The sequence below is a fragment of the Crassostrea angulata genome, chromosome 7 (genome assembly GCF_025612915.1).
Source record: "Crassostrea angulata isolate pt1a10 chromosome 7, ASM2561291v2, whole genome shotgun sequence".
Taxonomy (NCBI): domain Eukaryota; kingdom Metazoa; phylum Mollusca; class Bivalvia; order Ostreida; family Ostreidae; genus Magallana; species Magallana angulata.
In genome coordinates this window covers 15,154,346-15,226,012 of record NC_069117.1, presented here as the reverse complement: position 1 = coordinate 15,226,012, position 71,667 = coordinate 15,154,346, and the positions used below count along the sequence as shown (strand labels likewise).

The window sequence follows — 71,667 nt, the reverse complement described above, 5'->3', positions numbered from 1 at the left end:
AAACAAAATTAATGCATTTTCGTTTTCAATCATTTCACGATGTTTTGTATTTTAGCGCGATATAATGTACTTTATACATGTACATGTAATATGATATGTTACACTTTCTGTACCCAGTATTTAGAAATAATAATTTGTATTTATCAAATCAGTTTGAATTGCAGACTTTTCTAAACTCTATAATGTGTCATCATTCTTGTAGTTAAAAACCATGTATCAATAACATATCTTCACTTTAAATAGAGAATCAGAAATTGAGTTTATGATTGTGCATTAGTATCAGTGAGTTTAATCGGCTTCGATTTTCAGTATTATTTGCATTCAATATTAATGCATCTACAGGTACATACATCGTATGTTATAAAAATATACTGTTCATATACAAATTACAAAACAATATGAGCTTTTTATTTCTCGGGAAGCAATTTTAATGAAAGATTTTCAAAAGGTAAAGATAATACTAAATGTGATGTAAATTTGTTCATGGTAAATGTTGTAGAAAAAAAATGGTTTAGAAAAAATATAATGTACGTTTATAAAATTCAACACATAAAATCAAAATTAGGGTACTTTTTATATAAATTATAATCTCTCTCTCTCTCTCTCTCTCTCTCTCTCTCTCTCTCTCTCTCATATTTATTCGGGAGAAACTCCGTGTGCACATTAATTTCCGAAGAAACTCCCTTGGCATTCAAAGTCCAGAATTCAGAATGTAAATCGTTCTTTCTCAGTATCTGAATGTGACAATCCATTAAATCGCATTAAATTCATTATATATATATATATATATATATATATATATATATATATATATATATATATATATATATATATATATATATATATATATATATATATATATATATATATATATATATATTTCAGATGCGCTGTATATTGAAACGCATATATTCGAACTAGTCCCGTATTAACACCGGCGCAGCGCTAAGCCGGGACGTACGACCCTTTATGAAACTAGCCCCAGATGTCTTGTATATGTCCAATACAGACTTTAGTACCAATGAAGTGACGATAGAGCTAGATATGCTAATATTTACCGCTACTGTAGCTAATACATGAATGATCATTGATATATATCTTTATATCATCATCTGATAAATTATTGTGTTTTTATAATGACCTTTCATCATAAACAGAAAAGATAGCTCACATAACAGTTTGCCTTTATGTTGAAATTAATACTGGTCAATAAAGTAATAGAAATGCATGAAAATGATATCCATAATTGGATTTTTTAATGTCCCTGATTAAGTATATTTATTAGTTATATATGTGAAGATCTTCATTCGAAACACATGTCTTCAACACAGAACATTACCACAAACGCTACAAATGTTCCACAACCTCTGATTACTGACGCTGTGATTATTCCTATTGGGTGTTTGTTAGTCATTTTGTTATGCATGAAATGTTATTGATAAATATCACACTCCTACAGTAATAGATAATGGTGTGTTTATATTAAGCTTTATCATAAACAGAAAAGACCGCCCACCTAACAGTTTGCCTTCATGTTTGAATTAATACTGGTCAATACATCTTATTGAAGTGTTTTCATCTTGTTCGTTATCATGACAGTGCATTGAAATGGTATCCATTTTAAAAATACTTATTGTCCCTGATTCAGTATATATAAGATATAATTACGTGTAGGACTAGCTTCCTTCAGGATAAAAGATGTCTTCAACACAGAACTTTACCACAAACGCTACAAATATTCCACAACCTTTGATTACTGACGCTGTGCTTATTCCGATTGGATGTATGTTAGTCATCGAAAATGTCATCGCTATTGTCATTATGTACCGTTGTACCCGACTTAATTTTCAGATCCGACTCCTGTCTATTAATTTGGCTGTGACTGATTTCATGACGGGGGTCATGTTAAGCATGCCTCTACATCTTTTGAGATATGGCGAGGACAATTGTGAATTCAAGAAGTACTTCTCGTTTCTGTTCGTTAATACTTCTCTATTAACGATCACTATGTTCAATTTGGACCGTTGTTTTGTGTTTTGGTTTGCAATGAGGTATTATACTTACATCACCAAACGCCTCGTTGTGAAATTGTGCTTTTTCATGTGGTGTGCAAGTTTGCTTATAACTTACTTGATGTTCTTCAACTTCAATGGACCCTTGGGAGTCCAGTGCAGTTTTATGTACAGACTAGAAAAAAATATCGTAAACAACTTAGGGAAATCCTTGGTTTTGTTTTTTATCTTATCGAATTTAATAATGTATGGGTACCTTCTGTTTTACCTCAAACATCGTATGAAAAAGATTTTTGATGTAAACTCTGCCGGCGGTCAAACACCAAACAACCAATCACAGGTGGTTTTAAAGCTCTCTGTCATCACCGGGACCTTCCTGGCCATGTTTACTCCGTTCATCATTACGCTAACTTTTCCAATTTTGGACTACTCCAAAAGCTCTGGAATACTTGTTCACAACCTGACTGCCAGTTTAATGGTTTTAAACAGTGCAGTCAATCCGATTCTTTACGTATGGCGGTTTAAGGAACCGAGATACATTTTGCAGAGGATGTTTTGTTTCTTCAACCCAAAATATTTGATCAAATTGAATGAACACTATAACGAAAATACCGCTACGTATAGCTTAAGATCTTACGAGAAGGCATAAGGTTAAATTGTACATGCATGCCTTACAACTGCTGCTAGAGTTCGACATAGAAACAATAAATGTTAATCTGAACTTGTTTTCATATGTAAAATAATATTTTGCATTCCCAACGTTTTTACCATTATTCATATTATTTACTTTTAAGCACGTTTTTAGCATGTTTTAACGAAAACTTTAAGCCTGGACTTATTTATGTAAGTATTTACTTTAAAGTATAATCACCACATTAATGAAATTGCAATGCATCAAAATCACGTTAAAAGCAAATTTTAACGAAAATTTTAACCCTGAACCTATATACGTAAGTATTTCTTTTTCTTTTTTTTTTTTTTTTTTGCATTTCAGTTAGTACAAAATGAGTAAACTTTTTAATTCTATTACCAAATTAATGAAATTGCAAAGTATCAAAATCTCTTAAATGTTTCGAATGAAAAAAAAACTATTCCCTACATCGGAATAATGTTACATTTTTTGCATTTTAAAAGCAAAGACAAAAATGAAGCCCCCCCCCCCCCCCCCCGAAAAAAAAAATAGAAAAAAATAAACTTTCAATCGCCATTTTGAAATGACACAGCACTCAATCTCCTCCTTGACCAGTCAAACTCAATTAATTTCTGTTGTTAAGTTTCTATTTGTACTGTGAATAATTTCATTTGTTTTGTATAACTGTATATTTGTATCTTTTAATTTGATTGCTTTGAAAACTTTTGTTTTTAAATTAGCATTGCATAATTTATATTTGTATGTTTAAATCTCACATTTGAATGTACATTTTTTTGGTCATTTATCTTACATCTAAGGAATTGTTTACTTTGATTTGTTTCGAAGTAGGTAAGTGGTTAAGCATTATCATATATTGAACATGCTGTTTTTTGCAAACAATTTGAATGGATCAAAATGACTTTATAAACGATGATTCATCAAATTATGATAAAAAGTAACGATTGCCCGGCCACTCATGGTTGTGCTAGTACATGTATTTTATACTTTTATGGAAATCTGATTGAGTTGATACCTGTAGAATTAGAATAACATGCTATGATTTTTTTACAATGAAATTTTAATTTTATGTTTCCTGTTGATATGGAAGATAGCGAGAATTGCAACCAGTACATAAATTGCGTTTAAGGTCAAGATCTAGTAAATGAAAGGTGCCTACAGGTTTATGAAATTCAAGATATAAATTCTTTTAATGGTGCTTCATAATAATATCTTTGTTTCATATGGTGTACCGGGGCTTAAATTTTTAGTAAACACAATGAAAAATCATGTTTTAAACAACCATTTTCTATGAAATATGAAGGATAAAAGTAACAAATCTCTTTTTTTGTCTTTTTTTCACCAATGAAATATATCAAAAATGCCTACAGTCTCTCCAAAAACGGCAATAACAAGCTCTTAGCCTCCTCTTCAAAATGATGTCAAATTGAATAAAGGTACTGGGATTACATTTCACGTGATTAAATAAAGAATGTCAGAATATTGTTTTATTTGCTACATAATTCCTTTAAAGCTGTAAAATACGGGAAAAGATTCATCAAATCAATTATGACGTCATAATGGTTCTAAGACCATAAAGACAGTCTGGAATCATTTACTAGATCTTGACCTTAAGTCAATGAATACCCATAATTATACAATATTAAAGACAAATTTTACAATGAAAATATTGACTTATAAATGGGGGAAAATATACAGTACAAAAATATAATTATTTGACTATTTAAACGAAAAGTATAGAATACAAAGGAAAATCTATGCTATGAAATTTGATACTTAAATTATTAAAATGTTTTACATTCTTTACTCCCCGGTTAAATCTTTTGGATGGTTTTGTTCACGTATGGGTCAATACTTGGTTAGAAATCAAATTTTTACGATATAAGCCATTCATTTTTAAAATAAGAAACCGCATTATGTTCCCCTATGTTCAATATTTTTATATCCTTTTATTTTTAATCTAAATTATAAGAAACGCCCAAAAAAATATTTTTGCTATCATTATTTCAACGATTGGCTATTTAGACTGTTTTAGAAGGCAAGTGAACCTTCACTGTGTGACGACAGTTTCAAAATTATCTAAAGAGACAGTACGGTGCATCTTATTGAATACCGACATGACAAAAATTTCCCCGTCGGGTTTGATATTTTGTATTTCTCCTAAATGAATAAGCTTTCAGAAAATTACAAATTTCCTAATGAAATCAATCTAATTCTTTCATTAAGATTAATAATTATAATAGTAACTCACAAATATATTAATCGCAAAGTGGTACGGGGTTCCGCCTTCTTTACTATTACGCATGCGTATTTACTACATGTATATGAACGAAACATACAGGGCTCGGACAGGTTTGTTTGTAGAAATAAGTCTTTTCTACTTCTCAAAGGTAATATTTGTTAAAAGTTTTTAAAATAACCAGAATAAATATTTTGTAAGCATGTATTTTGCGTTTTTATCACAGGAGCTGCTACAACCTAAATTCATTTTGTGAGTGAGGTCCCTTGAGGGGTTATTTGACATATTGATGTCTGTTCATTTTCAGTTATCGAGAAAGTGTGTTTAATCTAGAGAGTCCTTTTTACCTCGTATTCCAAATGAACGTAGTCGAGCGAAGATCTTGTAGTTTTCAGCACGTGTCAATAACTGTTAATCAAAAAGCACGTGGTACGAATAAAGAATAGACGATTTTAGATTTATTCGGTTTGTACCACCCTTTAATTTCCGGAAGCTCATATCTACATTAATTAGGTATCTGAGGGATTTTTATGTGCTTCAACTGCCACAATCAACGTTATTTCTTATTTCCAACTGATACAATGGGTACATCTATAGTTAAACACGCATGTTTTTTTTCAGCTCTACTGTTTTACAAATGTCACAATAAGCTTCAATGCACAGATAAAGTGTAAAAAAAAAACAACATGATAACAGTCCACTCCTCCAATTTTAATATTGCTTTCATCTTTAAAATCACTTGCCATTTAAGTGTTTATTATTATAAGTCTTACTAACTCATTATGAAAAAAATGTTAATCATGTTTTCGGAATCAATCAATAACGTCACATTGATCTACACAGAACATATAAAGTTTTTTTTTTTTAATAACCTGATAGCAGTTAAGTTCGCCAATTATATGATAACCCAAACTGTCTGCAATAAAATACTCATCAGCTCACATGTATGCAAAGATCCAACTCAAGACGTATCAGATGAAAGCATTGATGTTATTAAATGAAAATTACATAGAGATATCAATGTGAATAAATCAGGTCCTTTGATTCCCTCACGTAGATCGCTATCAAAGGATCTGATTTAATTCAGATTCATTGAGATATGACTTCATTCTTTAGAATTGATGAACAAAACTAAGCTAATAATTTATCCTTAAAAATACCCAGAATGTTTATTGGTACGGATAAAAAGCTAATAAATTGTAGAAGTTTATCTACACATTACATTTACATAATTCACACTTGGTTAGAACATGTCGATATTTTATCCAAACAAAACTTCGATAAAATAAGTGTAGATGCATATATGTCATCTGAATTAGTGTTGAAAATATTTAACATAATTCTTTTTTAATTTTAGTTACTGAAGTACTCTCTGGAGAAACATGAAGAGAAAAAACGATCTTGATAAACTATGTCTTCGTCAAAAGCGAGCCGCTAGGGCGAATTTAAACAAACATTTTCTTACATGTACATCAGGAATGCTTCAGCAACTAAATCGGATGCCTCTTATAGATTACTTTGTGTACAGAACTATATGTTTTATTTAACGGGCGACTGTTTATATTCACCGCGAAATTTACGGCATGTTGCAAACAACGACTATTAGTTTTCAGATTGAACAAATATGAATATAATTATTCAGCTAAATGTAATTTTTGAACAACAACATCTAAATATCTTTACTTGTACAATATTTAATAGACTGCAACTTTACAACATTAAATTCTACTGCGACCCGTTTGTGTCATCTAAAACGCTGAGTAAACGTAATCCTTAAAGTGATCATAAAGTCCCATACTTTTTTTCTAGTCTGACATTATGGCAGTTCTTCTTGCAAATTATTTTATTCATATATTCATACATATAATAGAAATCCATGCAATCGAATTCCTTGATTGAAAAGCAATCAACTGTAACTCTATTGGTTGTTATGCATGCTCTTTCCAAGTAGCAACTGAAAGTCAATAAAATATGATATCTGGTGACAAAACGCTCATAATGATTTAAGTTAAATGTTTGGCATATATCCAATACATACCAAAGGAGTGACGAAGTACCTAAATATACTAATGATTACCGCTACCGTTTATAGCGAATGAATTATTATTGTTGAATATCTCTATATTATCATGTGCTATATATACTATTGTACCTTTTTGATAATAAACAGAAAAGACTAGTCTTATATTATTGCCGTTCTTGCAAATCAGCTTTATTCGTATATTTATACTTGTAATTGAAATCCACGCAATCTGAATTCCTTGATCTGATAGCAATTAACAGCAAGCATCCCTCGATCGTTAAATATTCTGTAGTCAAAGAGCAAAACCGTCAATTAAATATGATATATGACAACTACCAAACGCTTTTATGAAATATATATATATATATATATATATATATATATATATATATATATATATATATATATATATATCCAATACAGATTTTTGTACCAAATGAGTGACGGTATAGCAAAATGTACTAATATTTATGCATGAAATGTTATTGATAAATATCACTATCATACAGTAATAGATAGGGGTGTTTTTATATTAAGCTTTATCATAAACAGAAAAGATCGCCCATCTAACAGTTTGCCTTCATGTTTGAATTAATACTGGTAAATACATCTTATTGAAGTGTTTTCATCTTGTTCGTTGTCATGACAGTGCATTGAAATGGTATCCATTTTAATATAATTATTGTCCCTGATTCAGTATATATAAGATATAATTACGTGTAGGACTAGCTTCCTTTAGGAAAAAAGATGTCTTCAACACACAACTTTACCACAAACGCTACAAATATTCCACAACCTTTGATTACTGACGCTGTGATTATTCCGATTGGGTGTTTGTTAGTCGTCGAAAATATCATCGCTATTGTCATTCTATACCGTTGTACCCGACTTAATTTTCAGATCCGACTACTGTCCATTAATTTGGCCGTGACTGATTTAATGACGGGGGTCATGTTAAGCATGCCACTAAATCTTCTAAGATTTGGCGAGGATAATTGTGAATTCAAGAAATACTTCTCGTTTCTTTTCGTTAATACTTCTCTATTAACAATCACTATGTTCAATTTGGACCGTTGTTTTGTGTTTTGGTTTGCTATGAGGTACTATACTTACATCACTAAACGCTTCGTTGTGAGATTGTGCATTTCCATGTGGTGTGCGAGTTTCCTCGTAACTTACTTGATGTTCTTCAACTTCGGTGGACCCTTGGGAATACAGTGCAGTTTTATGTACAAGCTAGAAAAGAATATCGTAAACAACTTAGGAAAATCCTTGATTTTGTTATTTATCCTATCGAATTTGATCATGTATGGGTATCTTCTGTTTTACTTTAAACAACATATGAAAAAGATTTTTGACAAAAACTCTGCAGGCGGCCAGACACCAAACAACCAATCACAGGTGGTTTTAAAGCTCTCTGTCATCACCGGGACCTTCCTGGCCATGTTTACCCCGTTCATCATTACGCTGACTTTTCCTATTTTGGACTACTCCAAAAGCTCTGGAATACTTGTTCACAACCTGACTGCCAGTTTAATGGTTCTGAATAGTGCAGTCAATCCGATTCTTTACGTATGGCGGTTTAAGGAACCAAGATACCTCTTACAAAGGATGTTATGTTTCTTTAACACAAATTTTCTTACCAATCTGAATGAGCGCTATAACCAACGCATCGCCTCATATAACATGAAATCAACCCAGAAGACATGATTTTTAGACGGGGTCACGTGACCCCGTCTAATGGTTTACTATCAGCCGAAGTCTCAAACCGGAAGGCACGCGTAGAACACATGAATTGAGTCTACGCGTAAGAAAATAGTGCAGAAAGTTTTCATGCATTTCAGTAAATATGTATTATAAAAACACGCATTAAATCTTTTTAAGTCCTCTGTGTATAAACAAAATTCTATTTAGAAAATAAACAAATAATTTTATCGATCAAAATATTCCTCTTCGGGTTCAAATGTGGGATGAGTTACGTAACTGAAAGCACAGTGCCGTTGACGATTCAGTTGGTGTACGAGCTCATTAATCAATAGAAGAGTTTGATGGTGGAATCGAAATTAAAGTTCCCAAACGCAATGTTCCATTTTTGAAAAGTTGTGAATTTTATTTTGACAATCTTTCACCTTAATACTACCAAACTTCATGCGCAAGCCGAAGTTAAAATCGGGACGGGTTATACACAGATGTTTTACACGCGAAAAGTCAACAAGTTTTAGAAAAGTAATATAAAAACTAAATAAAGAGTTTTTGTAAATACTTCATAAATAAAACATGCTTAAAATATTTACAGGTTCATGTTCACTATCAGGTTCAAATTTAATGACTTATAAAAGATTTCTGTTGCACTTGTAGTTCTCAAAGTAAGGTTGGTCCCGTAACATTTACACGCTAATGGCGGAGTTGACAATCTCTGTTATTTATGTCTCTGTATTCGGAGTATGATTTTTAATGAAAGGAACGGTTGTATCGTAATTCGTATAGGTGATGCACGAGTTTACACAAAAAAAGTAAGTGGCGAACGGATTTATTTTTACCTATTAATTTTGCATGAATCTCAAATGAAGAAAATCGTGTCAGATAAGTCGGTCTTAAAAATCAAAATGGCGACCGTGACAAATCTTTTTATTGTCAAAGTTCTTGGAATCTTATTGTAAAAAAAAATATTTCTAACGTCAGGTGCCTGTGCTTGTTATCGGTATACAAATGTTCACTTTGTTTGTTAATTCAGTAGTTTCAGAGTTTTCGGGGTTTTCATAAAACTTTTATTACGGATACCGTCCGACTTGTTGATTTTCCCTTGGATCACAAAATTGAATAAATCTAATGATTAAAATTATCTACTTTGATATAGTTGTTTGATTTTCCCGGTTAGTAGTAATTTTTAAAATTTTTCCTTGGGGTCTTAATTTACATAATATACCGTTGTGTCAATTTTCTACAATTATGAAGGCCGGGATTGAGTAAAATTTAGACAAAGTATCAGAAAATTGCAAAAAAGCCGAATTAACATAGATGTAACAACTAATTCAAACTCATAAATTTTGGAAGCATAATCGAGGAAATCCAGGACAATTTCAAATTCAAACTTTCAAGACCCCGTCTTTCAGTACTCTCAGTACTTTGATTTTCATATACATTCATGTTTTAAAACTGCCGCTAGAGTACGGACCTTGTTCACGATAAGTAATAATCTGCATTTTGATTTTTTTTTTTTCAGTTTTTTTCGAAATGAATATTTATGTAAAACACGTTTATATGACGATAATTTTAGGCCTTATCTTGTGCACATCAGTATTTCTTTTTCATATCCAACGTTTTCCAGTACATGTATTATTCAATATTACTTAAAGGAACTTGATTTTAGCTCAAATTTATAAAAATATTTTATCAATCTTTAGTGTCAAAGTGGTTTTTATCTGTAGTTTGTTACCTCGTCAAAATTTGAAAGTCAAATATTGAATTACAAGCAAGATAATGAGATTGGCAATTAATTTTTTTGTAAACAAAGCTTGAGTCTTGATTTTGTTTGAATATATTTTATTGGTATGAGCTTTATTAAAAGGACTATTTTACCTAGATCTAATGTATGCTACATTAAGTTTCCATGTATCATATTGTAAAAAGCAAATAAATTTCTTGCTCGTTTCTTCTTTTTTGTGCTTCGTTATCAATTTTATGAATATTTGTTTATCCATCAGATCCTCTTAATTTATGTTGCTATCTGCAGAAAAATAAACAAGAAAAAAGCTAGATGCGATCTTATTGCGAGTAACGAGTAGGTATTCCGTTTAATTCCTTGAAATGATAAGATGCAATACTGTTAAAATACCGACCCCCTTCTTCCGAACTTTCTGATAATGTATAAGATCACCAATATCTTTTACAATGCTTAACAAAGTGATTTTCATTTTTTACATATGTGTCACATTACGTACGATTTTAGTGCCCGAAATATCCCAATTTACGTAATAATTGGGCTTTGATTTTTTTTCAAATTGTTAGTGTCACAATAAACTTCTTTGTTTCTTGTATGCATTACAAAATCATTATCGATTGTACGCGTTTTAGAGTTTTTTCTCTCCTTGCCTCTTATTTTAGGGCCAAGACCCTTTTTATTCAGAAATTCTGCAAGTTAGATTGAATACTTATCTTTTTTAATCTTACACCTATATAAAATTGTTTTTATTTTTTGAGATATAAGAGATTGAATAGTATAGGGGCCAGCCCTCTAGATCCTTAATTTGGACAGACATCTGTGTTTCGATTGAAGGAATCGATAAGAATCATTGATGCAAACGTACCTTTTGTTACAATATACAACTTAGTTAATAATGTATAACTGAATCTTGATTGTTCTTAAATTATTTGTAATATACTTTACAATTCTATTCATCCCTTCTTTAAGGGGTCAGTCCCTTTTTCTTGATATCATACGAAATGTCTCTTTAATACTTGCATGTTGTTCCTTCACCTATCTGAAATTGTTGTCTTTTTTTAGATACAAAATACGGAGTATTGAAGTGACCAGTCTTGTAGATCCCTAATGATACATATATTGGTGTTTTGATCACCCCAATCGATTAAATTATCAATTCAAACATGTTCTCTTCTACAATGCTTCACAAAATAAAATCTTCTCTCCGATATTGCGTCAAAGTTTACGGACCCTTAAAAATCCCTTAGTATGTAATAAATGGATGAGGCAATGAGTTTTTCATACAGTTATTGCTACAAGCAACAAGGCTGCTTTTAAAATGCATTACAAATTTTTGATCGTTTTTTAGTTCTTTTTAAAATCTTTTACGGGTCTCTTTGCCCATAATCAAAGGGGCCAGCCACTTTTTTTATTGAACTTTTACATATTCACATATCAGAGTATAAGCAAAGCGCATGAACATAAGTATATACATGTAGTTAGATTGCATAGATATACATTTAAAGTATCTCATTGATTTGTACATTTAATGATGAATATTATGTAGGTTTATATTTACATATTTCGCCCTAGAAAAGTTATAATGTAATTCAAAAAGGTGATGGTATATGTGAAATATATGAAAATGTTTTTAAATGGAGAGAGAAAAATAAAGTTTCTGAATGTTTCAAATGTTGAAAAATAACTAGCTCCTTTTATCACTTCATAGGAAAGATTTTTTTCTTTGCCACTTGTGTTACATATGTCTTCACAAAATATCGATTAATAAAAAGATACAGACCAAATCTCAGAAATCTTAGATTAAAAATTTGTACCCAGTGTTCCGGCCTTAGCGAGCTACAAAGAATGGCGCCATTGGCGTAAAACAACTACATTCTCTCTTGATGCAAAACCGTTCCGAAAAAATAAAGTACAACTAAACAAATTTTGAATTCTTTTAGATACGAGTTAATTAAACTTTGAACGATTTTAAACCCCGATATCGTCGCAAAGCATCGTCCAATTTTAAAACATATTAAATTTCAAAGTTGCTCAAAATTTTTTGAAAATTAAAAATCATTTCTAGTTTCGACCAGAAGTGACGGATTGCAGTATTTTGTCAAAAATCCAAGTAATTTGACTAATTTACAATATATATATATATATATATATATATATATATATATATATATATATATATATATATATATATTTATATATATATATATATATATATATATATATATATATATATATATATATATATATATATATATATATATATATATATATATATATATATATATATATATATATAAAAGCTTTGAGGGACAAATATTTCATATGATCATAAAAATCGATTTTTTTTAGTGGTAAAGTCTAAAAGGAGTCAGAAGGAAAAGGAAAAAAAATGAAATGAAAAGAACCCGTAGAATAACAAGAGGGTCTTCCGTTGGAAACGGAAGACACTAATAAAAATAAACAGTATGAAATTATAACGTCTTCCGTTCGAACATAAACCTTAATAATAAGAAACACAGTACAAAAACTTTTATAAACAAATTTTTAAATCATATGATTGTTCAATACTTTGTATTGTTTAATTTGTATTATAAAGAACCTCATTTGTTTGCCTAATTTTTCATTTGTATGGCAATTTTTCGTTTCATTTTGTTTCATTTTCATTTGTATTGTCAAATAACATTTGTATTGAATAATTTTATTTGTAATTTTTCCTACTTTCATTTGTATTGAATTATTTTTTTTATTGGAATTGAATATTTATATTCATTTTAATCTTTAAAGTTGATATCTTTTTGTTTTGTAAATATTTCAATTGTATTTTATATATTTTCTGTATTCTATCTTAGTATCTGGTAAATTTGGTTTCTATTGAGAAAATTATATGGTCTAATCTTATCTTATATGAAACAGGATATTGCGTGGGATTTTCCAGATGGTTTACAGAAGGTCATGAGTCTAAGCCATTGGGGGTTTTTTCGCAGGAAATCGGAACGAATTTAAATGAATTCATTAACAATAGTTCATCAAATGATAATGAAAAGTTAAGGAATGTCCGGTTATTCGAGACTGTGTTGGTGTTTTGTTTTGTTTTGTTTTTTCGTTTTTGTTTGTTTGTTTTTGTATGTTTTGTTTTGTTTGTTTGTTGTTTTGTATTTTGTATTTAAGCAGAAAGTTGATTGCGATGATATCTGCACAATTACAGTAACAAGTAATGCAATTCAATTAGGAAACCGTACAATGTTGTTTCTTCAAAATTTCATTAATAATTCGAATTATGATTAACAAAAGCAATATGCTTTTGACTTTTGGTGACAAACTTCTCTATAGTGATTTTTTTATTTGATGTCTACTTGAAATATTTAAATTTACATGTATATTGCTTGTTTTGGACTCCATTTGCACAGTTCATAGATAAGTTTCATTTTCTCACATTTTATGTAAATAAATTACGTCTAAATTAGTGACAGTGATTGTATATATTAACATCAAATAAAAAAGAATAGTAGAGTTATGTGCATGCTAACGAATGTATCGAAATTTATTTAGTGCAATAACCACAGACGAATGGACCAAACAATTTTAATGAATCGTAGCATATTACATAATAAATTTTCCATAATGCCTATATAAATGATGTTTCTAAGAAAAAAAACAGGTCGGATATTTTTTCTTAACGGTTGAATGTGTTAATTTTAGCTATATTATTTAATGAGATGAAGAATCAACATTTTTACTAACCTCATTCAGAAAATCTCTATATGAATAGGGGCCTTAAGGACTAATTCAAGGGGAATAACTAGAATTGCTAGGTTAAATGCGTGAGCGGATTTAAATATTGACGTGAAATAAATAGGGGATAATGCTGCATACTTTCTTTGAAATAAAAACCTGTGATATTATTTATAAAATAAGTTTCTCCCACTCATTTTATAAGTCGTATGACGTATTGTTTAGTATAAAGCCAGCAGGCACTGTTGTATGAATTTTTTCCAAATATTGATTACATTTATATCAAAACCGAATGATTGTACTATGAATATGAGTATGGTATTTAGAGCTCAAATTGATCCGTTGTCGTAAGAACACTGAGGAATCAAAATAGTACTGTATAAAATCAAAATATGTAATGTGTTCTTGTATAATTAAATAAATGGGGAAGGATTAAACAGGCCTCATTTTTGGCCACAACCAAACCTGGTTATAAGGATTCGACATGCTATTTTTCACTTGAACCAACATTGAAGATTATACTCTAAGAAAAATACTTTCGTTTTGAGAGGTAAATCATTTTCTAAATATACAATCGACACCTTTATGCAAAGAAGTCATGAATTTTGACCACTTTAAAAAAAAAATTCTTAAAACCCTGAGCAAGTTAATTATTATAATGAAACAAACACTAGTGTCTCTTTAGATGTCAGGTATAAATGATTGACTCTATGTGATTTTGATCCAATGTGATTTCTTAATTTCTAAGTACTGTGATACTGCCACAGTACTACTATTACGATGACACGTGGTTTCAATGTACTGCTGTCAGTATTGAACAATAAAATGTACTAATTTTTTTTACTTTCAATAATATTAATTGACACAAAATGTGTTGCTTTGTTCAAATTACACACTGTATGGAAAAAAAGTATACCACACTGACGAAAAATTGTTTCCTAAACATACAATCAACACAGCAATCACGCAGGTCACTCTAATCAAGAAACGATGCTTAATTACCATAGCTGAATCGATCTATCGGAGAAGGCAGTTTCACATTCATTCTCATTAGATGACATTAAATCAAACCGTGTTAAATATTAATTAGTACTACAGGTAATAAATCTGACCTCAGTGTACTAGCTTAGCGACAGAAGATGTGAGGAATATTTGGACTTCGTATAACTGTGCTGACAGGTAATGCAAACACACTGGTATTCTAATATCCTAACTTCGGGAATAAGACACCTTCGTTTAGTACTATGAAGTGATCAAATACGGTCGGGAGAGATAAAATCCAATAAAGCTTTGGGCTTTATGATAGATTTGATAACTCTCGAGTTTTGACCAATATAGATCACTTCATAATATTCAAAGAATGATTCCTTATAACTTACATAACTTATATTTATATAATTTTCAGCAACTGTACGACTAAATGCCGTACGATTAAATTAGTCATTCATGAACTACCGGTATATTGGGCAATACAATACAAAATCGATGTGTAGTCTTATCTGGGACAAAAAACCTAAAAAATGTATGACTGTATATATACCGGTATATAGGGGTAAAAATGTTGTGCTATGCTGAAGCTGTTCTTATTTACTGTATGTCATTGAAAATGTCATCGCTATTGCCATTCTCTACCGTTTTACCCGACTTAATTTTCAAATCCGGCTTCTCCAGTTCATTGATTTGGCTATGACTGATTTAATGACATGTGGACATGTTAATCAAGCAAGCCATTAACGTTTCTAACATATCTTGAGGACCAACTGCGAATTGAAGAAATACTGGTACCTTTCATGCTTCTCTGTTAACAATCACTCCGTTGTTTTATTTTGGTTTGCAATGAGATACAATACTTATACATGCATTGCCAAATGCCTTGTGATGCTAGTTTCCCCATAGCATACTCAATGTTTTACTTCAGTGGACCCATGGGAATCCAGTGCAGTTTTATGTACAGACAAAAAAAGAATATAATAAACAACTTAGGGAAATCCTTGATTTTGTTTTTTATCCTATCGAATTTAATCATGTATGGGTATCTTTTGTTTTACTTAAAACATCGTATGAAAAAGATTTTTGACGTACACTCTGCCGGCGCTCAGACACTAAGCAACCAATCAGCGGGTGGTTTTAAAGCTCTCTATCATCACTCAGACCTTCCTACCCATGTTTACCCCGTTTATCTTTACGCTGACTTTCCCTGCATTGGATTACTCAAAAAGCGCTTCATGTAAGATGCTTGTACAAGACCCAACGTTTTCAATAGCGGTGTTAATCCGGTTATACCTAGCGGCTTAATGAACTGCGATATCTAGTTGTTTCTTTAACATAAAATTTCTTACCAAATTGCATGAGCTATTATAATAGTGAAAACACTGTTTCTTATAACTAAAAATCTTTTAATAAGCCGTGATGATGTTCAGTAATTTTTTCGCATTTCCAACCAGTGTTATTTATAACTACTTACCTGTGTATTAGCCAGTTTTACCAGTTTTTTTAACGGCAAGTGCTTAAAGTTGTTAAAAACGTTAACCTTTCATTGTTCTTTGTGTATTCAAATAAAATTAATGTTCTTCGATTATTAATCTAAACTTTTGAAGCTTATCATTGGACAAAAGACCATAAAAAAGAATAGATAATTTTTTCTGCAAGTCCTGGTACCATTACGGCCTGTGCAAACATGTAGAAGCATTTTATTGTTTGCACTACAAATAGAATTATTTATGATGGTAAAATTAGACATGATAACAAAACGATGTTCGACGATATTCTGTCCTGACTTCTTATTATTTACTTTCGGTTAAAAAAAATATTGTGCAAGCCATGAAGAGTGCAGAAAACATATTTCTCAATGAAAATAAGATTTATTGTAATTAATAATTCAAGTAAATTAATTTTTCGCAATTGTTAGTCCATTGCAATTGGCATTTTCTTACAACAGACATTTATTTACAGTGATGCATTGGTTAAAATATAGATTAAGATAAATCTTAATCAATTTATTCAATGAAAAAAATTCAATTTTGAAATCGTAATTAAATAATAGTAGATAAATCAATATGCGTTACAGTCGTACGATAGAAATATGATGTTCTCAGGCAAATAGGTTTTATTTAAAAGCAATATGAAACCCCTTGTTGATTTGTTAACTTCAGACATCTCCAATCAATTTATTCAATAAAAAATATCCAATTTTGAAAAGATAAATAAATTTTATCAGATAATTCAATATGCATTTCAATAGTACGATAGTAATATGATGTTCTGAGGCAAATATGATTTTAAGCATTATGATAAACCGTGTTGATTTGTTTACTTTAGATAACGGAGCTGTTTTGAGAAGTTTTCCCAATCGAGGCTTAGTAGAAAAAAATCGATACAGCTATTTTATTTTTAATCATTCCTGAAATGATTTGGAGGGATACGGATGTAAGAATGATTTGGAAAACTCTGTTGCTGATCTTTTTTATGAACGTATTTCCTCCTAATAAATGGGGTATGTATTGATATTATTTAGTTATTACACGCGATAAAAAAAAAAGTACATTCTTGGTCTTAAACAAACGCAGAAAGCTTTTTTTTTATTTTCCCAAAATGAAATACATTGTACTATTACTTCTGTCTATTTTTCTGACAATGATCAGTTTCTTCACAAACGTTCCCTACAGGAAATTCCTTGCGCTATCAACATTGGGCCTATCAACGTAATACGAGGACATCCTTGGCCACTGGATCTACACCAATAACGTCGAGCTCGGTATCGAAACTTTCCGAATGTTGGGACCTCTGCGGAGCGACTCCGGCGTGTTCAGCATTTTCATACGACGAAAACGCATATATTTGTTTTATTTTTGAAAATACTGATGATGTGGTAAACGTTACAAAAAATCAGAAATATTTCGTCGTTCAAACGAGAGTGCAGTATTCAGATGCGCTAAGTAAGACATTTTGATTATCAAGTGTAATTATTTTAAAATTCATCCAATTAATCCGATTGTTTTCAATTGCATGATTTAAATATTAATTATTTTGGTGTGGTACACACATGCTCTCTCTCTCTCTCTCTCTCTCTCTCTCTCTCTCTCTCTCTCTCTCTCTCTGAAATTGGCCTGTATTGTTTTTCAGAGCAAGCAGAATTGGTTTGCGAGGCAAACAACTTGGGGTTTCGGTTTAATTATCTTATTCCAACGTGTTACATGATAGACACCACACCGAGAACAAAACAAAACGCCATTACTTTCTGCGAGCAGTTTAATGGACACCTCTTACGGATAAATAATTACAGGAAACAGAGATTTGTTGAAGAGTTGAATCTGAACAGTACAGGTAAAACAATTATTTTAACTACCTTTAAACTTAAATTATTTTAACTACGCTTTAAATCCTATTCCATGAGTAATACAGGTTGCAAATATTGAGGTAAGTAATCATATTTATATATACATATGGTTATAATTTACATTCTTTCTTCTTGTAAGAATTAATGACCCTCGTATTTATTCCTAGTAAAATATGTATTTTAAAGATCTGATTACGAAATATCGTGTTGATGGAATCTACACTGGAGGTGTGTGGAAATTCTCAAATGGGCAGCGTATTGCGGAATTTTACTGGTACCCTGGAGAACCAGCTAAAATTAGTACTCACACTTCAATTGGCCTCAGATATACGTATTTAGGCAAATGGGATGACATAGCAGAGACAGCATTGCACGGATGTATCTGTGAAAAGGAAATACTAATGCAATAATAAAGTCAATGTTTTAAGAAGATGTTTGATTGGTTTTATTGGTTCTGTTTTCTATTGTTATGTGTTTGTTTTGGGTTTTTTTCGGGGGGGGGGGGGGGGGGGTGTTTGATTGTTTGTTTGGTTTCTTTCGGGGGGGGGGGGGGGGGACCTGATTATTGATGCATGTATCATGTCATCCGTTGGATCGGGTCAGGAAACATCTACTATTGATAGTATTCTTTACCCTTGGTCAAGATTTCATTGTTGCTGTACAGTTGTACCAGACTTCGGTTCTGTCGTCGGATGCAATCACTAGTCGTCGATTAACTTGATTTTTCAGGAAAAATAACCTTTTAAAATCCTGTTGTATAACTGTATAATTGTAACAAAATTGGCGATGAATTTCATGTTATTTTAGAATGTAAGGCATCAAGTAAATAACGAAGTCAGTTTTTAGCTACAGATTACTGTTCTTCTCCTAAAACTAAAACGTTTTATGAAGTCATGTCTTCTAAAAACTATGCTACAAAGAAAATTGTGTTTGTTTATTTAAAAATGTAATGAAATTGTTTGCTCACATCATTTACTATTTTTTCCTTCACAACTTTACTGTATATATGTAAACAATATGTTACATACTGAATATGTTAAATTTTCTTGATGTTCCTCATGTACCATTATATAATTTTGAGTGAAAATAAACTAAGATAACACAATTAAAACAATTATTTATTCATTGCTTTGTGTATCCAAAACACCACAGTACATTTCAATGAAAAAAAGAAAGGTTTACATTTGATTTTCTGCGGATGTGGCAATTTTAATTTGGTCGAAGGCACGTGGCATCGATTTCTTCAATTCAGTTTTCTAAATGTAAATTTACAGAATATTCTCTTTCGAAAAAATTGAACGGGGTGGGGGTTGGGTGGGGCAGAACCCCTGCTCCCCCTCCTTAATAATACGTACCTAAGTCGCACATGTTTTTTTATTATCTTAGCACACAGCTGAAACATGAAACAGCAAGGAGAGTGGAGAATCACAAACACTTGACGTTTAAAACTTTTCATTTTGTATGCGTGAATGAAAATTTTACTCTATCATTGCTGTTTTCGGTGGGTTTTTTAATCAATTGAATAACATTCATTCTTTATTGTCAACACACTAACAAATTACATCTACAATGTTTCTTCCTTTTTTACTGTTATGCAACACTCTGGCACTACCATCATATGCAATCGGTCGATTGACTCGATTTTGCAGGAAAGATGACCGTGCGCTTTCATAGTCAGTATTCTATTGCATAGACTAATGGTATAATTCTAAACCAATTCATTATTCTTAGATTTGCGTATCTAAAACACCACAGTTTTGACAAAACCAGAGGATAACTAATTCAACAGAATGAGAAAGGTTTTAAGTGGAAATCAATACTAAACTTTCCGTTCTGTTTATATCCATTCAGTTTTATCGAGGTAATTCAATCACGAATTGACATTTCATATCAACGAAATAAAACGTATTTTCCATATTAAGCAAATGAAACAAACAGGAGAATGAAAATATTTATATTTTTTCCTTTCTAAGCACAACTGACTATAAATGACTTGTAGTGAAAGTAGTTGTAATTTTTTTGATATGTTAAAGCTATACACGCTATAATTTGCGTCAATTTTGAATGACAGTGAAAACGCATGTGTTTGTCTACTATAAAAGTTATCCTTAATCTGTAAATTACAAGGGTGAATTCCATCTCGTTACAAAGATATAGATTTTTAGTTGTTTATTTTCCTGTCAGGAAAATATACCTTTTCATGAATATTGATGAAGGAAGAGCAAACCGACCTCATTGCGCATGTCCGCGGAGAACTAGGTGGTCGTTATTGTTTGCCTAATTAAATATCCAACTTGATTTTTAATATGCTTAACAGTTGTTAATTTGAAATACATACATGTATAATGAGTAAAATACGCTTGCCATTCACGATACCCTTACTTCTGCATTAACACTTATAGACCGGACCTTGGGTATAAATAGCAGCCAATCACGAAAATGGAGGAAATTTCAATTTTCTTGCCACCTTTCACTTCAGAGAAGACATTCTTGAATTTAAACTTTAATCAACAAAAAGCAATAAATAAATTTTGCTACAGAGCTAAAGTCCACTGAAAGGCATCTTTTGGTAGAAAAAAATCAATTATTGATATTATATTTCTTCTGAAATTTTCATTTAAAATTATGAAGTGATCAAGAAATTCAAATTTCCTGAGAATGATTGACAGATTCGAGAACCGGCATTATGTTTACATTTCTACCGGAAATGCTCATTGCTATAGACGCATAAAAATGGCTGACAGCATGTCTTACCTTAAAACTAAATACATGTAACACAAGATAATCCGTTTTATTGGTTTATTGCTATGATATCACTCTGCTGATCATAAATAAAGAGAACACGAGGAACATACACATGCTCCAATGATAGTTATCCCCGCGGATTTACTCCCATACTGATAGTATCAAGTTTCTCTCTGAACTATATAAAAGCCGGCCTTTGTTAACATTCACAGACAAACAATTGACTGCGTATAAATCACATAATTTAGAATAAAAGCGTTTTCAAAAACACTGGGATTACTTCCAGTAATAGATGATCTATGCACGGCACATTATTTTGGATTAGCAGGTCATAATCTTCGTATAAATAGTGGACCATCCCATCACTGCAAATGATATAGGCACTCAGTCTTTAACTTGGGTAAAATTTATATTAGTATCATAAAAACCCATCTGTGGCACAGCATCGTCCAGATTTGTAATGCTGGCCGGGTCTGTGTAAATAATGGAGACGTAACATATTCCTCAACATTCCAGAGCCGCGACCTGAAATATTTCTTCAAACTTTTCTTGCGAGTCATCACTTTTGTTGGTTAATCAGCAATTCTTCTATATTCCAATCAAAATGTTGATAACTTTGTAATTGCTTAAAATATCCTCCATGTTAATTACTCCTTTCGATGTTTTTCCGCCATAATTTCATTTTGGAGGGAACTTTATCGGGACCGAGGCAATTCAAAAGGAAACTCGTTATATAAACATGCAACTACTGCATGTACAACAATCATAAAATAGTTATATCGTGTATTATTAAACAAACTAATAAAAAAAATGGATAAAGAAAATATTTCTATGCAAAAGTTTAAAAACTTCAGAGTAAATAAATGAGGTAAATAACATAAACCTCTATGGAACCTCTTTCACAAGTTCCCAGACTTGGTGTCTGATTTATTGACATTTGGCGGGAGGGACTCCCCACAAACCATGTGCAGCTGAAACCAACATAGGGGTGATTGATAATAAAGTTGACCTCAATGAAGTAAAATTGTGAACTTAATTTGATTTTGTAACACAACTTTTAATATTTTGATGTGAGAATGCTTTAAGCATTCAAAATTAAAACAATTAATTTACACTTCCTTTGAGCACATTTAAAAACATTAATGCAGGCATATAAATAATCACTTTGAACTTGATTATTCTTCACTCCCAAAGGTGGCCCATGTAGGGCACATTTTCTGGATTTGGAAACCAACCTCTGACACATTTTAAAACACAATTTGGCATGATGTCTCTACGATGATATACAAAGTTTCTATATCTAGGGTCTCTCTGAAGTGCGCTCATTTTTTTCTGAATGTAATTAGGATGGTTCCAAACATTCCGATGGTACATCATAGTCCAAAACCTTTTGTACGTTTCTTTACGTAAATTTTTATTACGTGCATGACCTGGATGGGGTTCATCTTCCCACCAAAGTTGTTTGTTTACTACATCAGTAATGCATGGTTTGCAAAAGCAGTGCGGGCACTCATCGAAGTTCTCGTCTTGTTGAATTCTAAAAGGTTCATAATCTTCATGGTTTTCCTCAGTGTTATCAGATACTTCATCAGGTTTACATATTGCTGTTGTTTGTGTTTCAGCATCCACAGATGAACTGTTCTCATTAACAACCACACTATCAAAATCCCAACCAAAATGATAGAAAACACCTCTTAAATTATCCAATTGGTCATCACTTAATTGTAAAGTTATTTCTTTTGCCTGTGTCATTTTCTTATTTCCATTCCATATGTCAATTTCAAGAGTTGAGATAGGACATTTGGCGGGTAAATGCCAAACCAATGTGATTTAATGCCCATTAGCAGCTTTTGCTGGTGCAGATGCCTTACTGAGATTGAGATTGAGGTTTATACTCATACACATTGTAATACCAACAAAAATGAAGAGAAAATATAATTAAATTTATTTTATTTCATAAAATAAATAGGTACAACGTAAATATTTTGATCTTTATTTTTTTTTTGCAAATGAAGATTTATCAATTTGATGCAAAATTTAGAAAATACTTCATTACACCTCTATGTCCCTCAAATGTCAGAGGGGCGCAGCAAGGTTTGTGACTTGGTACATTTATCTCATTTCTCAAATAAATGGAATCAAAATTTACACTTTGACATTGATCAGAAATATTGAAAAATATTCTAAATATTAAGATATACCTGCTGAAAAGTAGACTTATCCATTGAAATTTAAGTACCCCTGTCTGGACCTCATCAGTTCCTGAGAGAGATTTCCCGCACTGATGTCAGTTTTGGGCTATTTCATTATATGATCCAGGGACATTTACATGTATCAATTTGAAAAACCAGTGATTATTTCTTTTTTCCTACTGAAAAACAAAATTTGAAGGGAAATACTAATCTGATATTAAACAAATTAATTTTTGGCCTTGAAAAACACTAAAAAGATTCCACAAAAAAATATAAGTTTATAATCTGACCCCTTGTCCGTTGAATTGGAACATTCCATAATGGTCCCCAAACACAACATTACATGAATTATTTTCTCTCTGTAAAGTTCTGAGCATGGAAGCTACTACGAAAAAACGACCACCATCATTTAAAATATCCATTCCTGGAGATGAAGAAAGGAAAACTTTGATACTTGGACTACTCAATGATGTTCGAGAGGTATTAGTCAGGCAATTAGATCATCCTGTAAATAATGCGGATATTATTGAAAAATCATTGAAACTATTTTTGGAGAAGTTTGAAATAAGAAATGAAGCACACCACGAACCACTGGATTTTAACACCTACATCCAAGTTCCAGAAAAGGGGACTGAACAGAAAATATTTTTGACGGCTGAAACGTCACTTAAACGTTTAGTGAAAGTTGTGGAAAACCACGCCAAAGTTTGTGATGGGAGTCTTGCCTGTAAAAAAGTGAATGCAAAGGGGCATGTTGCAGCAGTGAGATTCAACTGCAGTTCCAACAAAACTCACAGTTTGCTGTGGTCCTCTTCACCCTACCTTCCTAATAATGAATACCTTGTGAACAGAAGAGTGATGCATGGCTTTGCTTGCAGTGGTATGTTACCCGTTCATTATACCAGATTTGTCAAAGGAGCAAAAATTGGCATTATACACCAAAAGAATAGAGATAAGTGTATGCAAAGTATCAACACTGAAATAGAAGAAGAATATAAGGAAAGCATTGACCTAGCTCTGTGGGGAGAAGTAGGATGTCAAGGTGAGGATGAGGATGGAATCACCATAATGACCGATGCCCGACATGGATGGCGTAAAAACGCAAAAGATTCAAGTGTGGTTGCAATTGGTGAAAAGACACACAGAGTCATCAAGTGTGAAAATGTGACCAAACAAGATGACATCGTCTCACAGAGACATGAAAAAATTGGAACAGAGAGAATTTATAAATATCTAGAAGATCAAGGAATAGCCATTAACGTCCACATTCATGACAGAAACCTATCCATTAACAAATTTGTCAAAGATTTGCTAGGCCCGGTTAATCAAAACGATTCCTGGCACGGAGTGAAACCAATCAAAGAAAAAATGAAAAAAATTTCAAGTGGACCAGCGTATTTAAAAGGTAAAAATTGGTCTGAACACCTTTACGACAAAATAGAACCTGTTGCAACCCACTGCCACTGGGCACTAAGAAACTGTGAGCAAAATCCAGAAAAACTGAAAAAGCTCTTAGTGAACATAGTTGAACACTACAAAAATAACCATTCTGAGTGTCATCATTCTTCGAGATGTAAGAAGGACAAAAATTACGAACCATCGAGACTGGTCATTGCAGACAAATTCTCAGAAAAATTACTGCTAGGTGTCATAACAGGTTCCAACCTCTACAAATATCCAGAGGATTATGTTTTAGCTAAGGACACCTACTATGTAGAAAGTTTTAATAACACTATGAATATGTTCCAAGATAAAAGGATAGCATTCGGTGACCAAGCCTACAGAACAAGATCATTTCTGGCTGTCTGTCACTGGAATGAAAATGTGGACAGAGCCTTTACTTCCGTTTGGAATCCAGTGAGACCAAATGCACCACGCAGTAGAAAGGGAAAAAAGGTTTATAAGGCCCCAACATATCATTATAGAGAGGGGATATGGAAGAGACAAATGGCTGTTCTATATTAAAATGTGTGTCCTGAGAGCTCTGTGTATTTAAAAATTAACAAACTTTAAAAGTCTTTGTTTTCTCTTTAAAATAATATGTATAATTGTAGAGTGTATTAAACAATCACTGCACTGAAATCTTATCAGTTTCGTCTGCTACAAAGGAGCACGTGTAGGATGCAAGCAATGCTGATAACAAGTTCTAAATTTAAACTACTTCTGAGTAAGCCCTGCCCCTCTTGCCATATCGGCTTAATTGCTGTAGGGGTGTAAAATTTTCTAGGTCACTCTCGGCCTTTAAAGGATCTATAAATAGCACATAGGGGAAAAACACAGGTCTACGTCATTTTTTTAAAGGAAGTATTCATATCTACTCACATGCTTGTATTTTTTCTTTTGTTTGTACTCGTATATCTGACAAATTTATGCTTTACTGAAAATGTCCTTTCCTTTGTGAAACTATCACAATTATGAAGATGTTGACCCTTCACCAGTTTTGGTATGATAGGCTAAATTTAGCTGTCGATATCACGTGATAGATTGATATTCACGAGAAGGCATTACTTTCCCTGCAGGAAAATAAATATTTTTTATTGTTAAATATTTGATATATTTGTTACGTGATCGAATTGAGCATTATAATTAACAGAATAAAGGTAACTTTTATTAGTAATCAAACACATACATTTTCCCCTTTATTCAAAATTGACGCAAATTATAGCGTGTATAGCTTTAACAATGAATTCTATTTAAACAAAATTAATGGTGCATTGTTCAATTAAATCCCGTATCAGATAACTGCGCCATTTGTTGTCCCAAAACACACATCATTAAACAGTTTCGAGATGAAATAAGTGAAACCATTGATTTCCTTTTAACAAAGCTCTAGAAAAACTCACAAAGCAATTCATTATAAGTGTATTTATGATAGAAGAAATAATGTTTTTTAGTCTTGAATTACCTTTGTGTAACCATACGGACTAAAAAGAGAGTTAAAAAACTAATTTCAACCACTAGGAAGGCTATGATAATATATTGAGAATATTGTTCTTTTACGATATGAAGGCGAAAAAATCTACTTTTAATACTGCGGATGAGGCAGTTGTGCTTTGGTCGCAGGCACGTAGCATCGATTTCTTACACACTTAAATTTCTATATGTAAAATGAGAAAAACATTCTGTTTCGAAAAAAAATTGGACCCGTGTGGGCGGGGATGGGGGCTAGAAGAGCAGACCCCTGTCTCCTCCTTTTCTTAATGCTACGTACACTGTACCTAAGTCGCACATGTTTGTTTCTGGGTATCGAGTTGGTTTAGTTTCCATTGACATACGTAATCGCATACAACTGAAACAACAGGAAGACTGAGAGACAAGCAATTGACGTTTAAACCTTTAATTATAGGATTATAACTTCTTGTTAAACAATGATATAAATATTTAATCCACGGCAAAGAATCTACCTATAATTTTATTTTGTCTTATATAGAGAATGATACAAAGTCATTATCGAGTTGTATAAACAGATAACCATCTTATATGCATGGATGAAAACTTTACCATATAAATATTGTTCGGCGGGTCTTAACCGATTGTATCATATTTATTCTTTGTTGTAGAAAAACTTGCAAATTACCTAAATGTTTCATCCTCTTGTCAGAAAATTGTGATTGAACGATGATTTAACAAAATATTAGATGAAGATATCCTCCGTCAATATTTTTTTTGCATTTTTTTTAAATAAAAATCTTTTACAAGGTGGTGAGGGGACTTGAAAAACAGTTCATTACACAATGATGATAATTAATAGTTTAAACTATAAATATTTATTTGATTCAACTTCATACTCTGTTAAAATCATAATTAAATGAAAGTTTAACCTATAAATATTTATCTGATTCCTTAAATATAAGGAATACTTGTATATGTTTTAATTTATAATCATAGAAAATCTTAACATATGCTCTTGTGTTCATTATGTACTGGCATTTGAAGCCACCAGTAAAGCAAGGTTTTTAAACTTTGACCAAAATATTACTTTTGTAGAAACTACATGTGTTCAGCTTTATACTGTAAAATCATAATTAAATAATTTTTTAAACTATAAATATTTATTTGATTTCTTCAAATAATAAAGGAACACTTGTATATAACAGAAGAGTAAACCGATGGGGCCGATATTGGTTTTTGTGTTTCCAAAAAGCATATCAATTTCCGTTCAACTTTTTGATTTCTTCAAATAATAAAGGAACACTTGTATATAACTGAAGAGTTGACCGATGGGGCCGGTATTGGTTTCTGTGTTTCCAAAAAGCATATCAATTTCCGTTCAACTTTTTGATTTTAGGCCATACAGTAAATTCTTAGGTTCTAGTTCTCATAATGTATAGTGATTGAAAAAAAAAAGTTTCACAATGTCCGAGCAGTATGAGTTAATAATTTTTTTATAATTCTGTTTGTTTAAAGTCTATAATACGATACACGTTCTTTATATGCGTTTTGACATATAAGCAACTATCGAAAGTCTCGCGTGACGCGATTTCAAAGGTCGCAAACCTTTTGACTCTGTGAGACAAATAATGCACATCGCCTTAGTGTTTCCAAAAGAAATAACAGGAGGAGTGATGTTTGTAGTCGTAAAGAAGGATTTTTACAAGGGTTCGAACACTATTATCATTCACTGTACATTCAGCTGAACTCTTTTCCGTATTATCAGCTGCATCATTTGTATAACGAGACGTACTTGTCGCCGGAATGGCAAGGGGACGGGAAACTCTAACTGATTATGACCCACTCCCATTATTTTCTAATCTATAAACCTTCTTCCTGCATGTCTGGCTTAAAATGTCATCAATGCACACATTCTTTGCAAAGAACGAACTGCATCTACTTTGCAGTACTTCTCCCACAATTGTACCATTTCATATAGATGTTCTGGAAAAGCAAACGCAACAATTTTTGCTTGGCTTTAATTCTTTACGAAGCACCTGAGTGAATGATTCCTCAAACAAAGCGTGCTTACATTAGGGTTTAGGTTCCGGATGATTGCTTTTACAATAACTAAAGTATATATACTTTTTCCATCGATACAAATGTTCATTTAAGGAATAAGATCGAAGTTTAATATACAAAATGCACAATTCTGTATAAAAAAAAAATAAAACGGTGTTTATGAATGCCGTATTTTAAAAAAAAGTATGCCCGCAGATGGAATCAAACCAGGGCACAAAAAACAGCAGTTTAACCTTCCGGGCAATCCGAACTTACATTTTTAGATGTAAATATAGACAACTATGATAGAAACCAGTTTCCCAAATTTTTGTCGGTTTTTTTCCCCGCAAAATTCGACCCCAGGGCCGGGTTGCCCTAAGAAAATTCTAAATTCTATCTTAATTTATTCCTTTGAACAAAACCCACCAAAATATCTAAGATTTTTTTTATGGGCAGGCCGGTCCTGAAAGATATCTAGACCAGAAACCGCCAATTGAAACCATGCAGAAATATACCATTTTACTGAGAAAATGCTGTTTAGCCAACATTGAAGATTAATAATAAAATTGCAAAAGCAATATGATAAGTTCAAAATGCAAATACGAAAAATTAAAAAACATATGCGATAGAATATAGCAAAAAAAACTTTGATTATCAGAAGTTATTTATCCGTGAAATCCATCTCCTCTATTGATCAATTCTTTTGTAATTTGCAGTAGATCCTTTCCAGGAAAAATTGGCATTTCCTTTTTGGGCCCATGTTTAAAAAAAAAAATGGAATGCGATATGGGTCACAAAATGAATGGAGATTTTAAGTTCCATTGGCATAACTTGTATTTCAGGTGCCAACATCGGATTCCTTAAAAGATAAATTTAAAGTTAGATTTTAAAGACTTTTCTAAACATATTCTTAAATTCTGCTCTAAAATTTGACGCTAATTTGTAACGTGGCGGTGTTGAATATCTATATTCCAAATATATCGTTGAAAGTTTTGAACACATACAAAACTGTTGTTTCCAGATTCATAACTCGGAGAAACTGGGGTACAGTCAAGGATAGGCCGAAAACGAAGTGCTAACCAAGCAGCAAGCAGGGAACCTTCTCACTTGTTATAATATCGTAATAAATGCCTGCACTGGGGACAAGGTCTTGAAGTTGGTTTGGCCAATCTGCTGAGTTAGGCCTACCAAATCATCAGATTGCCTATTATGATCATCATTGTTGAGCTTAGGTTCCATCTTATATAAGCTCTTAAGAGTCAAGTACTAAGAACTCATTCAGGGAACATCTCATGTGATCAGAGAGAATGGAAGTCAGGAGCATAAACAGGAAAAATTGTGATAGCAGAATATGTTTTGTGTTAGAAAGACATGAAGGACTTGACACCACATAACAAGTTCGTATAGTTGTAACTCCGCTCTGGAACCATCAACTTAGTTTTTTGTTTTATTTTGAAAAAAAGGTCGAAAAATACAATGATAGGTGGAAACAGTAGCGGAAATTACTGAGGTACATAGCAATAGTCAGTTGCAGATACAGGCAAGTAGCATCGTTTAAAGTGGGGGGGGGGGGGGGCGACTCATCCAAAAAATCTTAACAACCCAAAACAAAAAATAAGTTTCCAAAATCTTCAAAATTCTTATCCGGGGGGGGGGGGGGGGCGTAGTATATATAACTTCAATTTCACTCTTCATTTCCGTATTTTCATTCCATTTTTTTTTTACATACTCCCCAGAAAGGAGGGGGGCAACTTCATGATAATTCAATTTTTTATACGTAAATTTAAGAATATTTGTTGCTGCGAGAAAGCCCCCCCCCCCCACCCCCCGATACCACATGCATGAGATATACCGGTATGCAGCAAGGTTGAACAGTCGGAGTACTAGTCTACTTAAGGGAACCGGGGCCAAGCCCGTTTTGACATTAATTTCAATGTAACCATAAATAAAGGGCTTGTCCCTTGTGGTAAAGGGGGTCATGCAGGCAGTTTTCCTTGCAGTAGCACAGTACCATTTATATATCTGTAAGTTATGAAAAAATGAACTCCAATATCCTAACCTATGGACATACAGTCGACTGTTTGTCATATGTATCTGTGTTTGTATATGTTTCAGTACAACTAATAGCGGGGTACGTTTCCCCAACTTATTATTTATGCTTGAATCTATATGTATTTTGTACGTAAAGCTACATGTATGTGTACCGCTATCTTTTTAAAAAATACTTGAACATTATTCTATAGCAGAAAGTGTGAAGACTTGATTACATGACCCAACCCCTTAACTCACGTCGCCGCATCGTCGCTGCATATCGTAATCATGCTATTGACAGTTTAAAAATTAAAGTTTTGACGGTAAACTAAATTTTCCCGCCAATTGAATACGACAACTTCCGGGGCTACAGAACTTGTTTACATTGGAGATTTACTTCCCTTTGTCGGAAAGCTGAATGTTCTGGGAAGTTTCCAAATCGGTTAGTCATATACCTCGACGATTATGTTACAAAGTGTTGGTAAGTAATATAAAATGTGTATCTGAATGTTTCTCCCAGGGACAACTTACTTAAAATGTCAAAATTTATCCGTGCTGATAAAATGTCATCTCGAATTTCCTCTGATCATATGTACTGTTATAAAATTTAGAACAAACTCTATGGTAACTTGTCTTATAATTTTTTATCCAATATTGTGACTCGCAGCAATAAAGTGATAATTGACTGAGTGTGCTTACAAATTTGTCGATATCAGTCATTCCTGTGGGTTTTTTTGAAACTTTATATGGACATTTTTTTTATGCATAACGTACGTTACAGAAATGTCAACAGCAGGTTTAGTATGCCATGGCTAGTGGACAAGGGCCAAGTAGACGAGACACTAGACCGCACAGTTTGTCCAAGGACGAGGCTTATGCAAGACAGCTGCAGGAAGAGGAGAATGCTGCTGCAAGAGAGGTGAATCAGAAAAAACATAACCATCTCATGATCTCGGATCTCAAAGACATGTCAATCAACATAATTTTTAATGTTGACAAATCTGCCTGACATTAGATGGACCCTACCCTTACCCTTCTTACCTTCCCCATTCTCCTGGAAACACTGCAATTTATTTTTTTTTTAATTATATTCTGTGAAAAAAATTAAAACCAATAAATTCTCCATCCAATTTACTACTGATATCATCTCTGAACTTGCCTCTGATAATCTTTTAAACACCATCACCAGCCCCGCAAAGTGAAGTGGTGCAGTTTGTTTACATGTAAAAATGACGACTCACGATATGTAAATTCAACATTCTTAATTTTCTGAGGTAGGTAACGTGCTTCGAAAAAAGTCTTAAGCAAGTAAAGAGATGATAGCAGTAGTAAATTGCATGAAGAATTTAATGGTAATAATTGTTTTCAAAGAAATTGCTTATAAATAATAAATAAGAGTAATCAGTCCAAAACTAGAGCAGATTTTTGTGCGCAATAAATACACAATTTTTTCAGTGGGTGGCACTGTAGCTCCCAGGTCATCCATCCAAATTTTTTCAGACTGGGAGATACAGACCTGCAGCTAGGTATTTTTAGGTGAAATTTGATTGGAAAAAAACCAAACAATAACAGATAATATGTTAAATACCTGGTGAATCCCAAAACACAAGAGGATAGAAAATTTAACAGTTAAAATTTGGTATGATTTATATTTTCTCTTTAATTCTACATCCTCAGAGATCCTGTATGTGATATTTCTGATCAAAGCTGTATAACAGAAGCTGTTCTTAAGAACAAAATACTGTTGTATTTAAAAAAGATTCATTCACAATTACTAGGAGGACGAACAAATAGCAAGAAGAATGCACAGAAATATCAACATTATGCCAATGCCCATGATGAGGCTAAGAGGAAATGGAGATCATCCTCCACCATCACACCTCAGATCCATGACTCCGATTACTCAACTATTCGCAGATCTAGTGGTCCATGCTGGCAGAAATAATCGAAGAGATCCAGCAGCTGTCTCAGTAAGTACTTAGTACCTATCACTTGTTGGCAAGTATTCTTCAATTAATTATTTTGAAAGTTATGCATTGTAATAAGAACCATTTTAACAAAAGCTTGGTCTTTGGGTAGTTGTGTTAAACAAGTGTGAGGCAGGTCTGTCTATTTCATTGCTGGCCACTCAGCCATGGCTCTTTGAAATCAACAAGATTTGTCTGGCTTTTAAGTTAAGACTATGCAATCTGTGCATAATTTGCTTCAAACAGCTTCATTTTTAACCTGTTTTGACACAAGAAATAGATAGTTATGTCCCACCGAAAGTCCTAGGTCTTGTTAAAATGGTTCTATTAAATTGTTTTTCAGTTTACTTTTAGTTTGTGTATTAATTGAACTTCACAATATGTTTGATTAGGACAGTGAAGAAGAGGATTCGGACACAGGGTCAGACAGTACTGTAGAAGAAAATTCTCCCAATGCAAGTCCTGTAGCTCAGGCCAGGGGCCAGAATGGGAGAGGGGGAAGGGGAGCAGTACCAATAAATCCCAGGAGATCTGTACATGGTATGAGGCCAACAGAGACAGGGGTTGTTTCCACACCCTCTCCCTCAACGAACCCCACCCGCAGAGGTAACGAACAGATCTCATTTAATATCCATAAGTTTGTCTTATATAATTCATTCATAAGTTTTTTTCACCATCATTCATAAGGTTTTAATTAGAGACTAACATTTCCAGTGTATTAGTTTCAAAAGCTTTTTCTTTGAACCAATGGGAGATTTGACAAAATAAATTTTCAGAGCAATTTTTTAAGGAGTCTTTTGAATATGCGATTTTGAGCTGGTAAATTTTAGGAACTACCAGGGGAAGAGGTCGAGGAAGAATTACAGCAAGGAGAGGCAGGGGTACTGGAAGGGGAACCGCCCGAAGACAGTCAACAAATGACTCCTCAGATATGGAACCTGGAACAATGGAAGCCAGTGGTATGTAATTTCATTGTATATTCCTTACCTTTCATATACTGGTAATTATGTATATGCCTATAAATTGCATCTTAAATACCTCCTGCTAATTTGTGAGAAAATAATATATATATATATTAAAACTCCTGTAAAATCTTCATTGTTCTTGGGGGACCAATGTTTGTGGCTTTCGTTGGTAGCCCTTGCCAACAAATATACATCTCCACGAACTTATATACAATGATTTGTTTTATATTTATTAAAATTATCCTGATTACACAACCAACGAAATTACATCCCAACGAACCAGGACAATTTTGGCTACCCACCAACGTTGACCCCCAAGAATAAAAATGATTTCACAGTACATGTATTTGTTACCTGTAGTCACATGAAGACTGTATACATTCCATATAGAGGCACAGTTCAAGGGATACTAAAAAAATATGCTTGACTTGATATTTAGTAAATTTAAAAAATGCACATATTTTTCTTTTGAATTTTCTTTTCACTATATTTAAGTTAAATAAATTTTTTGTTGATATGATCTTTGAGCAATTGAACAAAATCTCATCCTGTAACTCAGGAAAACTTCATTTTTACAGTAAAATATTAAATACTAACGAGTACAAGTTGCAAGATTACTTAAAGTTCTCCTTGAAAAAGCCTGAAAGATCCCAGCTAAAAAGATTAAGAATAAGTGCACATTCACTATTCATTGAAACAGGTAGATATTGTAAACCAATTATCCCAAAGGAAAATTGTTTATGCTATGCTTGTAAATTATTAGTCGAAAATGAAAAACATTTTGTACTTTACTGTCCTGTGTATGACAATCTTCGATTTCATTATTGTGATATTTTCAATGATAAATTGTACTGTGGTATTGATCCCATAAAAGAAATTGTTAATCCATGTGATTATAATACTACAAAACGTCTATGTATCTACTTGGATAAAAGTAATGTTTTATGCAAAGAAATCGGTTCAGGGACGATGAAGTATTGTATAAAACTGGCTTGCATTCTGTAGCCTTTATGGTATAATTTTCTTTTGTCAGTCATTTGATTTCATTTTGACTGTATGCCAACATGGTGATGTCAGTAAACCATTGAATTGAATAAACAATGTACTTTAAATAAAAGATCAGTGCTATCTTCTCTTATATTTCCTCACCCAGCATTGATTTAGGAGATGGAAAGGGGGGAATAGAGCACAATTTATTGATATGGTAGCCTGCAGGTTAAATAAAGTCATGATATTAAAAATGAATTTTTATGTCTTCAGCCCCACCTTTGTCCTTGGCTTTGAATCGTCCAGAACTTCCCAGGGGGGAGACGGAACCTGAGATTATGCTGTTAAACAATAGACAAGCTAACTCCACTTCAGATGACCGATTCATTCACATCATGGTAAAATTTTGGCATTTGTATCAAATATATTGGGTTGGAAAATGGTACAGTCATGATTTTAAGATCTAATGCTTTAATGTACATGTATACTTCAAAATAACAACTTGTGTTTTAAATGTATGAATATATATTACAAGCTGATAATTAATAACAAGAGGCCCATGGGCCACATCGCTCACCTGAACAGCAGTTCCTTGTAACATTTCGTAGCATATGCTTTTTCTATTTTAAACATTGAACCCCTTTCTGGGGACCCAGTAATGGTCCGAGGTTTATGGTTGGCTTGAACAACATAAATAGTAACATAGGAATGAAAATGTGTAGCACTGCGGTGGGACCGCACGTACACAACCTGAAAAACTGAACGTAGAAGAGTTCCACTTCAAGAGGAATAACTCTCAGACTGTACAGAACATTAAGAAAGATAACTCTTGGTTCCACTACATTAGAGTTTACACAATTTGAGGATCCTTGCATAGTAATCTCACAAACTGTAGCATTATAGTTCTCGAGAAGAACTTTTTAAAAACATTTTCAATATATCTTTCTATGTTAAACTTTGAACCCCTTTTGGGGCCACAGTATTAGTCCAGTGCTAAAGTTTTAATTATTTGGAATCTACATTATTTAAGGATGCTTACATAGTTATCTCACAAGCTAAGGCATTATAGTTCCCTAGAAAAAAGATTTTTCAACATTTTCCCTCTATATTTCTACGCTAAACTTTGAACACCTCTTGGGGCCCCAATATTAGATTGAGGTCACGGCTTTTATAATTTCGAATCTACACTATCTGAGGGTGCTTACGTAGTTATCTGACAAATTGATGCATTGTAGTTCTCGAAAAGAAGATTTTTAAACATTTTCCATATATACCGGTACTTCTACATTTAACTTTAAACCCATCTTGGGTCCCTAGTATTAGTCCAGGGGTCACTAATTTAAAACTGTCGAACCTTCATTATCCAAGGTTGTATGCATGATAGTAATCTCATAAATTGAAGCATTGTAGTTCTCGAGAAGAAGATTTTTTAACCTGTTACCTTTATATTTCTATAATAAACTTTGACCCCATCTTGGGGTCCCATTATTGGTCCGGGGGTCACGATTTTACGAATTATGAATCTACCTAAGCGAAGGATGCATGCATAGATATTCCACTAACTAAAACATTGTAGTTCTTGAGAAAAAAAATTTTAAACTTTTCCTTTGTTTCTTAAAATGTTTAAATTTTGAGCCCAGGTTCTTGGTGCCCATCAATTGTCCGGGAGTTACAATTTTTTGAATCTACATTATTTAAGGATGTACATGTATGCATAGTAATATCCCAAACAGTTGCACGATGGTTCTTGAGAAGATTTTAAAACATTTTCCTATATATGTTAAAATCTAAACCCCTCCTGGGGCCCCACTTTTGTTCGGGGGTCACGATTTTTTCAATCTTCACTATATATACAACCTTTTGTGTATGTATTGGCATTTTTGGTGAAGTGGTTGTTGAGAAGAAAATTTTTAAACATTTTTCATATGTAGTTCTATGTTAAATTTTGATCCCCGCCTGGGGCCCCAGTTTTGGTCCGAGGGTCACGATCTTTACAATTTAGAATCTTCATTATACATACAAGCTTTTGTGTAAATATTGGCATTTCTGGTGCAGTGGTTCTTGAGAAGAAGATTTTTTAAACATTTTCCTATGTATTTCTATGTTAAACTTTGAACCCCGCCTGGGGCCCCAGTTTTGGTCCGAGGGTCACGATTTTTACAATTTAGAATCTTCACTATATATACAAGCTTTTGTGTAAATATTGGCATTCCTGGTGCAGTGGTTCTTGAGAAGAAGATTTTTTAAACATTTTCCTATGTATTTCTATGTTAAACTTTGAACCCCGCCTGGGGCCCCAGTTTTGGTCCGAGGGTCACGATTTTTACAATTTAGAATCTTCACTATATATACAAGCTTTTGTGTAAATATTGGCATTTCTGGTGCAGTGGTTCTTGAGAAGAAGATTTTTTAAACATTTTCCTATGTATTTCTATGTTAAACTTTGAACCCCGCCTGGGGCCCCAGTTTTGGTCCGAGGGTCATGATTTTTACAATTTAGAATCTTCACTTTGTATACAAGCTTTTGTGTAAATATTGGCATTCCTGGTGCAGTGATTCTTGAGAAGAAGATTTTTAAAACATTTTCCTGTGTATTTCTATGTTAAACTTTGAACCCCGCCTGGGGCCCCAGTTTTGGTCCGAGGGTCACGATTTTTACAATTTAGAATCTTCACTATATATACAAGCTTTTGTGTAAATATTGGCATTCCTGGTGCAGTGGTTCTTGAGAAGAAGATTTTTTAAACATTTTCCTATGTATTTCTATGTATGTTAAACTTTGAACCCCGCCTGGGGCCCCAGTTTTGGTCCGAGGGTCACGATTTTTACAATTTAGAATCTTCACTATATATACAAGCTTTTGTGTAAATATTGGCATTCCTGGTGCAGTGGTTCTTGAGAAGAAGATTTTTTAAACATTTTCCTATGTATTTCTATGTTAAACTTTGAACCCGCCTGGGGTTCCAGTTTTGGTCCGAGGGTCACGATTTTTACAATTTAGAATCTTCACTATATATACAAGCTTTTGTGTAAATATTGGCATTTCTGGTGCAGTGGTTCTTGAGAAGAAGATTTTTTAAACATTTTCCTATGTATTTCTATGTTAAACTTTGAACCCCGCCTGGGGCCCCAGTTTTGGTCCGAGGGTCACGATTTTTACAATTTAGAATCTTCACTATATATACAAGCTTTTGTGTAAATATTGGCATTTCTGGTGCAGTGGTTCTTGAGAAGAAGATTTTTAAAGACATGCACCCTATACTCACTGTTTCGCAATTATCTCCCTTTTGAAAAGGGCTGTGCCCTTTATTTTTACAATTTATAATCCCCTTTCCATAAGGATGCTTTGTACCAAATTTGGTTAAATTTGGCCCAGTGGTTTTTGAGAAGAAGTTGAAAATGTGAAAAGTTTACAGACGGACGGACGACGGACAACGGGTGATCAGAAAAGCTCACTTGAACCTTCGGTTCAGGTGAGCTAAAAACCAGAATTTTTTACGAATATGAGTAATGAATTTGATTGAATAAATTTTGGGGTTTCCTTCCACAGAGAGATCCCATGTTACTGATATTGTTCCTAATGGGACGTAGACCTGAAATGCTTGTTCCTGATGATGTAGACCCAAATGATTATGAGGTACAGAGTTAATTACTATTTCGCATATTAGAAACATTGACATAAGCATTGCTCTGAGTTTAATCCTTGAGTGTAGATTGTAATAAGATTAAATGGTCAATGTCACATCAATTACTAACATCCTATTTCATCATGAAAAATAAAGTCCAATTTGTTTTACCTTTTTTACAAGAGTTCCAAAAATAACCCATGTATTTCTATGCAGTCTTTATGGGAATTGGCCGAAAGAATCGGGGAAGTGAAAAACCGAGGCATGGAGGAAAACGAAATAAAGGCTCTGCCAGTGAAGACATACAACTCCAAAGCCAAAGTCTACACGGAGGATCACGAGGGACCAGGGTGTAGGGTGTGTCTGTCTTCATTCAAAAGCGGGGACAAGCTTTGTACTCTGCCCTGTAAACATGACTACCATGCCGCCTGTGTCAAAGAGTGGCTGAAGGTAGGGCTTACATCAAGCTATTAAGTAATTGAATTTATTTTATCATTGAAGATCAAATAAGTACTCAGTTGGTTTCCTCAAGTCCGTATCTGAATACTGTATGCCAGGAAATATTTGCCCCCGTTTTATTTCGCCCTCATTGTCAGCGGGAGAATTTGACCGCACCAATTCAAATGTCACATATCTCTCTCAAAACAAAATTGTGTAGGGCAAATTTAAAGCTGGGTGAAACCATTTGCAAGTGTAGAAGGGTAAAAAATAACCATGTATTTAGAAGCGATTTCAATCAGTATTTTTTCATTCTCCTGCCCTAGTCTTAAGTTATTTTTAATATAGTGGAATTAACCCTGGACTATACAGTGTTTTCGTACTTTTCATTTTTTAATCTTTTTTGTTAACTCTATTTACAGAGAAATGCAAGCTGTCCTATTTGCAGGCTTGACTTGAAACCTAGTTAAGAAGAGAAGGTTTTTACTGATGCAAAATGGATGAGAAGGGATTTTACACTTAATCAAAGGAGGAGTGTAGAGAATTGTCCCCTAAATGCAAGGTTTAATGTATGGTACATAGATTTTTTTTATAGAAAATATTCTTATGTTTTTATTTTAAAAACCATTGTTCTAGAGTGATATTTTTAAGATGAGATACATATTTCATTTGTTATTTATTATCTTTTTGGGGATGTATGGTAATTATTCCATGCATTTTATATAAGTTTGATTTTTTTCCTCATGCCAACATTCCGAAAATATCCACTTGAGCCAATATAATCTTATTTACAGTTGTATTTGAATCATGTTTTGGTAATCTATTTATCTATTAAAAATTTGTATAGGAAATATTAAAAATGATAAGAAATTTATTTCAAGAATTTAAGGTATTCAATGTATAATGAAGGGATATTGAACAATTTTGAATCATTTTAAACTAGTTAAATATGTATTGCTAGATAACTATGAACGTGAAATGAACCAAATTCATAAGACAAAAAACATATAAGGAGCTGGTCATTTTGCACTTTAAATTTTTAAAAAACAGTTATCTCCCCTTGATGAAAAAAAAACAAAATTTTAATTTCCTCAAAATATCTGCGGTAAATGATTCATTTTATTTCATATTTCAATAAAGAGAAAGTTTATGCATGTATTAACCAAAAATGTTTTATGAATTTTAGGTTACTTTTTACAATATCTTAATAAAACATACTTTGCCCATAGACTTCAATGCAAAATTCAAGGTGTAATTAGTTGGACTATAATCAAAATTTTGAAAATTCCTTTGGTGGAGTATTTTTATTTGATAACACCTTCAAAATGATATCATGATTAAGAATATTGGACCATTCATTTATAAGGTACAAAATGTGGTCGTTATACATCGAATACCTTAAATACTGGTTTATGGATCAACACATTTATGTACATTATATCAATATTTTTTACATATGCTAGTTGCACTATTTTAATTTTCTTACATTATGTTTATTTAAATTGTGGAAGGTGTCAAATACATGTACATGTATACATTTTGAATTTAAACCCAGATATCGAAGTAACGGGTAAATTGTTTATTGGCAGTAGTTTTAACCTCCTGACTATTTTACCTTCCTTTTGTTAACTAGACTATATTATAACAACGTAAGATAAATAGCATCTAGTTTACAGTTAAGCTTAACTGTATTTCTGAGATTGGTTGATGCCAGATTTATATGAGAAATAGAGCGAACACTCACATCTTGTTGTGTATTTTGTTTATTGTGATGATATTTTCTTTGTACATGTATTACATTTCCACTCCATTAGTAACGAATGTACTATGTGCAGAAAGCTAATTTTTTTTATTGTAAATTGTTGCATTTTTAGATTTTAACACAATGTGAACTTTATTTACCAATGTTTTTTCTGGCCAGCACCAATAATGTTGTCTGTGTGTTAGGTGGCATTTTGTTCACTGGTTTGAAGTTATGGTAACAATGAGAGGTTATGGAATTTGCTTGAACAGATTCAAACTGATGTAGTGGATTGGTTTTCTAGTGTTGTTTAGATAAGTCATCGCTCAAGTACATCTACATGTACGTATGCACTAGTTGGTCTATAATCTAGTCATAAGATTCAGTCTGTACGAAATAGTTAAAGGGTAGAAAAAAATCACATTTGATGAATATGTTATATAAAATCTTTCGTTTGTGATTGTTAAAAGGATTTTTCTCACTTTAGAGAAAATACTGGATTATGGATATACATGTATATTTATTTTTTTCTCATTATACATGAGTAAATATGACTCATTGATTTCGCTTATTTTTAAATGTTTTCATGTGATAAAATTCCTTTTTATTGTTTTTAATTTTATGGCATATCCGTCCAATATATGTATACTATGTACTAAAATAGTCCCATTTGACACGAGTGATCCTGATTGTGATGTTTTCTTTTACATTATAAACATATTTGTATACTGTGTTAATAGTTTGATAGCTATTGATTTATTTCTATTTGTCGTTGTATTGAACTTTGCACAATAAAATCAGTCTGTCTGTCTGTCTTCCTGGTTTGCATTAATCCAGCTTAAGAGCTTTTAAACAAGTTCACCTATTACACTCTATTCCTTTTAAAAACTTTAGTTCAAAGTGGTTTGAAAAGAAGCTATATTCCCTTTAAAACTTCAATTCAAAGTGGATTGAAAAGAAGTCAATGATGCTTCAAATTTTAATAAACGGACAACTACCGGTAATAGCTTTATATTATTGATTTTTAAAAGTCAATTTAAACAAAAGGCTGATCCTTAGATCATTGCATGGTTATTTTTTTTTCAAATCTTTGAAAATGTTGAAATACCAAAAACTTTTTCTCAGCACAACGACTTACTTACCATAGAAAATGAAGTGTAACCACTATCTTAGAGAAAATATATTCGAATTAGAAAAGACAAGAACAAAACATATAAAACAAATCAAACAATTTTAAAATCTTTCGATTGCAAGTTACAACAAGAGGCCCATGGGCCACATCGCTCACCCGAGGAACAATAGGAATGATAAAGTCAGCTTAATGGAGTCATAATACAAACAATCTGGACAATGTACAATAATACATGTAGATCCTGTATAAATAAAATCCATTTTTCCTCCTTGGAACTCGGATACCCTGATTGCTGCCAATATTTACTAGAGCAGACTTTAATCACCGCTCCTGCACATATATAGGGACTCAACGTTACGCAGGCAGGGATGACCACACACCTACGCAACTCAACAGGTACCAATATTAACGCAAGCAGAGATGACCGCACACTTGCGCCAACAGCTGAACCTAATGCAATCAGGGAGTGCCGCACACTTGCGCTAGAAAGGCCAGAACACCAAGAGGGATGACCACACACTAGTGCTCCGCCGCAATAACCACAAGCAGGTATGACCACACACTTGTATTAATGCGATACAGGGCAGGAATGACCGCACACTCTGTATCATAGGATAGAAAACACGAAAATTAGATAGAGCAGGGGTGTCCACACACTCAATCTTATCCATACCTGTTCAAGTTTATCCTCAAACAGTCGCTCATAGTAAAGCAATAGACACTGTCCCTATATAAGTGCCGGCCTAAAATAATTCATAGTATCTAAAAATTGGAAATCAAAAATAAACAAACTAATCCGGCCTAACCCAAAACTACTTATGCAGAACAACTTATATACATTGAATATTTATTATTGTATAAAAATAATCATCACAATAATTTGTTAACAGTGGATGCATTAATTAAAATAATCAAGAATCAATAAACCAAGGGCAATAACTCAATACAGTAATACAAAAAGATTCTAATGAAAAAATAGCTGCCTGCTTCAATTTTATAGTCATATCACATGTTGAGTATTGCAGTTCTCAAAAAGATCCTTTACAATTGTTTATATATGGGATATTTAGCTGCATAAAACTCTGAACCTTCTTGTGAGGCCAAGGAATTGTCCTGGAGCCAATTATAAAGAATCATCTTGCTGATTAGTTTCTGAGAAGATTTTTAAAGATTTACTCTATATATTCCTATGTAAAACTTTAACACCACCCCCCCCCCCAATGTGGCCTCACCCTACCCCCAGGGATCATGATTTTCACAACTTTGAATCTACACTACCTGAGGATACTTCCACACAGGTTTCAGCTTTCCTGGCTAATTAGTTTCTGAGAAGAAGATTTTTAAATATTTACTCTATATTTTCCTATGTAAAACTTCGACCCCCCATTGTGGCCCCACCCTACGCCCAGGGATCATGATTTTCACAACTTTGAATCTACACTGCCTGAGGATGCTTCCACACAAGTTTCAGCTTTCCTGGCTGATTAGTTTCTGAGAAGAAGATTTTTAAAGATTTACTCTATATATTTCTATGTAAAATTTTAACACCCCCCCCCCAAATGTGGCCTCACCCTACCCCCAGGGATCATGATTTTCACAACTTTGAATCTACACTACCTGAGGATGCTTCCACACATGTTTCAGCTTTCCTGGCTGATTAGTTTCTGAGAAGAAGATTTTTAAATATTTACTCTACATTTTCCTATGTAAAACTTCGACCCCCCATTGTGGCCCCACCCTACCCCCGGGAGTCATGATTTTCACAACTTTGAATCTACACTACCTGAGGATGCTTCCACACATGTTTCAGCTTTCCTGGCTGATTAGTTTCTGAGAAGAAGATTTTTAAAGATTTACTCGATATATTCCTTTGTAAAATTCCGACCCCCCATTGTGGCCCCACCCTACCCCCGGGGGTCATGATTTTCACAACTTTGAATCTACACTACCTGAGGATGCTTCCACACAAGTTTCAGCTTTCCTGGCTTTCTGGTTCTTGAGAAGAAGATTTTTGAAAATTTCTCGAAATTCTTCATTAATTTCTAATTATCTGCCCTTGAAAACGGGTGTGGCCCTTAATTTTAACAACTTTGAATCCCCTTTGCCTAAGGATGATTTGTGTCAAGTTTGGTTGAAATTGGCCAAGTAGTTCTTGAGAAGATGTTGAAAATGTGAGAAGTTTGCGGACAGACGGACGGACGGACGACAGACAAAATGTGATCAGAATAGCTCACTTGAGCGTTCAGCTCAGGTGAGCTAAAAATGATTGCGTTCTTGTTTACATACTAGTATTTTTATTATCTGTGATTCTCCCTCTACAAAATACAATTACAAGTACCAATATTAAACTGGGTAATTATTTATTGATGACTAATTAAGTATTAGTTCATCAGTACTTGAATAGTACTCGGAGTCTGTGGACTTTTTTGCTCCTTTGTGGCCATCAATTCCGAAACCTGTAGAAATAAAAGAAATACGAATTAAGAAATAAAAGGACTGTAATTGTCTGAAAAAAATTCTCCGGTAGTTTATAAGTAGCAATAATTGCAGAATAAATACAAAACCAGCGTCAAGCGGTTAATTTCTATTTTGCAATGATTGCTACCCTCATATATAGCCCCCATGAATAACATATTTTTTGTTTTGTTAAAGAAGGCATTTAAATTCTATCTCATCTTACATATTTACATTAACAATTAACTTTGCTTCGTTTTTGTCAATAGTAGTACATGTATAAACACAATAGAATTCCCTAAGAAATAGAAGGGAAAAAAACTTCTTGTAAATATATGATTATGAATGAAAGTGAAGAAAGTAATTTAAAACAGTTCTTATGTTTTAACATTTTTAACGGCCTGTGAACTACCCCGATTCAACTTTAGGTAAGGTATGGGTTTTTACCTTGCGCAATCCAAGTGCCATCGACAATCATAGTTTTACTTCTACTATTCCGATGAATGACATCAACCTGAGAGCGAGAGGGAACCTTCCGTCTCTCTACATGCACAAGGCCCTTTAGATGGTCTAACGACATTATAGACGTTGTACGTTTTTGGGAAACATCAACATGAACAATGCCATACGGGGTTTTCACCTTCTTAACGAGCGTTTTGTTGGGTTTTTTCTTCTTTTTAGGTTTGAGTGGGGGATACGTGGATCTCAGGGACTGTACAAATGACTTCTCGTCCGCGGGTGTAGGATTTGGCATCGTTTTTTCTGTCACCCTCCATGACTTTGTATTTTCTCTCATTAATTTCGATTTTGCCCGCGACATCACTTGTTCTCTTGGCGTCTTTGCCTTGCGACTCACTTTTATATTTGTTGGTATACTATCATGGTGCATTCGCGACTTACTCCCAGTTATTAAAATTCGAGATTTTGAATCAAAGCGACGAGATACACTGTGTCGAGACTTTGCTCGCTCTTTGTTGATCGAAATCGCAGTTTTCGATCGAATAGGTTTCATGTAATTTGGCGTTGGTTTACGTGGTACTTCTTTTATAGCCGTCAATTCTCTTGACAAGCTTTTCTCTGTAAGAGACTTCACCTTGGCATAAACGTTCGACTCCGATTTAAACTGGTTCCCTGCAGCAGTTAGACTTCTATTGAGATCCAGTGCTGATCTAGAGTACTTCCGATTTTTGGGGTACATGGATCCAAATTCAGATGAGGCGGTACATTGCTTTGATTGAAGTGTTGTATAGCTCCTACTGGTCTTAGAACCTGGTTTGGATGGAAATCCCCTTTCTAAGGAATATTCCATAATATCTGCGCTTCTCCCAGTTTTCCACGGCATGTGTTCAGTGCGCTTTCCCGGGGCGGATAAGAGGTCGGAAATCTTGTCTTTATTCCTGTGTGTCTCTACATGAAAGGACTTCTCCCTCATGGGATTTTCCAATTTTTGCTCCAGGTGGGTCGCAAAAGAATCTGAAATAGAATGGCGTCTAAATTACGATCACTGTAATCGAAATAAACGGTATAGTAATCTGTATCAAATACCGGTATTGCCTTCTGAAGGCTACATAAACACACCTGTCTCTGCAGGATCCTTTTGATTCCTCTGGGAGAGTTTCGTTCCACTGGAGGAAGACTTTAGCACAGGCAGTTCGGAGTTATCAGATTGACTGCAGTCCAATTTCATTGACGTTTCGTTGAGGAAATCGTCATTATAAAAATCTGGATTTAAAAAAAAATACTTCATATATGATGCTAATATTATGGAGAAACATCGAAACGGGAACATTTACATGTATTCAGACACATATTTGATACCAACTCAAACAATATACCGTCTTCAGTGCTTCTAATTTTCCATATTTTCATTCTTTTGTCTATGATCTCTTGCTTTCGCCGCTTAATCTTGTGGTGTCGAATACACAACAGGATGACAATGATGGCGATGAGAACAATGGCACCGATGATTCCTCCGATAATGGGGGCCAAATCAACGCCATCACTGTTATCAACGGTGGGGGTGAGGGCTGAAATGTTCGAAATCGCAGAGGTCAAGTTAGTGATGCTGCTAATTTGATTGGTAATGGTAGAGGAAATGGTTGTTCTTAGTGGCAATACCACGTGACAGTAACAGGTGTCGAAAAAGTGGGTGGACTTGTTTATTAAGGTCTTCCGTTTTCCAACGGAAGACCTTATTGTTTTCGTTCGGTTTCTTTTTCCCAATTATTATTTTTTTTCTTACAAAATTTGTGCAGGTAATTTCTCGGAAATGGCTCAGCGGATTTTTCGTGAAACTTTCAGATCTAATAGATATTAATCCGAACTTAATATACATTTTTATTTATTTTGATGACGTCATTTCCGTTCCTGAAAAAGTGACGTTTTAACGATTTTCAGAGGGTCGGCTTGTCCAGGGATCTCCTCCTAAACGGTAAAAGATATTGAGTTCAAACTTTCAGGGATTGTGGACAAGAGATTGTAGATGTGCTATTTGGCGTTCATATTTGTCATGCTCAAAAGGTGTTTAAGCTCGCCTGGTCCCGAAAATTGAGACTAAAAAAACGTCGTAATTTTTAATGTTTTTCTTAGTTTATCTCTTTTCTGAAAAATATTTTGTTAAAACATGTAATGCAAAAAAAGTTTATATTTACAAGACCTTTCATTTGATATCACTAAAAAGGGGCTGACCCCTCAAATTAAGGGACCAAAGGGCTCTAAAGTCTATCATCTGTAGCCCTTTACTGAGGGATATTTTGTGAACGGTTATAGAAGCAAATATGTTTATCTTACAGTTATGTATCCAAGAAATGTAATGATTTTATCATTTGTTACGTAATTAGGGGTTTTAGGGGCCAAAAATCAAGAATTTTGATCACCCCTATCTCAGAAAGGAAAACTATTTTGAAATGCAGTATAGAAGTAAAGATAGTCAAAATGATGTACTAAATAATATGCAATTTTCAAAATTTCGTTAAATGGCCCCTATAAGGAGTTAAGGGATCGGCCCCTAAAACGTTCTTTCCCATAAACATGTATCTCAAGAACGGTAACAAATCTCTAAACACTTGTTGAACAAAATGTGTTGAGATTTAAATGACCTTTTATTTGATATCAAGAAAAAGGAGCTGGCCCCTCAAATTAAGGGACCAAAGGGCTCTAAAGTCTTTTATGTGTAGCTCTTTACTGAGGGATATTTTGTGAAAGTCTATAGAAGCAAATATGTTTATCTTACAATTATTTATCCAAGCAATGTAATGATTTTATAATGTATTATGTAATGATGGTTTTTTAGGGGTCAAGAGTTCAAAACTATGACCACCTATATCTAAAAAAGAAAAATATTTTGAAATGCAGTATAGAAGAAAAGATGCTAAAAATGATTTACTTTACAACATGCAATCTTCAAAATTTGGTTCAGCGGCTACAATAAGGAGATAAGGGACCGGCCCCTAAATCTTTTTTTAAGATATCTCAAAGAACAGTGACGAATTTCTAAACACTTGTTGAACAAAATGTGTTGAGATTGAATGACCTTTTATTTGATATCAAGAAAAAGGGGCTGGCCCCTCAAATTAAGGAACCAAAGGACTCTAAATTCTATCATCTGTAGCCCTTTACTGAGGGATATTTTGTGAACGGTTATAGAAGCAAATATGTTTATCTTACAGTTGTGTATCCAAGAAATGTAATGATTTTATCATGTGTTACGTAATTAGGGGTTTTAGGGGCCAAAAGTCCAGAATTTTGATCACCCCTATCTCATTAAGGAAAAATATTTTGAAATGCAGTATAGAAGTAAAGATAGTCAAAATGATGTACTAAATAATATGCAATTTTCAAAATTTCGTTAAATGGCCCCTATAAGGAGTTAAGGGATCGGCCCCTAAAACGTTCTTTCCCATAAACATGTATCTCAAGAACGGTAACAAATCTCTAAACACTTGTTGAACAAAATGTGTTGAGATTTAAATGACCTTTTATTTGATATCAAGAAAAAGGAGCTGGCCCCTCAAATTAAGGGACCAAAGGGCTCTAAAGTCTTTTATGCGTAGCTCTTTACTGAGGGATATTTTGTGAAAGTCTATAGAAGCAAATATGTTTATCTTACAATTATGTATCCAAGCAATGTAATGATTTTATAATGTATTATGTAATGATGGTTTTTTAGGGGTCAAGAGTTCAAAACTATGACCACCTATATCTAAAAAAGAAAAATATTTTGAAATGCAGTATAGAAGAAAAGATGCTAAAAATGATTTACTTTACAACATGCAATCTTCAAAATTTGGTTCAGCGGCTCCAATAAGGAGATAAGGGACCGGCCCCTAAATCTTTTTTTAAGATATCTCAAAGAACAGTGACGAATTTCTAAACACTTGTTGAACAAAGCTCTTACATCTGTAACAAAATAGTATCTGGCCCCTAGAATGTAGACCCTGTTTTTCTATTCTAAATCATGTTTAGCTGTTAAATAGCAAAATCAAGATAGAACATATATCTCAAATTCTAAAATCAGACGGAAGACCTCCTCGTTGCTCGCAACGAGATCGTGTCTAGTTTTTATATTATTATTGCTTGAAATGGTGAAAGGTAAATTGTGTCGTCACATCCAATACGGTTTGCTTTAAAAAATCTAAAAATTCTATAGATCCCTACCCTATATAATTTGTATGTCCATATTACAAAGATGTTACTGATGTCCATACAAAAGAGGTGCCATTTAAGAAAAACCACAAAGTGTTACAGTGCATTCGAAGTAGAAAAGCGTTGATAGTGCTATGTCAGGCCTCTACTAAAGGTGCGTGTATTGATCTCGATAATTTAGCCTAGATTATATCTAATAAATTCTATGTATTTGAAGTGTTTAAAAAATGTTTATTCATTATAACTAATACTATACAGAGGTGTGTAATGATTTTAAAATGCACATTTTTTCTATCAAATGAATATAAATAATATCAATAAAGCATAATTTTTATTTCTAAAATGACAAAATACGACCTACCAAAGTTGTTCAAGAGTGTTTTCTTTTAGTGAAATAATGTAGGGTCTGTGTGTTTATATGTATATGACCAAATGTACCACACAATCACACTTAATTAAATATGCCCCTATGGTCAGAAAACCACGCATATAGCACACATACCGCATGTACCTAGAAACAGAAAAAAATAGTGTATCGCTTAATTTAAAAAAAATCAAACACATCTTAAATCGATTAATTTTTTAAAAAAATCAAACACATCTAAAATTGATTGTTTTGTTTTTGTTTTTTGCTGCGTCTTTTACAAATGAACATGTTTCAATTCCCATCACAAACAGGCTCTTGGAAATTGTTTATAAATAGAGGATAATTTGAATGACTGGTTAACATTCCAAATTCGTGGACTTACTATTAGCCACCAGAGTGAATATCCCGCCATTAGCCGGCATGACCGTGGGGCTCTGGGAGGCGGTACATGATTTAGGGAGGATGGTGGCGCTCACATGGGCCCCAGAAGTAGCGGCCGCCTGAAAGAGTGACCAGTGTTGTTTTTGTCTTCTATTACACAATAAAACATTTACAACAAAATAATAAATTAAAAGAAAATCAAAACATAATTACATTTTTTAATGAATCCATTGGTCCATGACAGTTCAAAATTGTTAATTAGTAAAAGACAGAGATATTTAACTCTCTTACAATGCAGGTAAACCTAAAGGTATCGACGTCGTCTACCGTACTGTCAAAGTTGTACACGGTGGTGTAGTACGTGGAACCTGATACGATGGTGGCCACTGATCCTAGCACGCCCCCACCTAAACAAATATACAAGTAGAAAAATATCCGTTTATCTAATATCTTTACAGTCACGTAAAAGAGTTACACTCGAATACACATTAACATACGGTACTAGTATTTTAATAATCAACGGATCACAAGATTTTTTTCATTTCTCCAAACGAAAATAATATCCAATATGACCGAGTTTTCTTCATTTAACATTTAATATAGGCTTACTAGAGTACATCATTAAGTCGCTGCATTTGGTGTAGTCGAACGTGAGCGTCTGTCTGTCCGTACAGATGGTCAGCATGCTTTGGGAGGTCCCGGTACCGCATTTGTCCGACACACCGTCATTGTACAGGTAATGGAAGTTGGCAAACAACACCTCCCCGATGTTAGTTTTTGCGTTCAGTTCTTGCCCTGTTTTAAAATCATGAAAATTCTATATAAAAAAGTTACTTTTCCGGGGAATGTATACTATTTTTAATCTTGAAATAAAAAAATGTGCAGTCAGCGAATTCAATCTATACCACTTTGCACCATGACGTTATACTCGGCTGCTGACGGTACGTTGCTACAAACGTCATCGGAAGTGACGGTAGTTCCTGTGGTATATGCCACAATGCGTTCGTTACCAAAGAGACTCTCGACGGCTGAAACGAAGAGGCTCCATTACATGTGTGTGAATGTGTTTGCTGAGATAATTGAAAAGCTTGAAGTGCAAAGCATTTTGAATGGTCATGATCAGTTGTAAAGGCACTTACGTGTGTTTTGGTAATAGTAGTAGGAGTACGCATTTACAGAGGTGAAAACAAAACATGTGTAGACGTAGTGGGGTGTTCCACCGGCATTCAGGGTAATCGTAATATTAGTTCTAAAAATGGAATAAAAATAGTAAAGATTAACCTTGTAAATGTATTTGATTTTTTTTCTCTCAAATTTGAATTATTTTGAATTGCCATACTTTGCAACATATCTATTTCCAGAGTTTAAATAACACTCCCACCCGCTACCGACAATCGATGTGCCGGTAAACATTAAACCGGATATGTAAAGACCGGAACTGGAAAACACCATGCTGTCATAGTTACTGCTGTGCCAAGTACCACTAAAGGGAAACGAACAAGTTCCTTCGCCTACAATTCAGAGATTCTTTACGTTACATGTAAATCGGCACATTTAATTTAAATTTAATTTTTTCGTAATGCCCTCAAAAAACTATTAGAAAAAAAAGTTTGGTTTTAAAAATGACCAAGAATTTCTTGTATCTGTACTTACCACTACCGATTAACCAAATCATAATAACCCAAAATACGTTAAAATTCTTCATCCTATTCCAGTACATTGGACACTCATTCTTCAGTACAAGTCAATCCGCTTTCTCAATCGTTTCTAATGCGACAAACATTTTGACGAATCGAAATAATAGAACTCATGATCCGCTTCAGATGTTTCAAAGGAATTCAAATACACAATATAAAAACAAAATGTGAAAGAATGCATTTGATATGGGCTTTAATAAAGACTTTTTAAAAAACACTAGTATTTCAGTATTATCTAAATTTTTCAACATATCTCATTAGTAATTTTCATATCTTTATTCGACATTTAAAACTACAGAATATGACTTGGTTGTGTATTGAAACTACATGAACATGTATAGATATGATTTCTTCAATGACCGGTAGTCGGTGTTACATTTCACAGGGAAATTATCAACGTTCTGAACATGTAATTAGTTTCGTCCCTGTACAACGCCTTTGGATACTACTGTACCACCTTCACAGTCAAGCAACACCGGCCAAACCACATAATCCACATAGTGGCCGCTCGTTCTGTAAAACGTATACTTTGATGTGTCCACCATCTCTCCGTGGGGTGAAGCCCAGGAAAGATGAAATGGCGGGCTCTGAATGACCATAGACCAACAGAGGTCGACACAGTCGTCGGCGTATTTTGCCACTTCCGGTGGATATGAACCTAACAGTGGAACTTTGTCACGACAAATCTGTGGGGAAAATGAAGAATTTGTTAGCAAAAGACAATTAATGTATACCAGCCCACCTAAAACCAAAAAAGCGCTTACAACCGTGATTTGGGGGATTTTTTGTTGTTGCAAAATTTGGTTAAACGAATCGAACCTTTGAAATCTCAGGGATTATCTCCGATGCATTTTTGATTTGCATCTCCATAATTTGTCGCGGGTTATCTTGAATAAAAGCCGGGTTTGACAGACCTTCTGTCAGATTTTCATCTTGGAGTATACGCCTCTGTTGTTCCGCTTTGGTTTTGCAAATGCTAAAGGCGTTCTGTAAACGAGGATTTAGAAATGAAATACCCCTCGCCCTCCATAAAATTCCTCTAAAGACTATCAAGATACGTATATAAGTCTATCGTACACTAGCGCAATCATAAAAACACAGTGATTTGTATACATATACCGGTAGTTATTTCTTGCAGTGTCATACAGTTAGGTAACTTATGCCTTGATCAGATTTTAATGGTTTCCTTGTATGAAATTCACTCACTGTAAGACACTGTAGCAGCAGCTGGGTGACTTTATGGTCACTCATCACAACAGAGGTCAGCGTCTTGTAAGCTGTGGTCCACCCATTAAGAAAGAGGTCCGAGTATCGAGTGGCCATGGACGGCAATACAGGCGGGAAAGGTTCAAGAGCTTCCTCTGTTTCATCTTTCGATGCTGTGTTACTGGAGGACAGTTTACTCAATCTGGAAATGATAAGACATGATTTGATTCTGTAGAACTACATTCACGTTGTTTCCTGATCGCATAAGATCATCAAATCATCAATAACGAAAATTAAACAGACAATGTAGTTACGAACAAACCCTTTCAATAGCTTATTAACAATTTTTTTTCATTGAAAACAGCCTTCTTTTCGTTATTTTGGACACCGATAAATTACACGTATTAAAACTATACCATCTGTATTTCAATAAAACCAACAAAAACGATTAGTCGTCTACTGCAAATTATAAACAACTTTGCTAAAACATTTCAAAAAGAATTTATGAAAAAATATGTAATCATATGGACGGACCATTTGCGTTGCTTGAACCATATATTTGAAAGATAAATTTTAAATCGGTGATCATCAATAAGAGAAAAAAGTTGATGACCTCTTTAAATTGAGTATTTATTTTTTCCCTTTTCAGTTGAACATACAAATGACACACCTGTCATACAGATCCTTTCTTTCGATCTCAAGATTTTGGATGCAGTGGTTTTGTTCTTGTATCTGGGTTTTCAGCTTTTCCTTTTCTGACTCCAGTTCAACTTCCCGCTTACTTGGTTTCTGTTTTTCATTGCCACACAACTTTTTTGGCGTGTTCGTCTTTGTCATGTTTTGCCAAAACGGCAAGGTATTTGTTTTAGATTTGGTCCTCTCTTTGTCTAATTCTTCTTCTAATTTACTGATTTTTAGTTTTAATTCGTCCAGCTGCAAGGAATACTGTCCTTTGGTTATCTGGCTTTCTCGGAGTTTCTATGAATACAAAAATTGTACGTCTTGCTTTGTAAAGAAAGAAAATAAGAAGAAACCAAACTTTAAAAATCCACAGAAATTTAAAACCTTGTGAAATAAATTAATTTCTTTTCTGTTTTCTTATTTGATCTACATTTTCAAGTAAATCAAACCCTGGTCTTTTTCTTTTCGCCGTCCAACTTGTCTTTGAGATTTGCGTTTTCCCTTTCAAGATTCTGCATAGTCGAATCCCATGTTTTGTATTTCATTTCTGGCATACTAACTTCAGGTGGTAGCTACATTAACATAATCATGAATACGAACATACAGGTGTTTGATTTTCCGTGTGATTTACCATTAGATAGCAAATGTCCAGCTATAATAATCAATACAAGTACTTACATTTTCTATCCTTTTTACCACGAATTCCATGATTTCGATGATCAATCTACAGTACCGTGTCTTGTCCGTCTCTGTGACGTCACTAGAGGAAGTTTCAATTCTCCAAATGAAGTACTCCAAATCCCCTTTTAGTCGCTGAAGTTTGTTGGCAAACGTTCTCTTGTCTTCAGACGAAAGCATCTCAGAATAGTAACCTTAAGCAAACTCTTCGTATAAGGCAAAAAAAAAAACCAAAACACAATGTTTTTTATTTGTTTTATCCTCGGTGATCTTGTGTACGTACTCGGAATTTAAATGAACGTTTATTGTTTTCTCGATTTGTGGTTCATTACTCTTTGACAATCTAAAGGTGTCTGATAATGTAAGAACTGAATGTGGATGTTTATTTCATGCTTTCCCCAGTTCTTTACTCCTACAGTAATTAAACTGATGTATTTTATCTTACGTTGATGCCATTATTTGTATTTAGACAGAAAAACTCGAAATACAAATTGAAGTTGTATATAAAGTTTTACTTTCATACGGATAAACTTATCGTTTCATTAATTTAGTATCTATGTTTTTATTTTTCTCTACTTAAGAAGAGAAAGAGAACAGAACAGAAAATGTCATAGCATCAACTTTCAAAGATTTATTTGTTTACAATGGTTCCCACTGGTCACTGGGTATAATTTTTAATCCAAAATACAACAGTTCGTTGCAGAGGCTTGCTTTAATCACAGTCCACGGGACGAACCATCATGGTGGTCTCCTTCAGTGCGTACATCTGCCAGTTATTGTACGGTCCCCATACGATACCAGTCTCGTCCGCCTTACCCCACACGCCGTTCAGATTTGATTTGAAGCAGTTGGAGTACCACCAGCCGCCTTTATGCTTCTGTGCGCAGTTGACTGTCTGTGAACTGTCGGAGTCGGCATCCGCGGTAGAGAAGGCTTTGCCGTTATGGTCAAAGACTAGGGCGTCACCTATTCATTTAAGAACATGGTGCAATAATGACCAGAACTGGTCCTGTGTTTACTATAGGTTATAGCTAGCTCAAAGTTTAATAAAAATTATCGATTAGGTTTTAATTTTGAAATTTGCATATATATATATATATATATATATATATATATATATATATATATATATATATATATATATATATATATATATATATATATATATAATCCAAAATGAGTAAAGTTAATCCACACAAGTATTAAATAATAAAAAATAACAGAAAGCCGATTCAAAACTCTACCGGTTTCATTATAATCTTCAGGAGTATATATATATATATATATATATATATATATATATATATATATATATATATATATATATATATATATATATATATATATATATATATATATATATATATATATATATGAATGGGAAACTTTCTAGTCATATCATTAAACACTGAAATCTTATGAAGCGTCCTTTTATTTCAAAGTCTTAAATGTGCTTGATTTCAATAAATATGGAATACAACTCCTATATACTCAAGCAATGTGTCATCGATGCCCGGATACCTTTACCGCTTCAAGATCACGGAAACGGGCGCTATGACATATATGATTCATTGGCACACTAATTATACGAACTGATAAGATATTGATATATACATCGATTCCACCAAGTATGATTCTTCTATTTCTTACAAAAATTGATTGTAATTCAAAGCTCTCTAGAAGCTGATAGGACTGAAGTTCACACGCTCCGTTTATCGATTTGTCAACACCTTATTTTATCTAATGTGCTGATCCTAACAATAATTTAGTTAATTATACCTACTGTTTACGATCAATTTATTAATTTGTTAAAAGAAAAATGTAAATATAAACAATAAAATGCTTTCTTTGATGATTCATGCTGGTTAAAACGGTAGTGATCATTGCAGGAAAAAATTCACACAACCCGTTAACTAATGGAATTCCATATACGACAGCCAACTGTCAGCTGCCAACTGCCTACTGCCAACTGGTTACTGCTTACTGGTTACTGCCAACTGTTTACTGCTTACTGCCAAATGCTTTCTTTACCTCTTTATTGGGTTAAGCGCATGTGCAGACATTTATTTCAGGATGGAGAGATTGATAGCCTTTTTTTTATTTTACACAAAAAACACATATTAACAATTCCAGTACGTATGAAAACCCATCACTCACATAATTTCAAGTACATTAACTCGTGTTTACCACTTTTGAAAGACATAAGAGATAGTAGAATTTTGGTTTGTCTGATACTATCCATATAGAATGTCTGAGATTTTGTTTCATTCCTGTCATCAAGAATGACCTTGAAACAGAGATGGACACATGGAATAATAGAATTAGAAAACAAACACACTTTTTCGTTCTAACGAGTGTCTGAAATTGCTGTAGAAACAATCTTGCGTCTAAATCTATTGCTCCCAAGCACGTTGCACGAGGCTATGAAACTTTTTGGGAACCTATATATAACGTTTTTAGTGTTTAATGGAGTAAAGTAATTTCTGTAAAAATAAAATCATAAAATTTTAAACACACACCCCTACACTGTCTAGTTTTGATTTAATATGCTCACACCAAGGTGGTCAAACACGTTGTAAAAGCCATGGATAATATTGGCAGTCACTCATAATCCATAATTCCAAGCGCAAATTCTTTGCAGCAAGTTGCGCAAGGGGATACTAGTAACAATACCGCGTACAGAGCAATAAAATCAGGATATCAAATTACAACAAAAATTTGCTTGGGGGCAATATTTAGACACAGAATCGGTCTTAAAGCAATTTTAGAAATCTCGTTGGAGGAGCCCATTTCAAAATCAATTTCAGTTGCCTGTATATTTTCAAACATATCAAGAATTATTTTTTTTAAGTGTACATCCTTTTTCATATCGCAACAGCCAAATACTTCTGGGCTGCTATACAAAAAGACGGACGACCCGATGGACAAAGTGTGTTTCGTTTTCTAATTCTATTATTCCATGTGTCCATCAGTGTTTCAAGGTCATTCTGATTGACAGGAATGAAACAAAATCTCAAACATTATACATGTATTTAGATAGCATCAAACAAATCAAGAATTCCACTATCTCTCATGTCTTTTAAAAGTGGTAAACATGAGTTAATGTACTTGAAATTATGTACGTGGTGGGTTTTCATACGTACTCGAATAGGTTTCTGGTCACGTGATCAGGTAATATAAATAGTAGGATCATGCAGTGGCGTGGCACTCTAAGCTCGCTCGCTATTTGTGATTTAAGGTAAAATGGCAGATGATATGGAATGCAGTGATTCAGTGCTGACAAGTGGTTGTTAATTTTTGTTTAATATGTGTAAAATAAAATAAACGCTATCAATCTTTCAATCCTTCCATCCTCAAATAAATGTCTGCACATGCGCTCAACCCAATAAAGAGGTAAAGAAAGCATTTGGTATTACGCAGTTGGCAGTAAGCAGTATAAGCAGTTGGCAGCTGACAGTTGGCTGTCGTATATGGAATTCCATACTAACGCGGGTAATGTATTTTTGTTTTTTGTTTGTTTGTTTGTTTGTTTTTTTTTTTTTTTGTTGTTTTTTTTTTTTGCAATGTTGCCACCTTCATATCCCGCATGAATCAAAAAAGGAAGCATTTTATTGTTTAGATATTAATTCTATTTTTATATGAATCACAAGCTGATATCGTATCGATTCAAAATAAATCAATGGTACCAACCTGCGTCACCAGAATACCCTGATATACTGAGAGCGTATTTTGTTGATTTGTCTCCAACAGAAAACGAGGAATATTTGGCTATCTTGGTGTGCTGCTGGAAATCGGTTAATATGATTTTCAGTTCATATTTACACTGAGAAGTAATGGCATGAATGACGTCATTTCCTAAAAATACAAATATTACTTTTTTACTATCGTTCAACAGTAATTTTTTTTACTTGCTAAATATACCATCATGTGTGGTATTACCTGCCCAATATTCCCCTGTCTTGTTACCAAAACCTGAAGCGTAGTCAGCAAAACTCCGGAAAAAGTTTTCGGAACCGTTGAAACGTCTCTGGATGACCTTATGATAAAGACAATCACATTATCAATATTCCTTTCTATTATATATTTATAAACATTAAGTCGCTTTCTCGCTATCAATACCATTTACAAACAATGTGACATAAAATTGATAGCTAATATACAAAACTGTCCTACTGTATCTGTATTTATTATGTTTATATGTAATAATAATTGTTAATGTCATTTCCCATGAGTCCTTAAGTTGGAAAATAAATTCTATTCTATTTTATACTTCTTACAGTCCAACCCCCTCCTTCGTCCGCCATGTCGCAGTAGATTTTAGTCGGCGTGTGACCCTCCCCGGGGTAAATCGAGTACACCTTGGACTCGTTTTTCCCGGCAGCCAGGAGATCGGCGCAGTCTTTGGGTTTCGCTGATATAATGAAATTTTGAAACTTTACTATTTTCGGGGTTTTTTTTTTTCTCACAAATCCAATTTTTAAAAATAGGTATACATACTGGTAATTATACAATTAATCCAAAAAATATCGCCATTTTAAGGACACGGTGTGTAAACTATTTACTTTTGGCTTTTTGAAAGTATATCGAATGAGGATGCTGTGCATATCATTGTATACCGAGTTTTGTCTATTTCATTTTGATCATATTAAGATATGCCGGGAAAATACATGCAAGTAATTATTTAACTACTTTATTTTAGCAAGAATAGTTTACAATTATTGAAGATTCATAAGTAAGAAAGCACATTAATTCCATTGACAAAAACAATGCCCTAAGAGCTGATGAGCTTTTATCTTCAAATACTAGTGCGTCTTTCGTTTGGAAAAAATTCCAGAAAATTAATCTTACTAGACACTCTTTAAAAGGAAATGGAATAAAAGAGATTGATATATCTCCAGTCAGTAAATAATAAAGTTGGAAAAATTCTACGAGACCAGACAATGAAGTGGACATAGTATTGGTACCTTTACATGATCCAGAAAATCCCTGGTCTACTTTCCTCTGTAGTTCGGTAATTTGGAGCTGTAGGGATTCGAATAATGAAATCAGCGTGTGGGTTGAGTCTTGAGCTGTCCCTTGGGTAGGGATTGGACCCAATAGAACCGCCGTCCAAAAAAGGGCGACCAGAGGACACAACGACCGCGACATCTTTGACCAGTGCGTGCCAGGGTTGTCCACCACAACGCTGTGGGTTCGGACTCCTCGTGTACATTGTCCTAATTAATTGACTAAACTTTGGTAACGTCCTAGTTAAGTTGTTGACCATTGCTTTTCTTGATATACATGTACATGTATATACATAACTTAAGAGAAATCTTTTCGGTTTCCCCATAGAAATATTGACCACAACTTGCCTTTTTGAATACTGATGATTTATAAAAAAAAAATTCTTGCATTAACTTTTATAAATGATACAACAAATCAAAATCCGGACCGTGTGTTTAAGCTAGGGGAGGGGGGGCTAGCTTTTATCTCTGATCAAGGTTAAAAGAAAGAGAATTTGCTTTTAGATATGTTTTATTAAAGTACAATGAAGATCATTAACCCCGGTGAGAATTGGTTCTCCCGCCAAATGCTCCATTAATAGTTTCCAAAAATCTTAGCGAAAACAGCAGACTTTTGATATCGTTAACCAAATTAAAACATAAAGCCAATGGACTACTTTGCCTACTGGAAATAAGTTCTCAATTCTCTCTCTCTCTCTCTCTCTCTCTCTCTCTCTCTCTCTCTCTCTGGCAGACAAGTTATAAAAAGTCTAGATTATGCAGGCGCTGAACCAAGTACACCAAATTGTTCAGCTTCTAATGATGATTTGCAGCTTTATGTTTCTTAAAGAAGAACTTAATCGGGAGCAAAATTAACTAGTCAAGCAGTAAAGATGTCACCATTATATAACCTTGATCACTCACATGCCGCGTTATGTACAGTTATGATCATAATTGAAAATGACCCGCCTTTCCCAAAACGCAAAACATAAATCTCTGAACTTCGTGATTTAGTTCGAGTCTTGCAAATTTGAGATCAAGTGACCAACACAGTTCACGTGAACTGATACAGTATAATCTTTGATTTAACATTGGGGAGCTGATGAAGGGGAAAAATCTCAAAAACTTTTTCATTCATCAAGCAGATAATACTACATTTTACCAAAGAGAAAAAGGCTCTGTTTTAAAACTAAAGACCTTGGCACTTGATGCCGCTCTCGAAAGATATTGTCAGCCCTGTGTCTATTTCAGACAACCCTAAAAACGGCATCTGGTAACATTTGGGCCACTTAAATACCAGTCACATAAAGTATTGTAAACAAAATCGTCAGCTTATGCTAGGAAGTATGGTTTCATGAAGAAATAAAGCTCTAAAGACGTTTCAGATATATTTACATCTTATTTATTTCTATTCACTTTCCAGCTGGAATGAAGCTATTGCATGTTTTGAAATCACCAAATAAATTATAAAAAGCCATCAAAATAACAGGTATGACATTCTCGCAAACTCTGCAGTTTAAGTACAAAACAACCAGCACCCATGCTCTCACTGATCATAAAAAATGTCATCTTCTAAATAAATTTCTCTGATAAATTGCCAGGCCATTTCCACTTTCTTTGTTATGCATACATTTAGCTACAAATTTAAAATGTACTTTTGATTCCGTACAGTGTACCCCTGTTAGAAAAGTCATGCGCAAAAAAAACCAAACTCAACTTACACCACATAAAATTAAAGTGAAGCATTTTAGAAATAATACTACCGGTATGTCGTCAAACTATAAATAAGGATATGTGAACAAATCTTATACTGTAATATATCAGTGAACACATCCCTATACCATTATTAATTGTTATGTCTTATGTGATTTTAAATATATATGTGAAAGGATGAACACTGACTAGGCTAAAGATATATTTAAAGGTGAATTTCAAATGAATTATCATGAATAACTTATACTGAATGAAAGTCAAACAATTTTTTTCAAAGTGACGCAATATTTTATCCAGAAATTACTTGACAAATACCCTGCCATTTTTGTAAATTTCTTTTCTTATTAGAAATGGGTGTTGAATAGTTTAATACAAATGTTCTGTAATGGGCTTAGATAAAAAAAAATACCTGCCTTCCTTAGACACAATATTAAAAAAACATCTCTATATCTTACAAGAAAAATTCAAAATTGATATGACATACTTGAACTTAATGACACCGATACAAAAGGAAAATGGCATTGTTCATAACATTATCACAGAATATGAACCAGACACCAGATTTCTTCATGCAGACATCAAACAGACCTGTGACACAATGTGAAGCTCCCATTTCCATTTGCTTCCCTCTTACAAGCATGCAGATACAATATAGTATAATGTGGGTTCAAATGAGATCACACTGAAATTCCTCCCTCTCAACATTAACAACCAATCACAAAAAACAAATAGATTAAAGCAATCAATGGAATTGACATGTTAAATTTTACAGCAAGTACAATTTACAATACATAAAGGATTTCAACCTCTTCTCAACCCTGCCTTGCAGAGCTTAATTTAATATCAGTTAAATCCCTCTCAAGACACTTCTAAGAGACAATATGAGCAGCTTTTTTCTGTTCAAGCATAAAACATCTGGTTGTGAGCTGTCTTAATTCTTTCTGTTTTATAAAATATTCAAGGTTAGTCCCCAAAATCACAGATATCTTCACACGTACATAAAGATCCCCATTAAAAACAGCCCTCCTTCCAGCTTTCATCACTGCCCTGGGCTCTGTATTGGTTTGTTCTTCTAGGTGACGGCAACGCAGACCTACAATAAACACAAGTATTTATTCTCACATATCAATTTGCTTTTCTGAAATTTACATTTACAGTGAATGCAGTAAAAGATCTTAAAGTGATTCTTTGAATGAACATTAACATGCATCACAATAATCCAAGATTAAAACGTTCAATCGGAAAGTGTCAAAGTTTAATTAACTACTAGTATGTCATTACATCTTTATACATGTAGCATGCAAAGCATATATCAAGGGAAAATATATGAAAGGAATTTCAATTTGACCCTTAACTGACCTTCTGGGTGAAGGGATACTAGACTTAACGGCGCTGTCTGGTCTGGGAATAGACCGCCTCATTGGTTGTGGAAGACCGGTTCTTTGTGGAGACAGGCCCCTGTGCATGGGGCTGCTTGGTTGTCTCAGTCCTGACACGTTGGGAGATGTAGGCCTGACAGGGGGCTGGAGGCGTGAGAACTGTCTCTGCTGAGCTGGGGTTGGGCTGACCTCGTAATCGTCACTACCCCCAGAAGAGTAGTTGTCTAGATAGGGATCACTGGCATGGTGACCCTGGGGTTGTGTCAGCCTCTGGGAGACATTGGGTAAACTTCTGCGCAAGTTTGTGTTCTCTGCAAGTACAAATGGATTAAAGTTAATCAACAAGCTAAGAAATTGAAATGCATGTATTACAACTAATATACATGTAATTAGATAAGTACATTTGCATGACTAAATGGTTTAGACTATGAATGTTTTGTAACATTAACAAAACACTGAGATATAATTTGTAAAGCATTGCCTATTCCTAACTAAGCTAGGAAGAAGGTAATCCTGCATAAAAACATTAAATGTTTTGTAATTTGGGTTTGAGTTAATCTGTACCATCACTTCTCAACATATAAAGCTTGCACAGGCACATATATATCTGAGTTTTATATTCATGTATACAACTCCCAAAGGATGATATGGTGGTTTGGCTCATTGAGAATGACAATATTCACCAAGCCTGTTGGATAAGCGTTTGTAACTTTAAGAGTTGTTTTTTTTTTGTAAGAAGGGAATTCCAACAATCACAGTATAGATAATTACTAGTTCATTACTTATAATTATGTTAACTATTGTCCAGCTGAGAGCAATATAGTGGTGTGTACCTGTAGGGGGGTTGAGGTACTGGCTGCCGTAAGGACTATCTGGGGGACTACTGGCATCTGATCCAATACTGTTAGTCTGACTGTTTCTCCTATCTCCTGGATAAAAAAAATATCAACTTAATACATTGGTCTAGAATGAAATTTTCATTGATCTTGTTAATTTTCATCTTAATGAAAATTTCAATATTTTGGCACGTCAATACAATTGATCAAATGAAATAAGAGCAAGTATTGAATTCGTATATCTAAAATTTTTGTCTTACATGTATATCACATCAATTATGTTTACCTCACAAATTATTTTTTAAAAATATCTTTACAAGTACCCATATGCAAAAAAATAAATAAAAGACAACATGGATGCTATAAATAATGAAATAATATGAGAAACATGAGAAATAATGCAATTATATTTACTATGGTAAAGGAAAATGTACTGATTTATTAGTAAGAATGATTGAAGTGTTAAAAGAACAATTTTTACATTAGATATAGTATGTTCCGATAAATAATTGAAATTAATTTGATGGAAATCAAAACATGCATAAACACATAAAATAAACCGTCACCATCAAGACTTGTTAAAATTCTGAAGCAAAATATGAATACAGGTTTGTTCAAGTATGGTACATACAAGTAAATTGCCAACATTAAGCAAAATATTTTTATTGGCATGCACCAAAATATAAAGTTTACAAAAGATTATCATGCACCTGACTCTGTCAGAATTGATACAACAGGGGCTAGATTTAAAGTAACATAAAGCTAAACAAGCCCTCCTTTTTAAGAGAGTCATGCAGTAGAAAACATCAAAAAGGGCCCAGAACGTTCCGACTAGCATGCTGCTGGCTTACCCTCGACCCGGGAGGGGCTGGATCTGTTGGAGTGTATAGGGGAGCCAGTGTTCTCTACCTCAATATTATTGTTTATATTGTTTAGTGCCTGCACTCCCTGCTGGGGAATTTGTCGGGGGCGTATGACTGTTGAGGACAGAGAAATGATATGATCATGTGATGAGGATGTATTATCTGAAGAATCGATTATATATAAATATCGAAATAATGCTGAAAGTGTACAGGTAGATGAATAAAAGTGTACATTTTTAATGAAACACTATGTGAAATTCATGCTTGTTGATACATGTAAAAGAATAGATGTATACAAAATGAATAAAGTATATATCAGTAATGATGAGAGTATTACGTATATCAACAAAAATTCCCATAATGCTAAACATTTCTCTTTACATCCTGTGTCAGAATACAACAAATGTTGCTTGTAATTTAATCATACTATTTTATGAATAAAAAAAGGTTTCCTTAAATGCTGTAAAACATCAACTATTATTAAGCTTGTCAGTTTCATTTACATATTACTGTGTATGAATGAAAATTGATCAAGAATCAGTACTCTTAATCCTTCTTATTCTAAATTAAGGCATCACTTTCCATCACACTGTGTAACAAAACCCCATCACATAAGATCAAAATCAAATAAACAAATGTATCAACCAGAAGCAGAACTTTACCTCTTCTTGGAGAAGAATTTGTCATACTCTGTCGTAAACCTGCACAAAAAAATAATTCAAATTTAATTTTAAGTTTATCTTGCCAGATTACTGTATGTGCATGCATTCTTAATTTAGGAAAAGGAAACGAAATGGATAAAAAATTTCATCAAAATGTCAATTCAAATATCAACTTACTTTCTTCTTGCTGTTTTGCAAGGTTTTCTATGTCTGTCACGTCTGGGTGTTTGTCGGCACCCTCGGCAGCTTTATCTCCACTTTCAGTTTGGATTTTCGTCTTTGGCCTGGTGAAAGTTCCAGTGTTAATTCTACTTGATGAACCACCTATAATTAAAAAAAATAATATATATGATATGATCAAATTACTCAATTTCCATACACAAGATAAAAATAAGACATAGGTGTACTACATGTATATATTACTTTTGTTTGTCGCTCCAAATCATCAATAATTATCATCTCAAGATTTTCATCATGAAATTGTATTAACCTACATAGGAGTATTTATTGTTACTATTTTGAGATTGTAAAGCCTTGTTTCTGATCCTCATAAAGTATATGTGTACAAAAAATGGATTCTGTTGAAGCATGTAATTTTACACTGATATGATAAATGAAATTACCTGCATTGGAATATAATGATTTTCTAACAGCTGGTGTCTGATTAGACACAGGGGTGTTTTCAGCAGACTGACTCATTCTTGGTCTTGATGAAGATGATGAGGAGTAAAGACCAAAGGTTGGAGTACTACTACTCCTTGATACTGAAAAGTACAATGACCATACATGTAAAATATTAAATACATTTCATTTATAGGATCACTTTTTCACCTGTTATACCAGAGTCAAGATTTTAATATAAGGTATTTTCTTTGCATCTGGTTGTTTGCCTCAGTGAAATATGCCAGTGAAATACACTACAGTCAATAAATACCATTATGTATGAACAAACTTACTTCTAGCTACTTCATCAAGTTTATTTAATAGAGACTTCTTTACAGAGTTCACCTCTGGACTAGGATGGTCAAACTCTTGTCTGACCCATTTATAAGGACTAATTTTATTCTGCTGAGGTGTTGGAGGTTTTGGAGACATAAATAACCTGTAGAAGACAGAACAATGAAATCATATCACAGAAATTTATACTTGTTTAAAACAGTTACATTTACCTACATTGTATGACTATTTTACAAAATACATAAAAACACGAGGTTCAAATAAAACACAAATAAAAGGACAATATTAAATCGAAGTAAAAGTAAAATAAGAATCACAAACTGCAACTGACAAGGATCAAAAACGCAAAAAAACTCACCATGAATCTTCATCATCACGTAGAGATAATCCATCAACGTCTAAAACGTCTATATCTTCCAGAGAATCGCCACCAATATTTTTACTCCAGGTTTTATCATTACTACTGGGCAAATTATTGTTGTGGTTGGCAGTTAATTTGCCTGGTTCTGTTTCACCATTTTGTAAAGTTTCTAGCTGTATCTTTTGTCGACCCCTCAGAAATTCATTTTGTTTCTCTAATTTTTTAACTAAATCTTGAAGTTTTTTAACTTCTGCTTGGGGATCAATTATGGTATCTGTAGCATCCATATTTTACAGTAAAAATGTCTAAACAACCATAAAACACCGCATTGTCTTTTACTCATTCCCTTGTTGACATTTTACGTTCAGCCATTTTGATCATTTTGCGCATGCGTAAATCATACATACTTTAATTACTTCCGTTATTTTTGCCTGCACCCTTTCAGTAATTTTTATTCATATCAAAAGCTGTGACAAAATGAAAACAACGTTTCTAATTTTTTTGGTCAATATGTTCAACATATTATTCATTATTTTACTGGCGGTTATCACTTTTTGGAATGGTCAACAGGTTTTTTTTTTTAAATTTTTTTTTGAATTATCTTCATTATACAAATATTATTCTCATGAAAATTTGCATGTTAATTCTTTCCCATACACATTGCATGCTGTGAAGCTTTAAATTAAAAAAAAAATAAGAGTTACGATGAGCAAGCTCACAAATAATACTCCTGCTAAGAAAATGCAATAACTCATGCATTTTTTTTTTATTTAAATGTATCGCATAGCCCCTATATAACTCCGTCACTACCACAACTCGATCGTCACTTTCGGGAAACTCCTCGCCGTTTGAAATCAAGTGCGATTATGACGTCATTTTTTGCATGTCAAAAATCTTCAATCAAATGTCAACAAATTTACAACGGTTAAAGGACTATATATATGGTTTGAGCCTAAAATGGCCCCCTAAAATGAACATTGTCATTTTACTGTAATTCTTTGTTTTATTTGTACGAATATACATTTGAAGTTTTTTCATAATTTTCATTTTGATTTTAATGTCCACAATTTAAATATATGACATCATAAAGTTTACCTTTTCTCGCCATTTTCTCAGTTTTAGCATAAAACGGCTTGTTTTGAGACAGTTTTTCTTTAAGGAAACATTGAGCGACTGCTTGAACAAACAAAATATTTTCACCAAAGACGTATCTCTCCAATACTTATAAGTGACAAAAAGTTCGTTCTTGTTCAAAGAGTCGCTCTATATTTCCCATTCGAAAAAAGATAAGAAAAATGTCAATTTTTGATTGATTAATTTTGATTGAATTATAAAAATAGCGTCACTTCTGACGTAATATACTGCCAGTGAGTGCATATAAATCAAATTATTTGGTGAAAAACATATTTCATGTCAACTCTTTTATAAAATAACACAACAAAGTAATGAACCTGAATCATTTTAAAAATAGCAAATTTTGGCGGCCAAAGGTACGGTATAGCTATACTCTGTCCCAAGATATTTTGGATTCACGTTTGGCTTAATTGTTTGATATTTATAAATACCTCAGGATCCAAACGATGTTCATTCAAAAGTATGAAAAATTTCCAAGATTTCTCAGTCAAAACGCCCCTGTTAGCTTATCAGGTTTTAATACAATGCTAAAAAATGTTATGTCTACGGAGATTTTGCATTGCAGCAAGCCCGGATGATAACGTTGAAATATTGCGCGATGTATTCCGAGTGTATTCCGAATGGAGAAAAGATGTAAACATTCCCCATTATAAATCTCCGTAAGGAATCTGTTTTCGTTCCTGTGAATTTTTCCGAGTGAAAGATGATAATGTGTCAATGAAATTATCTTGGAAAATATCCCTTTCAACTATTTCAATTGCACTTCTTTTACAGGTAAGTGTATTTTTATTAAAAATCGTCCAAACGTGAATCCAAAATATCTTGGGACAGAGTATATAGCATTCCAGAATAAGACAACACGAAGCGATTTTATAAGGAAATGTTACGTGTCATCCGGATTTTCTTTAAGTGTGTAAAGCACAATTTAAAAAAAAAATCAGTAAACTACATATAATTCAGCCCCCAAAAATTTAACTCGGTACATTATGTTTAGCATTTGACATTGTTTAATTCAACAAACATAATTGTGTAAGAAAACCATACGATTAGTTAAAATGTTGAATGTAAAGGCAGCCATTATACGATGACAACTAATGGGTTCGTTCTCAATGGAGTGACGTTTTTGTGAAACAAGTTCCAATTGTCTGTATAACCAGTAAATACACCTTTAATAGCTCATAAATTTGTTTTCAAAAGAAAATTTTATATGCATGATTTGGGCTGCATGCTCATTCATCTTCGTGGAATTCATTTGGTCATAAACATTCACAATGATTCAAATATAAATTGCGTATTTTCAATTACTGAATAACAAAAATATTTTTCTCATTAATCCGACCTGTATACAATTCACCTATTACGGAAAAAGAAAATAAATATGTTTGCCTATTAATTGAGGTGTTGCTTATAATTCAAGAGATGCTAAATTAAATTGTGATGCATCAACAATACTTGGGGTGTTTATGCCTTCCTGACTTTGGTCCGTAAACATTTGGGAGGATAGTTAGAACATTACAGAGAGAGAGAGAGAGAGAGAGAGAGAGAGAGAGAGAGAGAGAGAGAGAGAGAGAGAGAGAGAGATAAAACATCACTGGAGAAAACATGTAGGTCCCATGATGGCATCCATAGTGTATTCCCCCCAATAACTGAACACATAGTGGAAAATAGCAATTTTCGAAAATAAAAATACAGTTACAGTAGAGCACATTCATAACGAACACAATTTTATCAGATCTCATTTACGGCAAAATTATTTTCATTCACTACATTTTTCAATCGTACAATGAACTCATTATTGATAGCAAATTGTGGTTTAAATCACTGTCACTGACACTTCGTTTTAAAGTTTGTTTTACTGCTGAAGGAAAACTAATGAACAAGAGAGTGCTAACTTTCGGGATAAAAATAAATATTGATGATATTTAAGAGTGTAGAAATGTCCTTAAATATACAGTGTGTAAGAAATTTCAAGACAGAAAATATGGGGAATTATAAATTAGGTTCACAATAAAATAAATTGCATAATTTGTTTATTTTTGTGGTAAATGTCGTGAATAAAATTGCATATAACTGGCAATCGATGTAATAACGATTGTTCTCATTCAAACAGATGCCAGGCACAGGAAAACGGGAATTCCCGTGTATTTTATGCAGGAAGCGAACAAAACCAACTGATAGACGAACACTGACAGCAGAACTGAAACAATTGGTGCAGAAAATGTGTGTGTCCGATCCGTCTGATGAAGATGTACTTTGCACTGCATGTCGGATTAAATGCCATGTAAAGCTTAAGAAACACATAGAGAAAAAAGACACAGCGCCAAAGGATACGTTATTTCACCACAACAAGGAAGCTCTTCCAGATACGCCAGGAGTCCACCCTCTGTCACCCTTCCGCTACCTTCGTCCGCCACCAGCCATGCCCGTTGTTTCATTTGCAAACGACCCGGACCCAAACTAATTGTTGTGCAGTGAGAGAAACTCTGTTTTTCTGCATCAGAAAATCCTTATTCCATACGGTTCAAGGTGCTGCAGTAAACATATTCCGGATGGCAGGTTTACATCAGATGCTCTGAAACAGATTCCCGTTTTCTCACAAACATCAAGCTTAAACAGGAGCTCCATCGTCGACATTTTACTGCATTTGCGAGAAACTGCTTTGAGATATGATACATCTCGAATTGATTTTGACCGAGAAAATGCTTTCAGTGATCAACAGTACACAACTCTTACTGGTCTTAGCAAGAATTCCTTTAACGACCTGTTGTCTTATATCAGCGACAGTGTTAAGAATACATCTGTACGCAGCGCTAGGAATAGCCTGGGGATTTTTCTTGTGAAGATGAAGTCCGGCCTTTGCAACAGTATCCTGTCAACCATTTTCAACGTCTCCAAAGCAAGCATCCGTCGGGCTATTCATACAGTGCGGAGGGCATTAATGGAAAACTTTGTTCCCCAGAACCTTGGTTTTCAACACATATCAAGAGAAAGTGTTATTCAACATCATACACGACCATTAGCTGAATCATTGTTTGGTGGAACCGGAAGTCAAGCCCTACTAGTACTGGATGGTACCTATATATACATTCAAAAGAGCTCCAACTTCACTCTCCAAAGAAAATCCTACAGTTTGCATAAAGACCGACCACTGTATCTACAAGCGGTTATTACATCTCTGTTATTGGACCCTATCTCGCAAGAAACAACGATGCAGCCATCCTTCAGCACATCATGAAATCAAACAGGGAGGATGTATTGAAGTGGGTTGAGGAAGACGATATCTTCATTATTGATAGGGGTTTTAGGGATTCTGTTGCATACCTGGAAGAACTTGGCATTCAGGCTATCATGCCAGCTTTCATGAAAAAGGGGGAGAAGCAGATGTCTACATCAGATGCAAATACAAGTCGACTTGTAACAAAGGTATATTGAGATTGATGCAATAACTATGAAAACCAATTTACAGTCATATCTTAAGTACATGTACTAACACGTTTCTTACTTATTTTTTAGATTCGATGGGTTGTTGAATCGGCAAACGCTAGAATAAAACGATGGAAACTGCTTGACTGTATTCTACCCACTAGCCAAATACCATTTATTGGTGACTACGTCAAAATTGTTTGTAGCATATCAAACAAATACTACCCACCACTTTCTTCTGGTTCGTATATGTAATACATACATAAGATTTTAAAAGATTGCATGATAGATATTTTTTATCACTGAAGTAAATATCAAACGTTTATTAATATTAATGATATTAATAACTTCATGCAGGTGACAGAGATGCCGATAAGGCTGTTGCAGCCAAAATGCAGTTTCTTGCGAAACAAGTGAACCACCTTAAGGAGGAAGTCGAAGCAAGGAAACTGCGCTCACGAGTAGCCATGTGGAGAAATCCTGAAGATCTCGATTCCTTGGGCTTCCCTCATTTGGATGAGGATGATATTCGCAACATAACGTGTGGAGTGTATCAGCTTAAACTTGCTAGCAGTTATGCGGCGGAACATTTTCAAGATGGAAGCAATATCTTGATACACAAAGAGGACCCGAATCTGCTGAGAATCAAAATTCAGAGTAGACATGTCTCTGCGAAATCATATCTGCTTTGGATTCGTTTTGATGAAATAAGTATAACGCGTTGGTACTGTCAGTGCAAAGCTGGGGCCCGAGTGGTGGGGGTTTGTGCGCACGTCGCGGCAGTTATTTGGTATATAGGACTCCGTAACTACAAATGATCGTTTAAATCTGTCCAAGACTGGGGAAGATTCGTTGATGACGCTTCAGTTTTGCCGGAACCAGTAGACGAGTCCGAGTCAGACGAAGATCTAGTTGAAGAGTAAATTAAACGGAAGTTGTCAAATGAAATCACTGATATGTATCAATTGAATTGTAGATGGGGTAATTTTTTTGAAAGGTAGTTTTCATTTGTTTTTGTTTTTTATTCTTTAAATCGACTCTCTTAAATGATATCTGATTTGTAGTACATATCATAATTATCAAAAGTTGAATTCAATAACATGCTTGTCAATATGTGAACGTTTACTTTTCTAATGGCCACTTGCTGCTTTCATAGTCATCATTTTATGTACTGTATGATTTTAAAGAATAACGATCGAAATTTTGATACATGCAAAATATGTATAATGAAAGGGGAATCCAATATTCTTCTTTTTCAGTGTATTTTGTGTACGTTTAATATAGACATATAGTTTATATAATGTCTTATAATATAGGTAATTTCAAATAGAAAGTTTGATTAATATTTGTGACTAAAAATTTAAATAAAACATTTTCATTTTATCGTAGACAAAAGTTTTTCATTGAGAAATGATAAAAATGTTTGAAAATTAAGAAAATTATGTGAATAAAAATCGTACATATGTATTCAACATGATCCTCAACAAGAGTCGCTTATAATTAGCAGACGATCCTAATATTTTTTACGCCTGAAGAAAATAATTTTAGATTGGGGGATGGGCATAACTTTACTTTTCTTTAATCATTTTCGAAGGGGGGGGGGGAACTAAGCAAAAACCCCTTCACAAACAAATAAAAACAACTGTTTCATGTAGAGGGCACAAGCATTAGAATATGTTTAATACAGTACTCTGTAGAAATCAGCAATATTATGGAGGGGGTCACACTGTATCAGCAATATTATTTGGATGGGGTATGTACATGTACATATGTGTATTCACTAGGAAAGTGTCCGATTCGTTTCTTCTTCCGTTGCCCTTCCATATTCGGTGTAATTATATATACAAAAGTATCCCCAAACAACTTACCTCAGATTTTTTATTTTTACTTGTCTCTGAACCATCGATCACCAGCTCAATACGGTTGCGTGGTTTCACTGGTTTGTTTACGCATAAAAACGACGGTTTTTGATCCGCTTTCCGAGTAAGCCTAAGGTTGATTAATAGGAGAGTTTGGGACAATTAAATTATTAACAAAAGAACTAATTGAATTATTTT

The 71,667-nt window shown here is 33.6% G+C and overlaps 6 protein-coding genes and 2 long non-coding RNA genes across 12 annotated transcripts; 3 read left to right on the top strand and 5 right to left on the bottom strand.

Annotated features, from left to right (window-relative positions):
- Positions 1–7,082: 7,082 nt before the first annotated feature.
- Positions 7,083–15,346, bottom strand: LOC128155759 (uncharacterized). Its single transcript, XR_008239637.1, has 3 exons — positions 15,210–15,346; positions 8,037–8,159; positions 7,083–7,209 (listed from the first exon to the last, which is right to left on the bottom strand). It is a non-coding gene; the product is annotated as an uncharacterized LOC128155759 (long non-coding RNA).
- Positions 15,229–18,912, top strand: LOC128155760 (uncharacterized). The gene is made up of 5 exons (XR_008239638.1): positions 15,229–15,276; positions 17,416–17,590; positions 17,763–18,032; positions 18,220–18,420; positions 18,620–18,912. It is a non-coding gene; the product is annotated as an uncharacterized LOC128155760 (long non-coding RNA).
- An 11,780-nt stretch (positions 18,913–30,692) lies between these two features.
- On the top strand, positions 30,693–40,872 carry LOC128193154 (uncharacterized). 2 transcript variants are annotated; one of them, XM_052866434.1, is made up of 9 exons: positions 30,693–30,814; positions 31,115–31,252; positions 32,112–32,303; positions 32,693–32,906; positions 33,131–33,259; positions 34,526–34,650; positions 37,803–37,889; positions 38,095–38,328; positions 38,739–40,872. In XM_052866434.1, exons 2-9 carry the CDS (start codon positions 31,142–31,144, stop codon positions 38,784–38,786), a joined length of 1,140 nt encoding a protein of 379 aa, XP_052722394.1. In that variant the 5' UTR covers positions 30,693–30,814; positions 31,115–31,141; the 3' UTR covers positions 38,787–40,872. The 2 variants fall into 2 exon arrangements, with proteins under 2 accessions (XP_052722394.1, XP_052722395.1); XM_052866435.1 differs by having other exon boundaries at positions 30,721–30,814; positions 31,127–31,252.
- A 720-nt stretch (positions 40,873–41,592) lies between these two features.
- Positions 41,593–50,879, bottom strand: LOC128193151 (uncharacterized). Of its 2 annotated transcripts, none has more exons than XM_052866430.1 (11): positions 50,689–50,879; positions 50,375–50,546; positions 50,175–50,284; positions 49,941–50,063; positions 49,645–49,830; positions 49,327–49,442; positions 49,037–49,154; positions 45,479–45,670; positions 45,222–45,365; positions 44,091–45,116; positions 41,593–43,645 (listed from the first exon to the last, which is right to left on the bottom strand). In XM_052866430.1, exons 1-11 carry the CDS (start codon positions 50,753–50,755, stop codon positions 43,560–43,562), a joined length of 2,340 nt encoding a protein of 779 aa, XP_052722390.1. In that variant the 5' UTR covers positions 50,756–50,879; the 3' UTR covers positions 41,593–43,559. The 2 variants fall into 2 exon arrangements, with proteins under 2 accessions (XP_052722390.1, XP_052722391.1); XM_052866431.1 differs by having other exon boundaries at positions 50,417–50,546.
- A 113-nt stretch (positions 50,880–50,992) lies between these two features.
- Positions 50,993–53,541, bottom strand: LOC128193152 (uncharacterized). Of its 2 annotated transcripts, XM_052866432.1 has the most exons (6): positions 53,298–53,539; positions 53,069–53,191; positions 52,609–52,916; positions 51,939–52,140; positions 51,552–51,719; positions 51,004–51,418 (listed from the first exon to the last, which is right to left on the bottom strand). In XM_052866432.1, exons 1-6 carry the CDS (start codon positions 53,475–53,477, stop codon positions 51,146–51,148), a joined length of 1,254 nt encoding a protein of 417 aa, XP_052722392.1. In that variant the 5' UTR covers positions 53,478–53,539; the 3' UTR covers positions 51,004–51,145. The 2 variants fall into 2 exon arrangements, with proteins under 2 accessions (XP_052722393.1, XP_052722392.1); XM_052866433.1 differs by lacking the exon at positions 53,069–53,191 and having other exon boundaries at positions 50,993–51,418; positions 53,298–53,541.
- A 371-nt stretch (positions 53,542–53,912) lies between these two features.
- LOC128156418 (fibrinogen C domain-containing protein 1-like) lies at positions 53,913–58,473 on the bottom strand. Its single transcript, XM_052818568.1, has 5 exons — positions 58,262–58,473; positions 57,575–57,708; positions 57,237–57,333; positions 56,988–57,152; positions 53,913–54,263 (listed from the first exon to the last, which is right to left on the bottom strand). Exons 1-5 carry the CDS (start codon positions 58,443–58,445, stop codon positions 54,010–54,012), a joined length of 834 nt encoding a protein of 277 aa, XP_052674528.1. The 5' UTR covers positions 58,446–58,473; the 3' UTR covers positions 53,913–54,009.
- Positions 58,474–59,668: 1,195 nt separating this feature from the next.
- LOC128156380 (SLAIN motif-containing protein 2-like) lies at positions 59,669–65,454 on the bottom strand. 2 transcript variants are annotated; one of them, XM_052818489.1, is made up of 9 exons: positions 65,051–65,454; positions 64,692–64,837; positions 64,359–64,499; positions 63,913–64,059; positions 63,736–63,774; positions 63,062–63,187; positions 62,208–62,303; positions 61,355–61,685; positions 59,669–61,088 (listed from the first exon to the last, which is right to left on the bottom strand). In XM_052818489.1, exons 1-9 carry the CDS (start codon positions 65,338–65,340, stop codon positions 61,007–61,009), a joined length of 1,398 nt encoding a protein of 465 aa, XP_052674449.1. In that variant the 5' UTR covers positions 65,341–65,454; the 3' UTR covers positions 59,669–61,006. The 2 variants fall into 2 exon arrangements, with proteins under 2 accessions (XP_052674449.1, XP_052674450.1); XM_052818490.1 differs by lacking the exon at positions 63,062–63,187.
- Positions 65,455–68,722: 3,268 nt separating this feature from the next.
- Positions 68,723–70,955, top strand: LOC128157019 (uncharacterized). The gene is made up of 3 exons (XM_052819368.1): positions 68,723–69,610; positions 69,701–69,851; positions 69,968–70,955. The coding sequence occupies exons 1-3, from the start codon at positions 69,419–69,421 to the stop codon at positions 70,426–70,428; spliced, it is 804 nt and encodes a 267-aa protein (XP_052675328.1). The 5' UTR covers positions 68,723–69,418; the 3' UTR covers positions 70,429–70,955.
- Positions 70,956–71,667: the final 712 nt, after the last annotated feature.

Coding starts and splice junctions, on each gene's coding strand:
- LOC128193151 (XM_052866430.1), bottom strand. CDS start 50,755: ATGTACTGGAATAGGATGAAGAATTTTAACGTATTTTGGGTTATTATG. Junction 50,285..50,374: donor GGAAATAGATATGTTGCAAA/GTATGGCAATTC, acceptor TTCCATTTTTAG/AACTAATATTACGATTACCC. Junction 45,366..45,478: donor AATTAGAAGCACTGAAGACG/GTATATTGTTTG, acceptor TTTTAAATCCAG/ATTTTTATAATGACGATTTC.
- LOC128156418 (XM_052818568.1), bottom strand. CDS start 58,445: ATGTCGCGGTCGTTGTGTCCTCTGGTCGCCCTTTTTTGGACGGCGGTT. Junction 57,334..57,574: donor ACGAAGGAGGGGGTTGGACT/GTAAGAAGTATA, acceptor CTTTATCATAAG/GTCATCCAGAGACGTTTCAA. Junction 57,153..57,236: donor GACAGGGGAATATTGGGCAG/GTAATACCACAC, acceptor TTGTATTTTTAG/GAAATGACGTCATTCATGCC.
- LOC128193154 (XM_052866434.1), top strand. CDS start 31,142: ATGGCTAGTGGACAAGGGCCAAGTAGACGAGACACTAGACCGCACAGT. Junction 31,253..32,111: donor AGAATGCTGCTGCAAGAGAG/GTGAATCAGAAA, acceptor CACAATTACTAG/GAGGACGAACAAATAGCAAG. Junction 38,329..38,738: donor GTGTCAAAGAGTGGCTGAAG/GTAGGGCTTACA, acceptor CTCTATTTACAG/AGAAATGCAAGCTGTCCTAT.
- LOC128157019 (XM_052819368.1), top strand. CDS start 69,419: ATGAAATCAAACAGGGAGGATGTATTGAAGTGGGTTGAGGAAGACGAT. Junction 69,611..69,700: donor CAAGTCGACTTGTAACAAAG/GTATATTGAGAT, acceptor CTTATTTTTTAG/ATTCGATGGGTTGTTGAATC. Junction 69,852..69,967: donor CTACCCACCACTTTCTTCTG/GTTCGTATATGT, acceptor AACTTCATGCAG/GTGACAGAGATGCCGATAAG.
- LOC128193152 (XM_052866432.1), bottom strand. CDS start 53,477: ATGCTTTCGTCTGAAGACAAGAGAACGTTTGCCAACAAACTTCAGCGA. Junction 52,141..52,608: donor AGAAAGGATCTGTATGACAG/GTGTGTCATTTG, acceptor TATCATTTCCAG/ATTGAGTAAACTGTCCTCCA. Junction 51,720..51,938: donor TGCTGCTACAGTGTCTTACA/GTGAGTGAATTT, acceptor CCTCGTTTACAG/AACGCCTTTAGCATTTGCAA.
- LOC128156380 (XM_052818489.1), bottom strand. CDS start 65,340: ATGGATGCTACAGATACCATAATTGATCCCCAAGCAGAAGTTAAAAAA. Junction 64,838..65,050: donor CGTGATGATGAAGATTCATG/GTGAGTTTTTTT, acceptor TGTCTTCTACAG/GTTATTTATGTCTCCAAAAC. Junction 62,304..63,061: donor CAGCCCCTCCCGGGTCGAGG/GTAAGCCAGCAG, acceptor TTTTTTATCCAG/GAGATAGGAGAAACAGTCAG.